This window comes from Canis lupus, chromosome 22, assembly GCF_003254725.2.
Source record: "Canis lupus dingo isolate Sandy chromosome 22, ASM325472v2, whole genome shotgun sequence".
Lineage (NCBI taxonomy): Eukaryota > Metazoa > Chordata > Mammalia > Carnivora > Canidae > Canis > Canis lupus.
Window position 1 is genome coordinate 45,420,993 of NC_064264.1, and position 72,089 is coordinate 45,493,081.

At 39.9% G+C, this 72,089-nt stretch overlaps 1 protein-coding gene across 1 annotated transcript; it reads right to left on the reverse strand.

Annotated features, from left to right (window-relative positions):
- Positions 1-5,955: 5,955 nt before the first annotated feature.
- DCT (dopachrome tautomerase) lies at positions 5,956-40,731 on the reverse strand. The gene is made up of 8 exons (XM_035704638.2): positions 39,995-40,731; positions 30,760-31,059; positions 28,025-28,125; positions 27,725-27,891; positions 25,065-25,244; positions 23,312-23,447; positions 10,332-10,533; positions 5,956-6,854 (listed from the first exon to the last, which is right to left on the reverse strand). The coding sequence occupies exons 1-8, from the start codon at positions 40,380-40,382 to the stop codon at positions 6,682-6,684; spliced, it is 1,647 nt and encodes a 548-aa protein (XP_035560531.1). The 5' UTR covers positions 40,383-40,731; the 3' UTR covers positions 5,956-6,681.
- Between the last annotated feature and the right edge of the window lie 31,358 nt (positions 40,732-72,089).

Genomic DNA, 72,089 nt, shown 5'->3' on the forward strand with positions numbered 1-72,089 from the left:
GCCAAACCTTCCGGAGAGCAGAGTTCTTGCCTTCTGACAGCTACAACAGAGGTGAGCAGATTGCTCTGTGATAAAAGCCCGCATGCCACTGCATCCTGTCGCCAGCAAGTGGAAAACCAGGTCCGAGGCAGCCATCTAGCTGCAAGGTGAGTTCACAGTAACCTGCCGCTCGGAGTAGCTGCTGTTCAAAACCAAGGAATTTACATCCACTGCGCCCTCTGTCAATTTCCGAATGATTTTATCAAGCCTGCTCTTGTGCCGCTAAGCTGGAAAATGTGGACTGTGACATCCTGAAGCAGAAAAGGAACAAATTTGCATGTTACTGGGCTGGAAGAGCCCTTTGATTGTCGGAGACACACGATGATGCTGTCAAGCGCGGGCAGACAGGGCACCCGGGACGCAGCAGATCTCCACTCCCGGCGGCTGACAGCAAACGATTTAGAGTCAGCACAAGATCAAAGAGTGGGGACTATCTCAAGTAAAAGTGTTAAAAACACAAAGAAGCCAACATCTTGATAAGAGGACATCGAGAGGAGAGAAATGCACGGAGAGAAAGAAAACGACCTTGAATGCATAATACGTTACAAGCCTCGGAATTGTAAAATGCCTGAAATGAAAAGAAAATGTGCAGCTGGGATGAGAGCTGCAGAGCTGAAAAGGTTGGAAGTTGTATGCTTGTCACAATGGAAGAAGAGACTATTGGGGGAACAATAGGCTACTGCAGGATTATGACTGAGATTACATGTCTGTGTTCAAGGTTGATCACTTGCCTGCAGAAGTAGGTCTGTGACTTCGAGCCCCAACACATATGCATTTTAGCCGAGTGTGCCTCCTTGGTATCAAACACAAGACTTTTGAAATACAAGTATTCTTCTAAGAAGAAAAGGCCGATCCCTGGCAACAGTCGAGTCAAAGCTTGCTATTTAAAGAAGCACATAAAAATATTGGAAGTGAGACTTTGGGTAGAAATATTAATAATAAATTTGCTGCTTTGGGAATTAGCTTTTCAGCAAAGTGTGCCATATAATAACATATTTATCAATGGGGAATATATTAATGATTTCCTTCAAGAGAAGGCTTCATCTTCTGGAAGCATTCTAAGTGTTTCAAATCCGACTCCCCAATATTTTTTTGCCTTTTTCCTACTCTCCATAAAAACAGCTACCATCACTGTGTCTGGAATTGCCATTTGAGAGAACCACCAGAGAAGGAGAGTGACAGGTATATTGAGGTGCAAAATTTTGAGACTCCATTTTTCTCATGTACACACAACTTCTCAAAATAAGTGAAGAAGAAGAAGAAGAAGAAGAAGAAGAAGAAGAAGAAGAAGAAGAAGAAGAAGAAGAAGAAGAAAAGAAGGGAAAGAAAGAGAGAAGAGAAAGGAGACAAGAGGAGAGGAGTGAAGAGAGGAGCTGTGCCCTGTATTTCCTCCTTTAATCCTTGCCTGGGTATAGATATTAGAAATGGAAACTTTATAAAAACTACAGATAAAGCATGCTTTCTTTACTATTTGAGTCCTTTTTTCAGTCACCTAATATCAGATAAACCCCCTGTGGGCACCCAAATAAAATACTTGCTTTTGGTACCATCATACCAGTTGTGTAGTCTTGAAAAGTGAGTTTTCCACAGTGAAGGATGTTGCCTGACACTATTCACACCCTCACCTGAACTCAGACACTTATTTATGCCTGGTTTCAACTCACCAATCCAGTAGTTTTTCTGAACACTTCTCAAAACTTTAAAATTTACCAGCTTCTCAATAATAGATTTTAATTGAAAAAAAAATTTCCCCAACCTCCAGCTATGGTGTGATCTTATTAATAATATTGTATGATAAATTATCCCCTGCGTATATTTGACAAGCATAAAAGAGTTTTGCCCAGCAGCTGAAATGTTCCCCCAAATTTTTTATGGTTTGCATTTAACATTTCAAAATATATTAAAAGAGAAATTCTAAGAGCCTTAATAACTACTACCTTGCTTGCACAGGAAATCATTTCCTCCCAAATAGTGTGCTTTATCTGTTCTGATTTCTGAACTGACAAATCTTGCAACATTTTTTTCCCCAATCTAGGTGATTAACCACAGTAAAGCTATGAGAACTTTAACACGTGGTGCAATTTTTTTTTTTTTGCCATGGTGCAATTTTCTAATAAAACACAAGAGGGCAGGTTTTGCTTTAGTGTAGGCCTAATTTCACTCTGCTGTTCTTCAAGGTGGTCATTGTGCTAATTACGAATTCAGAAATGCTTAATAACAAAGTGAATGAGTAATAAGAGTTTGTGCTCTGGCAGTGAAAGCTTTGCTGCTTTAATAAATGACAAGTCTTTCTATGAGACATTATTTATGACACAGAGCACAATTACACTTGGGGGGACATGGGGGTAGCTTTACCAGAGAATGGCTTGAAGAAGAAAGAACCACATTCATATTGCATCCATGAAGTCTGACTTGAGTCAATGAGGCAAATTACACAAATGGATTTAGGGTTTTTACCAAAGAGATACAGTCTTGATGAAAATAAATAAAGCATACATGCTTTGAATAGAAATGTTGGGTTTTATTTTTTTTAGAAAACTTCAACTTATCCAATTGCTCACAATTTTCTTTCATGTTGTTTTCAAGATTTCATTAAACTACCACCAAAGCATAATTCCTGTTGCAGGAGTATTTTCATCTTGAATTACCCTTGTAACTAAAGCCAAAGTCTCATGTCATAGGTGGACAGTTTCTGAAGCAATCCTTGAGTCCATCTGCATAAGAAAGGCACCGGCTTGCCTGCCTTCATTATTTGGCCACTGAAACAAAGTTTTTAAGACATCAGATAGTGGAGATCCCTAAAATGATAACATGAAGTCTTCACTTTCTATCCTAGTCCCTACAAATGGTACGAATGAAGGCCTACTGATGGTGGGAAGAATATAGCTGAAAGTGCCCCCTTGCATTAGGGTGCACAGAGTAAACGTCCAGGTAGCGTATATACAATTCAGAATCCAAAAAAGAGGTTGTTACTAATCTCATGTCAGGGATTCAAGACCTCACTACCTTCTGCTTTATCCAGCACATGTTAAAACAGATGCCAGAGGCCCTGAATGAGAAGTTCTACTTTGAGTTCAGTTTATTCAGTAAATAATATTTATAAAGGACTCAGGATGAGCAAGGCTCTGTAGAAATAGGAAGAGTTCCACCTTGGGTTTTGCCATTGCATTGAGGAGAGTAACTATCTCCCCACTGGGGAATGAAGTGGCTCTTTTATGTGCCTGTCTGATTAACCACCACCATTTTCTGGGTACTGAAAGTGCTTTGATACAACGGCATTGAACCTATACAGACAGGTGTCCAATCTGATCTCTAGAAGCTTCAATTCTAAATATGGAAGCCAACTCCATATAACCTCATTGACTCTACCTTCTTTCTTCTGGGGTCTCCAACAAAATGTTTGAATTGGCAGGCTTTCCAGGAGGATCAGCAAGCTAGCTGCTGTGGGGCCTTGGCTTCCTGGTCAGTGACTTGAAGTAGCCACCCTATCCCATCCCCAACCTCAAGACCAGTCTTTAGACTGTGGGGAAGTCAAAAGTAACTCAACACCTGGGGAGAGACGAGTGTCTTGTTTTTCTGCCTGTATAATTGAGAGCCAGGAAGTAGCAATTACTGAGAAACTCAAAAGAAGGTAGAAACATCAATTTATCTAAGAACTTATTTTCAAAAGTGAAGTAGTAAGTATGTATTATATATACATATACATGTATACATATTCTATTATATGCATGCTGAGTACAAAAAAAATGGGAATGGGTGTTCACAAATTAAAAAATAATAGCTCCAACAGATGAACAATATAATCTGCAAAACATTTATTTTTATTTTCCTCTTTAATAAATTTTTTATTTCTTGTTAATATGAAATTAAAATTATTCATTAGGATTACTATAATTAACAATGTTAAATCCTAAGCAAGACAGAAATTAGTATCAAAGAATTTTAAAATTAGAAGGGAATTTAATTCACAAAGGAAAGAGGCTATTAGATTTAATTTCACTTCTGAATGTTAACTTTATAAGCATTTCTTTTGAAACAGTAATTCATATACATACAATTTTCTAATTCTGAGGATATAAGCATGTAAAGTGATCTATTCATTTTCTTTAAGGTTAGAGTTTTCCTCCATCATTGAGAAATATAACCAACCCTACAACGCTTCGAAGTATTTTATGAGTTGATTTGCATAATATTCATGTAGGTAAATACTAATTTTTTCATTCTAACAGGTTTGTTCTACCTTTAAATTTCTTAAAAGGTATTCATCATTGACTGACTGTAATGTCAGGAAATGTTAGAAAATTTTATTTCTCTTCTATGAACTATAAAATTAGGAAATCGTTTCTCTTAGGAAGACATTATAAAACATAGTATTTATAAGAAGTTGCATCTGCTACGGATAAAAGTAGCTAAGTATAAATGATTACCCTCTATTTCTACCTCAGATCTTGCTTTAAATAAATCACGTGGGAATACAGTGAATGAAAATTCTGATGTACTGGAAAGGGAAGAGAGAGGTGGTTATTTGCTTTATAGAATTATTCATATGGCTCATCTATAAAAAGTCATTTTTCCTGCTACTTTTATTTTTTATCTTATTTTTTTAAGATGTATTTTATTTATTTTAGAGAGAGAGAGAGAGAGCACACAAGTGGGGGGGGGGCAGAGGGAAGGGAGAATTTGAAGCAGACTCCCAGGGGAGGCCTGAGCCAAAGGCGGCCTCTGTCTTACTACCTTGAGATCAAGACCTGAGGGGAAACAAAGAGTCCCTCCCTCAACTGACTGAGCCACCCAGGTGCCCCTCCCCTACTATTTTTAACATGTAATTAATTTAAAGATAACTTTTTAGAAACACACCTACCATGAAAAGTTATGTCTTCATTTCAACATTTCTCTTTTGGCTTAAAAACAAGATGTAAAACCGTGTTCCCCAACAACCCTGCGTTCAGAGCATAAACCTTCCAGAATGAGTATGTTCATGAAACTTTGCAGTATTTTCCATAGATGCTGTTAAATGCAGGGATTAAGATCTACTTGTGGTGGTGGCTACAAAGGCCCATGCAGGGCTTCAGCCCATGAAGAACTCTAGGCTATCTTGATTCTCATCTGCTGAGCCCACTCTCAGATATGCCTGTAGCTTTATGAGGCTCACTCAGACTCAAATTCGGTTCAGATTGGGCTTTGTCCAGTTCTCTGACTGTCACAGTGTCATTCTGAGGAGATAACACACCTTCTAGTCCCCTCCTCCATATGTAGAAGGCAGCTAGCCCCAGGGTCCTCTTCCCATCCATTCTTTACACACATCCATTCCAGTAGAGAGGAGGTAAAATGAATGGACAGACAGGCTACCTTCTAGAACTTTGGCCTCACCCCTGAAGCACATGTACCAGATAGGAGCAGATGAGATTTACCTTGACATCTCAGTAACTGCCAACTTCTCAGAAGTAGGGATCATCTTGGTAAGTCTGAGCATATTAGTAAAGATGGCTTCATTCTTATCTCTCGTGATATGATGATTATGTAGTGGAATATAACCGTTTAATTCTGAAATGTTATGTTTTGTATGGATGGTTTGCTTCTAAATGATAGGAGTTAGTTGATGAGCATCCCTAAATAACTGTCAGTACAGTGCAGCATTAGTAAAGTCTGAGGTCAACTCTTAAAAATAAACCAACTGCATTATATGTGAATAATTTTTCATCTGAGGTTACCTGCTAAAGAAATTGGTTTGGGACCAGCCAAATGAGAACTCAGAGCAATGGAACTCTAATCAAATTGTTAGGATTCTAGCCTCACAGCCTTTCCCAGCCAGGCTTTCCTGGAAGAAGTGGTTCTATAAGTGTTAGTAGATTTAAAACAGTGTCTAATTAACTAGAAAACTCTGTAATTTATCTCTCATCTATTTATCACTACAGGATCAATGTTTACCCAGCTATTGAATCTCATGATATGTCTACTGTTAAGAACTACAGATTTGGATAAATTCTGGAAAGTCTAATGTACAAAAGAGAACCAAACTGATCATTCATTCATTCATTTATTTATTTTCCATCCTTTTTGGAAAATAAGGCCTATTTTCATCTTTAAGTCCATTTTACAGGCTGGAGAAGACAAAAAAAGAAAGGAGAAAAATAAGCCACAGAAAGATGATCAGGAAGGCACCTAAAAGCATAGATGTTTATAGCTAAACTCATGGAGACTCAAGGAGTACCTGCCACCCCCGGCCCCCACCCCATTACAAAAGGAAGACACTTGGGCTAAGAAAAAAATGAACATGAACCATGTCCAGGTCTCAAATTACACTGACCTGCAAATTAAAATGAATGCTTCTCTTTCAGTTGTGTGTGTGTGTTTCAGAACAAGGAGGCTTGATCAAAATGGGGAATTATTATCAGATACCACAAATTGTCAGCTTTACCTTCGTTTGATGGTAGAGATAGCCTCAAATATCCTAGTCTGTGTTTGTTAAACAACAAGTAAACTAGAAACTCGAGCTAAGCATCCTGTGTATTTGGGATAATCCCTGCAGTGGGGGACTATATGGAACATCTTCAGCTAAAGGAAGAACACTGAGTAATTGTTCATCAGCAAGGTCAGAACTCCAGCTTGGCTCATGCCTCTCTAGAGGAAGGCACGAGATCTCTAGGCTTCTTCTGTGTACTTCTTGTCGCTTAAATGTGTCTCCATTAGGGGTGTATAGCCTTTTCGGAGTCTTCGGTACTGAAGGAAAAACAGCACCACAAAAACACCAACCAAAGCCACCAGCATTCCCATGACCGCCAAGAGGGTTGTGGTCCAAGCTGGAGTTTCTTCAACTGGAATCAAAGCAGAAGAGAAGGTTCTATGATTGGGAGTTTCATCAGCTGAATAGTCTCAGAGAAGAAAAGAATGAACCAATTTGCTTTTCATATGCATTTTTGTTGAAAAAGCAAAACTATACTGGCTAGAATAAAATTTATCTTCTTCCCCACCAACAATGTGTCATATCCACAATTGTTTGTCTTGAGGAAACGGCATTTCATTATTTAAATACAGCTGATTGCATTTTTTAAATTTCTTACAATAAACACTTATACAGAATAAACCCTCCAAGGAAGTATATAACTACTTTTGTGAGTTAGAAACTCATTTGTTAAAGTGGATGTAAAGTAGTATCTGGGGAACTGCAAAATACACAACCCTCAGGTGGAGAAATTCTGCTATTGTCTCTACCTTTTTATAGGGTGATAAATGTGTAAGACAGATCAGATTAGCTATTGTAATAGGAGACATTCAATAGCAGGGCAGATGAAATTTGTATCCATTTAAATAGTTGTGAATAAAATCTGAATTTTCCACCTGATAAAGCTAATACTAGGCCCAAATATATTTTATAAGAACTCTCTACAAAATTAATGGGTTTCATTTTAATATATTTATGCCTATTTGTTGTTTCTTTAAAAATTCTCTTATTCTTGGCCAGCTATTCTGGCCAAATTAAAATTTTTTTAATTTTTTAAAAGATATTATTTATTTGAGAGAGAGCGCGCGCGCGCATGCACAAGCAGGGGGAGGGGCAGCGGGAGAGGGAGAAGCAGATTCCTTACTAAGCAAGAAGCTGGGCTTGATCCCAGAACCCTGGGATCATGACCTGAGCCAAAGGCAGATGCTCAACCAACTGAGCCACCCAGGTTCCCCTTGGCCAGCTATTCTTAAATTCAATTTCTCTGACCAGGGTTCTTATTCTAAACCCTGCATAAGCCTAAATGTAAAAATCTTCCATCTAGTTTTTTCCTCCATTTCGCAGAGGGCCCTTACTCATCCTGAAGGGATTTCTCCAAGATTCTAATTTTTCTCCTCCAGCAATCCAGCATCTGTTGCCAGAACCATCTTCTTAAAACGCAGATGTTTATTCTGACATTTCTTTGTTCAGGAACCAAAATGACTATTCTTTTAATTGTGGAAAAATACATATGATGTAGATTTAACCATCGTAATCATTTTTAAATGCTCAGTTCTGTGGCATTAGCGCATTCACACTGTTGTGCAACCATCACTGCCATCTACCCAACAGGACTTTTTTCAGCTTGCAAAACAGACATAATACCTCCCCAGTGCCCCAGCCCACCAGCCCTCCAGCCCCTGCAACCCCCATTCTACTTTCTGTCTCTATAGGTTTGACTACTCTAGAAAACTCATATAAGTGGAATCATACGGTTTTTACTGTTTTGTGACTGGCATTTTCAGTTAACATAATAGCTTCAAGATTCACACACATTGTAGCATACAGCAGGATTTCCTTCTTTTTTAAGGCTACATAACATTCCATTGTGTGCATACACCACACTTTGTTTATCCATTCATCCATCAATGGATATTGAGTTCTTTCTTTTGTCTATTGTGAATAATGCTACTATAAACAGAGGTTCACAAATAATCTGTTTGAGTACTTGCTTTTAATCCTTTGCTGGCTCGTATGGTAATCTGATGTTTAATTTTTTGAGGAGCTACCATATTGCTTTCCACAGAGGCTAAATACCACTCTACACTCCCACCAGCAGTTCACAAGGGCTCCAATTACTCCACAGCCTCATTGGCACTTGTTATCTACTGCTTTGTCAGTAATAGTCATCCTAATGACGGGAAAGTGGCATCTCATTATGGTTTCTGCCTAGCTTCTAAAGCCCTCCATAATCAGGCTCTTCTCACAGATCCAGACTTAATTCAGGTAATCTTCCCAAGCCTTCTTCTCCAGCCAGGCTTCTTCACGCAGTTCTCTAAACAGACTACACCTTTCAGAACTCTGTCCCCTACCTCTTTTCAATCTAAAATGCTCCCTTCTTTCTGCTTCACCAACAGAAGATCCACTATCTCTTTGAGTTGTTCAAAGACCCATCCCTTTCAAGAAGCTTGTCCCAAATGTCCTACTCCCTTCACCAATCTTCAGCTATCGTTGTCTCCCCAGATAGGATTGTGAATTTCTTTGTCAGACCAATAAATGAAATGTGAATTTGTGTCTTCCCATGTGTCTTCCCACATTCTGGGCATATTTAGACTCTCAGTCTATGCCTGTTAATTGGCTGATGTCAGAGGGACAAAGGCACATCCTAAACTTTGTGATTGTTACTCTATTCAATTCCAGAGAAACAAGAATGAAGTTTCAAAAAGATATCTCAGTTGTCCAAAGAAAGGAAACTTCAAATCAGTAAGGAGAACAGGCAGTCAAGGTTGCAGGACTAGAAGGAAAAGCAAGGGACAGATTCCTGGGTCTGGAAGACTCTGAAGTCAGAGAAAGAGAGAGAGAGAGAGAGAGAGAGATATGAGCTCACAAGTCACTATGATGACACCACAGGCAGAGGTTTAGGGAAAATGGGATAGACACAAATGGGGAAGACTCACCAGTAGATGGACTCTGTGTTTTTTTGGGGTTCTGGACAAAATAAGATATTTTTAATCACATTAGCTTTTCTTTCTCAATCTGTCCTAACATTGCCTAAGTGGCCCATGGAGCTATATTGGGCCCTGGGCCAATAGAAAAATATGTGCCCATATAGACACTTATCAAAACATCTTCCCATATTTTCAACCAAGTGGAAAAAGCCAATAAAAAACCTACAGTGAAAAAACATGACTTAAAGAACTTTAATTAAGAACACATATACATGAATCCCCATGTAGCCCAATCTGTTTGCAGGCCAAGGTCAACCTCATAAACCGACCCAGCAGGGCTTGAAGGGGCTAATTGGAAACAACAGGTCTCATTACAAAACAAACAATAACAGCAGCCTGTCTTTATTTAAAATTTTGAGAGTGTATTCATCTTTTTTGCATTAATTTTGATTTTTCAAAAATAGTGCCTTACATTATTATTTATTTCAATTACTAAAGTTTTTGGTCCCCCCTCCAACTTTGTGCTCAGGGCCAGTGCTGCACTTGCCTTACCCCAAACCCAGCCCTGCCGTCAAGTAACGATTCTCCAAGTCGCAATGATCCCCATCCACATGTGGCTAATGCATTTTGATTTTATTGATTAGACATTTCAAACCACAGCTGGTTTTTTTATTAATTCAGATTATTTACTATATATTTATTATATATTATTATTTATTAATTCAGTCACCAAATCAGTCCCTCTTCTGATGTTTAATTGGTAGTGTAAAGGCTCTTTTGCCTAACCTATATTCTAGAAAACTGCTAATAAAATTAACTAAACCTGAGTACTTGAATTCTAGACCTTGGTTTGCATTTTTAAAAAGAAAGAAAGGTCCTTCAGAAGATGAATGAATTACCCACTTCAAAGTTGTATTTGTTACCTGGTAGATCGATGGCATAGCTGTAGCCAAGTTGGTCTGCAGTTAAAAAGAGTTCTTCATTAGTCACCGGAGGGAAGAAAGGAACCATGTTATACATCCGATTGTGACCGATGGGTGCCAGCTCCTGAGGCCAGGCATCCACAGAAGGATTGGATCTTTTCATCCACTCATCAAAAATGGCATCGGTAAAGGAATGAAGTACCTGCAAGACAATTGAACGTGGCATTGACATTGATCTATCTATTCCAATCAGGCCAGTCTGACTGGAGCTTTCTCTAAAGGGGAATGGGGTTCTTCCTGACATGAGGAGCTTCTCTATACCCAACCTTGTCATAGTGACATACCCACTGACATTTTTAGTTAAGTTTTCAAGGCTGCTTGACATCTCCCCAAACAGGATCATAAACCCCTTTGTCAAGCGAACAAATGAAAGAAAGTTCATTTGCAGATTTAACACTGGTTTGGAAACATCTGATGCTTTCAATAAGTGAGTGTTAATTATTAAGTTGAGGAGAGATGCAAATATGATTAGATATATGTCTTTGGTTTTGGTTTTAATAGAAGAGAAAGAAGAGGCTGTGTTTAACAGTATTAAAATACAAATGAACAGGAAAGAAAGAAAGAAAGAAAGAAAGAAAGAAAGAAAGAAAGAAAGAAAGAAAGAAGGAAGGAAGGAAGGAAGGAAGGAAGGAAGGAAGGAAGGAAGGAAGGAAGGAAGGAGGAAGGAAGGAAGGAAGGAAGGAAGGAAGGAAGGAAGGAAGAAAGAAAGAAAGAAAGAAAGAAAGAAAGAAAGAAAGAAAGAAAGAAAAGAAGGAAGGAAGGAAGGAAGGAAGGAAGGAAGGAAGGAAGGAAGGAAGGAAGGAAGGAAGGAAGGAAGAAGGAAGGAAGAAGGAAGAAGAAAGAAGAAAGAAAGAAAGAAAGAAAGAAAGAAAGAAAGAAAGAAAGAAAGAAAGAAAGAAAGATCTCCAAAATGAGTTTTCAATTTTTCTTCAAGAGGATGGCTCTTCTATGTACTCATTTTATAACCCTCTCATTTAAATTTTCAGTGTTAACGCCAGCAAAACTAAGTCTAAAAAATGTGATGTGCATAGCGCTCATTTTTATTTTCTCAAGGAAGCTATTAAAGTCCTTCTCAAATATAGCAATTATTACATGTCTTAAAATAATTAACAGCAAAAGTTCCACATTTATAGCCCCAATTTTGCAACACGATGTAAATGGGAAAGTTAGCCTTTCTGCTGGGTTCCTCTTTTGTTCCTAGACTGTAAGTTCGAGGACCTAAGGACACTTCTCTTCTCACCCCTGGGTCCTATGTGCTGTCATCCCAGAGCCTGTCACATGGGGGCAGGAGGGTACTGATTCCAATAAATAAATGCTTATGAAATGAATTCATTCACCTAATCAATCACCACTATTCCTTGTACTCCAATTAGAGCACTGACCAAAGTATACTATAACTTGTTACTTATTTATCTATTTTCCTTAACAACACCCCTAACTCATAAAGGTCAGAGATCAGGTCTTTTCACCTGTGAAGCATCGGTTTAGCATTCAACCCAGACAGAATCAATGTTTAATAAGGATTTGTTGCCTGAAGACAGTGTCACGCAAAGCAGTTTTATCTTTTGTACAGTTCAACTAAAGAGGCTCCTTTCTAACTGGTGCTGTTTCCTCAGCTTGCAATACCATTTCTTCTGTTTTCTGGTATCAGTCTATCAAAGACCAATGCAATGGTCCCTGCCCTGAAGCATTTTCCCTGATTGCTCCCAGCCTGGATTCATAACTTCTTGTACTTCTCAAACACTTAAGTGCATTGCCCTGCTGGCTTGTGTTGCTGTTGTTTACTTATGAAATAATATTTTCAAATCTTACCCGAGGGTCCTTGTAGTTACTTCCCCTATCAGGCAACAGCGAGAACTTTCTACCTGCATTATCTCACATGACTACATACAGGATAGTTAAAGGAATCAAGTGATTTACTCAAGGGATTCTTTTTTCCAAATGGATTTTTACAGTTCATGGCAGAGACAATCCTCTTAAAAACAAAAACATCAAATTTTAAGAACTGGGCTTTTGCAGAGATAAAAGATTTTTCTAAATTCTAAAAATCTTAGCTTTGAATAACAAAACTGAAGCTCCAAAGAAATAAAGGTATAATGTTTATTGTATAAGCATCGACTTTGGAAGACACGTGCTAATGCAAGTGATCAATGTTTCCTACAAGGAGAGTTTAGAAAAAGTCACCAGCCCTGGTAAAAGAGCTAAATGTTAGTTGTTGGTGTAGGTTGCTGAAAAGGTACCTTATGTCCTGAATCCTGGGAACTCCAGATAAGGTTAGAAGTTTCCCACACAGAAAAGTTATGCTTCATCTTACAGCTGCAGCCTGGGGAGCCTGCCAGCTTCAAATAGAACTTTTGCCATGAGCATGGAGCCCAAGAAAGATGGAATGCCTAAGGATAACAAGCACTAAGAGTTGCTTACCAAATTTCCACTCTCCTCTTTTTCCTCTGTAACCTCCTTTGAATTCTGAGTGAAGCAATGTATCAAACTATGTCTGAGACTGAACTAGGAGTCACTAGACATGACTTCTAAGAAAGGTCTTTAAAGGTAGTGGTCTCAGCTTAAAAATGGCCCTCTTTCCCTTTCCATTTATCCTTGCTGTTTCCTGGAACATGGATGTGATGGTTGGTGCTGCAGCAGTCATCTTAATTACCAGTGAACAAAGTTAGGAAAAGAAGCCACTCACCCAAGGTGGTAGAGCAAAGATACAGAAGGGGCCATCATGACTATAGAGGTACTATACCAGCCCTGGACTGCCTGCCACTGGGGATCTTTTACATTAGGAGAAAAATAAACCTCTTTTTTGCTTGGGTTTCTATAACAGGTTTTCTGTTCTAAGCAGCTGAACCAAATCCTAAGTGATAGGCAGGGAAAGTGTCTAGGGGTGTACCAGAGTATATTTGCCAAAGAAGGTCACACGGTATCTCCTGAGCTTTTAGATACTGAGTTCAAGTCAGAGATCAAATTGTGGTTAGAAGAAGAGACAAGGAACTCTCAGGACATAGAAAGGTCCAGATTCAGTGCTGCAAGAGGCAAATAACTTTTGGAAAACACCAGAATTCACCCAGTGTAAAATTTAAATAATTAAGGAGGGGACAAGACTCTGCAGCAATTCATAATTTGGAGAGATAAAAGATCAGGGAAAAATAATGAGAGATTATAGGTCTCGGAAGGGCTATAAAATATTTTACAATAAATGCTCTGGTAGGAACTATATACAGAGCACCCAATTTATAGAAGGTAGTAAAAGAGGCTAGTGTGTGCCAAGAAGATGCAAAGAATGCAATAAACAAAATGCTGCAAGCAATAACGTATCCACAGCCATAAAGAGAAGTAAGTAGTGCAACCTGTAGAATAGGCATTTTTGTTAGAGTTGTCAACATTGTTCCTAAACAAGATACCTTGAATTGCTCTTGAGAAACTAATAGTATCTTTGTTTGACATAAGTTAAAAATGAGCTCAGTTAAAGTCTCTGTAAGGCTAAGTACAATTTGAGGGTAATAAATAAAAGCCAAAGTAAAGTAACAGTATACCGTTGTTGCCTTATATCTGCTATAGAAGTACATAGTTATATTTTGATATTAAATATTGAGTGCTTCAGATATGAGGTTACAATTTTGGTTTACAAACCCATTCTATCTTGCTCCAACAACATAAGGATAGGTACAGGAAGAAACAAACTTTCACCTTGGAGGCAGTATTGAAGAAAATGTGGGGCAGCCTGGGTGGCTCAGCGATTTAGCACCTCCCTCAGCCCAGGGCGTGATCCTGGAGACCTGGGATCAAGTCCCACAGTCAGGTTCCCTGCATGGAGCCTGCTTCTCCCTCTGCCTGTGTCTCTGCCTCTCTCTCTCTCTCTCTCTCTCTCTGTGTGTGTGTGTGTGTGTGTGTCTCATGAATAAATGAATAAATAAAATCTTTAAAAAAAAAAAAAGGAAAATGTGATTCCATGGGCTTTCAAGGTAAAAATTTTTTTAAATGCAACCCTTGTAGAAAAAAAGTAATCAATCAATGGCTATTGTGTTTGCAGGCATAAAAGTACTTGAATAAAATACAAGGAAAGCATGCATATATTTTTCAGGATCACTGGAAGATAAAGTTACTATCAGACTCAACCTTAACTTAGATGTCTGCATCTGCACATTCGGATTCTTGCCACAATGACTGACACCAGTATGTTGCCAAAGACCAGAACATTGTGATTTTCACCACTTGTGTTCATGCATTACTATCCAGAAGACATCATTCATAGTCAGAGTGACTCTTATTGTAGTAATGTCTTGCTCCTCTGAGAACTCATATGTGATAGACACCCATTTAAAACTTAAGGTAGGGGTGTCTGGTTGGCTCAGTCAGTTCAGCATCCAACTCTTGATTTTGGCTCAGGTCATGATCTCAGGGTCACGGGATCGAGCCCTGCAGCAGGCTCCACACTCAACATGAAATCTCCTTGTCCCTCTCCCTCTGTTCCTCCTCTCTCTCTCTCTCTCTCTCTCTTTCTCTCTCTCTCTTTCAAATAAATAAAGTCTTTAAAAAAAAACACTTAAGGTAGAAAGCATAAATAAAAAGTCAAGACAAAAGTTGTAAATAAAAGAATCCGTAATTGTAATTCCCAAAACCTCTCTCATCACACTTACTATTTCATGATGATATTTATTTACTCTTGCCTTGTTCTACCAAGAATTTGAGGCAATGTACTATCAGAATATTGGCTTTACATTCCTTAAAGTAGCCATATGTAATAAGGCATGAAATAGTTCAACACCCCCGCTCCCCGCCCTATTTAGCTGACTCAGCTGGGACACAGGGAGGTGGATATGCCATAGATAGCACATTCAGTGAGAGACTTAAGCAATCTGAAAAAAGGATATTTGAGCAATAATAGTCCTCCAGGCAGTGCTCTGCCAGGATAGTGTGTGTTTTCCATTTTGCCAATATTTTTTCTCCCTAGCCTTTCCTACCTTCTTTCTCACTGCATCCTGAACAGACAAAATTGAAGACATTTTTCAGGCATTTTGGAGGAGTCACGCTGAAAAAGCACCTTTTCGGGTGCATGGGTGGCTCAGCTGGTTAGGCGTCTGCCTTCGGTCCTGGGATGGAGCTGCTACATTGGGCTCCCTGCTCAGTGGAGAGTCTACTTCTCCTTCTGCCTCTGCCCTGCCCCACCACCGCTCACGCTCTCTCTTTCTCTCTCAAATAAATAAATAAAATCTTAAAAAAAAAAAAAAAGAAAAAGAGCATCCTTTCTACACATATGAATATAATGGCATTGTATACAAAATACACATAAGTATACATAAAATGTATGCAATATATGTTGTATGTAAGATACATTAGCATGTATATAAAAAGAAATATCAATTATGTGTGGTGACAGATGAAAACTGTATGAATTGTGATGACTGTTTTTATGAGATATACAAATATTGAGTAATTATGTTGTACACCTGCAACTAACTTAATTTTATATGTCAGTTATATTTCAATTTAAAAAAGAAATGCTAGTTGAGCCTTTGAGGAAGAAAGCTTATACTTTAAGAATTAAATTTGGAACACATACAAACAGAGGACTACAAGAAGTTCTGCTATTAGTAGAACATCCTCAGAAGAAGTCACTGATTCAGTCATTAGCACATGGGAGGGAGAGAACAAAGGTGATGTTAGCAGAGATTCTAGAGAAGAACTGAGATACTTCCAGGCCATTCATGTCTAAGGAATTACCAAAGCTCTAGGAGAAAGGAATCCAAATCAATGCTATAACCACTTTAAATTTGTATATAAATGTGGTTTGTCATTATACTACTTAATTTCATCAATGATGAAGAGTATGTAGTTCACCTCAGTATAGGTTTCATTTTTCTCAATACAGCATGGGTCTATCCTTATAAAGTTAAGAGCTGAAAAGAATTTCTTCAGGCGTCATTTAGCCCCTGCCAAGTTAAAAAACCAAATTATCTCCTAGACCAAGCATATAGCAATCGTGCCACCTTGGGATTCTCTGCCCAAGCAGCCCAACCTTATCCAATACCTCAGGTCTTATAAAATTCACCAAGGTGTCACACTCCTTAGGAACTGGTGACTTTATCTCAATTGTTTAAAAATACATACATTAATTAAACAAATGTAGAATTATTTAACCTTCTGGAGGGCAATCTGTCAGTATTCACTGATATTTCAGATGCATTTATTTAATCTTTGACCTATTCTCCTGACTTATGCTATATGTTCATGCACTGTAATGTTGTTTGCAAAGTGAGAGATTAGAAACCACCTACACGACCATCAAAAGACAACTGGTTAAAAATTTCAGGATAAAGCCATCCTATAGAATACCATACAGCTATACAAAAGGAACTGGAATGGCCTTTATGAACTGAAATGGAATGATTTAGAATAATGAAAAAATACAAATAGAAACAATGAAGTCACAGAAGTGTCTAAGTATGCTACAATTCAGATAACATATTTGCTTGTATATTTATAAAATAAATCTGGAAGAATAGGGAAAAATGATAATGGCCAGCTGGGAGATGGTAGTGATACAGAGACTTCATTTTACATCTTTTATATTTGAACTCCTTCTGTGCATTATCTATTTTAAAATTTCAAAAAGAAAATATTTAGGAAACTAAGTAACAGCCTAAAATGTGTACATTATAAGTACAATTGTATGAACATAGAATATAAGAGGAAATAAGCAGAAAATTGAGACTAAATTACAGACAGTTAAAAACCTTTTTGCCAATATTTCTGAAACTCTCAATTATTAAAAATTGTTAAACTATTTAAAAATTAACATAAAAGGTAGGCAATGTTAAATACTCAAGTTATTAGCTTAAGTATGCTTTTTTAAAAAGATTCATTTACTTTTTTTGAGGGGGTGGGGGAAGAGGCAGAGGAAGAGAGAGAAAATCTCCAGCAGATTCCCCAGTGAGCAAGGAGCCTGATGTGGGGCTTGATCTCATAACCCTGAGATTCTGACTTAAGCCAAAATCAAGAGTCAGATGCTTAACCGACTGATATGCTTTTTCTTTTGTAAGAAAGAGAAACAAAATGGATCCATTTGAAGTGCTTCACTCCTAGAGAGAGAAAAGCAATGTCCTATATACTTCTCTTTAAAAATTTTAACTAAACTCAAACTAATTCACAAGTATTTTGTATGTTATTATGACCTATTCATTTTACTAATTTTATTACAGCCTAGAACAGTAGAGTCAGAAAGGGATTAACTTCACATAGTCCATTAGATTCTTATTTTTAGAAACTCATTTTCACTTTTCTTGCTTTTTTTCCCTAAATTAATGGAGCTATTTTATCCAACTATTAGTCATAGTCAAGAAATATAAACAATGATAAGACTCTGTGTACATCTTATCCCATGTAGAATTTCAGTGTAGGAGGTGACAAACACATGAACTATGCAGTGAGTATTAGCCATGCAACCTATGACGTCCCCAATCACTTAGGAATGGAAAGAATTAGAACTTGCCAGATGTACCTTTCTAAAAGACTAACATCCAAATGCAGCCCGAAGAAGAATTGCTTTGAAACAGAGGAAAATATTTAGTCTCTAACATAGTTTCTTTCTTGGCAGTTAACTCAACTATTTAACTTGAGGGTCTATTGGTCTTTCTCTCCCCCGCCACTGCTAGATTATGCCTAGATTCAATATTGAAGACAGCACTATTTAGCATTTCTGTGACCTAATCTTACTTTCCATGATAAATATGTGCATTTCCTTCAATTACCTTATGAATTATTAGGACTTCAGAGACTGGTTTCAGAGTTTTTCCTGTATTTTAACATTGTATCTTTTACTCATTATTGTGATCACATACAACTTTGTACCTCTCTTGCTTGAAGAGATTTCACTAAAATAATTTTAATAAATGTTGTATGTAATATATTTGCATAAATTGCCCTGTGAATTTGAAATTCCAGAAGCTGTCACTCTTTTAATTGAAATGATTTAACCTGGATCTCAATATGTGCAAAAGTCATTTAAGCTTGAAATGGTCTCAACATGAAACTATATAAATAGCCTAAAGTAATTGTGAGTTCTGGAACTAGTGCTGAAACACTGCACGCCTGCAACAACAGCAAAAAAAAAAAAAAAGGCTGTGGCTTTTTGTCTATTTATATGCATAGGACAACTTATATCAAAGAAAAACAGAATTTTAAATATTCAAGGTATTAAAAGTAATGAAGATGAGGATGATTAAACGTCTAGTATGTTGCATTACATGTAAGTCACAGAATTCCTCATCCATAAAATCATAATGTGGGTTCTCCTAGAACAGGAAGAGAAATATGATAGAGAGAAAATACTGCAGAGAGGGAACATTGATTCCTTAGAGCAGGATTTGGCAAACTAAAACCTGTGGACTAGGCTCTCTTTTGAGAGAGAGAGAGAGGGAATGGAGTGGGGGGCAGAGGGAAGGGAGGAGAATCCCAAGCAGGCTCCACACTCAGATCAAGCCCAATGCAGGACTCAGTCTCATAACCCTGAGGTCATGATCCAAGCCAAAATCAAGAGTCAGATGCTTAACCAACTGAGCCACCCAGGTGCCCTTCACCACCTGTTTTTTAAATAAAGTTTTATTAGACCACCACACTGATTCATTCATGTATTGTCTATTCAAGTATTGGCTGCTTTCACGCCACAGTGGCAGCTTTCAGTAGTTGCGACAGAGAGCATTTGGCCTGCATTCACGGAAAAGTGGTGCCTAGCCCTACACACTTACTGAGCAGCCTCCTAATAAGGAGATAAGATGTAACAATCCTTGAAACTTAAGGTGTTGAAAAGCAAGTCACTGGCATCACCCTTGTTTCCTTTAGTAGGAGAGAAAGGTTGTATGTGGACATATAATCCTCAATTTGTCAGAAGATTGTGCTGTTCTATTTATAATATTTTGAAGTACTGGATAAAGAGTACTGTGACTTTTTTTCTCATGAATATAGACTGTGTATAAATTATATAGTTGAAAATATGTTTTATAAACTTAGAGAAATACAGTATAGATAAGCAGATTTAAAGATATAGAGCAGAAGGAAGACACAAGTACTGCATGGCATAAGCTGACGGCTGAGATAAGAGCCAGAAAAATGATGTGAAATAACAGGTTAGAACCAATAAATAAGGCAAGCATCCTCCAGAAGAAACTAAGATGGCTGTGGAGAACTTGCACACAAGCCTCTGCTTTGCTGGAGGTTGGGATCAAGAATTCACATTTCTGATAACTCCTTCATGTTTTGCTACACACAAATATGAGGGAAGAAACACTTTTTAAAAAAAAATTTTTTTATTTATTTATGATAGTCACACACACAGAGAGAGAGAGAGACAGAGAGAGACAGAGAGAGGCAGAGACACAGGCAGAGGGAGAAGCAGGCTCCATGCACCGGGAGCCCGACGTAGGATTCGATCCCAGGTCTCCAGGATCGTGCCCTGGGCCAAAGGCAGGCGCCAAATCGCTGCACCACCCAGGGATCCCAAGAAACACTTTTTAGAAAGAAAGAACAATTCCATCAACTGCTCTGTTTTTGCATTTCCCACAGCTCACCCTTCCCAGGCATTCACCTATCTGGGAATCCAGAAAGCTACCTAGACCTTCACACCACCAGGCAAGCCTAGAGCATTGTGAGCTATACCTTTACCCTCCCTCTTCATATCTCCTTTTTTGTACCCTGGGTGGAGTAAAAATAATAAATCATCTTTGAAATACCTAAGTATTTCTTGTCAGTAAAATTGCCTTAGGGCACAACAGTCTGTTATGGAGAACAAGATAAAGAAATCTTAATTAAGGCTTGGAAATTCAGAGCCAACATACAGTTCTTTAATTCTTTCCCAGCGACTACGGTAAGAACACATTATTGTTTTATAATTTTTGTATTGTATTTGGCAGTTTCTAAGGCAGTCTCATATTATTCTAATCTATTAAGTGTTGCCTTAATGAGCACACCTCTCTCCTCTAACACCACATCAAGCCCTGTGACCTGCCCTTTGCAGCATAGGAAACAGAGCCTCCACACAGTTCAGTGAGACTCCCAAAATTACACAATTCAGGACTAAATAAAAAACTTATTTAATTTTTAATCCAGGGCTCTTTTGACGTGGCCTCCCTGGAGTCCAAAAAACAAACTGCTGTAAACTGATGGTTTCAGGAAACATTATGATATGGACTGAATTATGGCCCTCTCAAAATCAAATGTTGAAGCCCTAACCCCCAATGAGACTGTATTCAGAGATGGGACCTACAAGGAGGTTATTGGGTTAAACACAGTCATGTGTGTGGGGCCCTGAGATTATAGGACTAGTGTTCTTGTAAGAAGAAACACCCACGAGAAAACTCATTACCTCTCTCTCCACTATGTAAGAACACAGCACCAAGGAGGCAGTGGTCTGTAAGCTAGGAAGAGGGCTTTCACCAGGAACTATGGCATTCAGTGCCTTGCTCTTGGACTTTCAGCCTCCAGAACTGTGAGATATAAATTTCTGTTGTTTAACAGTCTATTTTATTTTTGTCATGGCAACCCAAGCAGACTAAGATACATTGATAAAATTAACATTACGGTTAGGAAAACTCTGGAAAAAGTGCTTATTACTATACAATCTATACTAATAACAATTCATCAAAATACTCTCAAAAAAAAAAAAAAAAAGGACCAGTGGTGCAATTTCTTCTTCTAATTGCTCAGAAACCATCAATCCAAGACACACAACCCTGAAAACAGACCATGTTAAAATAGTGGGTAATGAGTTAAGTATCTGTAAAGTGGAGATGGTTGGAGGGGGTTAGCAGCTAGAATACAAATTTTTAAGATATCTAAAGGTTCTAAGCCAACTCTGGGGAGCTGTATTTAAGGGGTGAAAAAAGCAACCCCAGACATCCTGGAGCTGGCCTGGCACTGTCTGGGAGGCCCTTGGTAAACACATTTTTAAAACTAACAAAACTTGGATTCTTTACAATCCCAGTGTCAAGTTTCTTTCTGTTTTTCCTTTTGTTCTAAAGTGAGACAGAAATCAGATTCAAGCATATCAAGCGGGGGGTCATCACACTTTGAATTTTAAAGAACTATGAGATTTCACCCTAGTCAACAGCAGCCCGCTGTCCTGGCTGTATTTACTCTCAGGGATATGAAGCCAATTAAGAAATTAAGAAGCATCAGGGGTTTTTATTAGCTCAATGGTTGAGCATCTGCTTTCGGCTCAGGGTGTGATACTGGGGTCCTGGAATCGAGTCCTGCATCGGGCTCCCTGCATGGAGCCTGCTTCTCCCTCTGCCTGCGTCTCTGCCTCTCACTGTGTCTCCCATGAATAAATAAATAAATAAATAAATAAATAAATACATACATACATACAATTTTTTAAAAGATCTTATTTATTTATTCATGAGAGGCAGAGAGAGAGAGAGAGAGAGAGGCAGAGACACAGGCAGAGGGAGAAGCAGGCTCCATGCAGGGAGCCTGACATGGGACTCGATCCGGGGTCTACAGGATCACACCCCGGGCCGAAGGCAGGCACTAAACAGCTGAGCCACCCAGGGATCCCTCTTTTTTTTTTTTTTTTAAATTAAGAAACACCAAATGTGGCTTTTATATTAACTAAAGGCATGTGTCCTTTTTCTATCCAGCCCTCCTTCCTCACTCTCCACCCCTCTGCTGACTAACACAAACTTTCTTTCCTGCAGGGAGCTCCCTAGAGTGGAGTGTGTGGGGGTTCACACACCTGCCCCGACAGAGGGGATGAACATGTGACCTTGCTCTGGCCAATCAGAATACCTCATTCCCCTTGCCACACTGGTTCACAGAAGGCAGATCATCCAGGCCTGGCCAATCCTGAGACTGTTCTCCGTTACTATGGTAACATGGCTGCTCCCCCACTTGCTAAGCTGGTTGCATGCAGGTTCGTGGCTGCTGTTGGCTAGCTCAATTCCACGTGGGAAGAGGTTGCTTATGAAGACAGGGACAGAGCTGACATCATTTGAGCCCACAGATTCAGCAATACCTGAAACCAGCAGCACTCGTCAGTTTCCCAGTTATTTAAGTCAATAAATTAATTTTTCTCCTAAATTAGTTTGAGTAGAATCTGTTCATTTGCAAGCAAAAAAGAAATGGCTGAATATACCTGCAACTTTGCAAACTGACCCAAATCAATTTTTCTGTTCACGAGCGGGTGTTCATAGTGGGTGTGTATTGCCATAGTCCTCACCATCTCGAATAAACTTGTTACTAGGTGACATATAATCATGAAAGCAAGACCAGATTCTGGTAAACCTACATTGATCAACAAGTAGACACCGAATGAGTAAAAGAACCTGTTCTTGTACACCCAGGGAGGTTCACACTCTCTTCTGACAAGTGTCTTACATGGAAGGTTCAGTCCAAACTGGGACACAATGATATTATGACCCCAGGAGTAGCTCATTTTTAGGCATAATGCTTTGTGAAGAGAGGGGGCCAGGGCCAAACACCAAACAGAGCTGTGGACTTCGTGTGCTGCTCCAAAGGTGCCAGGTGGCTGGGCTTCGTGCAAGAGTCATGGTGGTTCTACACTCATCTTCAGCATCACTCATTTTATCACTGAAAAATTATTGTCATTATACTAACTTGTTATATAAATTATGCTAAATTGTGATATAATATCATTATGCTAACTTATGAATCCACCTCTCAACTATAAACTCCTGTCTGGTGTCATTCCAAAACTAAACATCTCTAAAGCATGGGTGTGTGAAAAGGGGAGTTTAAATACTATCTAACCACCTCTAGGGTGGAGAATAAATAAATTTACATATGAATACGTCCCTTTGTTCACAAAGAGAATAAAACACACACCAAACCTTAATCTTACTGAAAAGCAAATAAATCCAACATCAAATGTAGAAAATTTTTCATCTATTCTGAGCCTTTGAACATACCACAAAAACAGGATCATTGGCAGCAGAATGTGGCAAAGCGCTTGTCCCATTCAAGAAGGAATGAACCAAGTTGTGTAGGCTCATCACTTGAGAGTCCAGGATTCCATTTGCTTTATCAAATCCTTCCAGGGCATTCCTGAGAGAAAATCAGTTTGTCAATGACAACAGTTACAATTGACAAAGGTCTCTTTTTATTGTTTCTAACCTAAATAATAGTCTTCTAACTTGATATGGGGTAGGGAAATGGGCAGCTCTGTCATAGCTAATTAACTACAAATTAACCCCAACTTTTAATGATGATCTTCTATACGGGGCGGAAACTCTTAATCAATGCTACTTTTGCACCTGCTCAGTTGGATTAAACCTCTTTTATGTACTGTATGACAATTCTTCATATCTTTCTTCTGTGCCAGACTATGATCTCCTAGAGCACACAGACTGTTTTTTTCAGATTTTCATTGCCAGAGCTCAGTACCATGCCCAGCATAGGCTCTGTGATCAGAAATATTTTTTGAATTAACATATAATCTTATATTCCCATTTTTCAACTAAGTAAACCTCTAGCTTGACTATAATATATTCAGCATTCTAAATTCAGCTCAACCAAATTCCTCCTATCCTTGTCTTTTCCTCCTCCTCATTTTTAGGAAATTCAAATTGTCCTTATCCTAACTCAGTGATCCTCAAATTTAAGCATATATGGGAATCACTGGAAAAAAACACATATTTCATGCCCCACTTTCAGAATTTCTGATTCAGTAGGTGTGAGCTGGGTCTTCATATTTATATTTCTAACTAGCTCCCAAGTGATGCCATTTATGGTGGTCTAGGCACCGTATTTTGATAATCACTCCCTTAACTCAAATCTATAAAGATTGCACTCCATTCCAATAGCATTTTTACTACTGTGAAAAACGAATGCATTTCCAAACAATCTTAAATGTCAGCCTTTATATGACCTTTGACACTACTCTGAGAGCCATGTCCAACCCCCACACAGACTGTGAGCTCTGCTGCACTTAGCACACCTTTGCATTTTTCAGTTTGCCCCACCCCATCCCCATATAACCCATCAGCTGTATAATTCACACACAGTTAAGAGAGAGAGAATTTGGTTTGGGGGAAGACCATGAATCTATTCACCATGCCTTTTGGGAGCCCCATTCATCTTTGCTTAAAATCTTATTTATATCCATACATATTTCTCACAATTCTTAAAGTCTTTTTAGAGGGAGAGAATTATTAGTTGGCCTTTAAATTTCAAGTATTGTAATGTCATTGCTGTGCTATAACTTGAGTTGCATTTGGCTTACAATACTCCTCTGAGATCTCAGATTTCAATCTTAGGTCTATGGCTGGCAAACTTAAAAGAAAAGAAAAAGAGCATGAGCAAATTTTTTTAAATACTATATTTAGTGAAGTACCCTGATTCTGAAGACTGTACCTATATATGTGAAATTAGAAATATAAATGATGGGTTTGAATAGCTAAGTTAGAAAAAATTAAAACTACACTATTCATTATAGTGGGTGGATGATGACTTTCCTAACACTGGTTCCTTGTCCTCACATGTCAAGGCCTTCTGCTTACTTAGCTTTGTACATGGCTCCCAAAAACTGGATTTCCTTCCAGTTCATAACAACCAGCGGCATGAAAATCTTAAAAGTATTTTTAAAATGCCAAAAAATAAAATAAAAAATAAAAAATAAAAGATAAAATAAAATGCCAATCTAACAGAGCTTAGAGCACCAACCTGAAACTGAAGGTAGAGTTCTGGAAGAAAGGGGGGCTGTCAAACTTCTTGAGAGACAGACAATCTTGTATGTCTTTTAAAGTTGGCAATTTCTCACTGTTTAGTCCCACTTGATTTCTTCTTAACAGGCCTTCATAGGTCCCATTACACAGGGTGACCCGGCGGTTATAATCATCTAGGCTATGGGTTGTAAGGAGAGTAAAAATAATAAGTTTTAATTTGTGAATAGTATCTTAACTTTGGGCTAACCAAACCAATCAAGATCTTAGTTGTGATTAAATCTTATTAGAGTTACCTTAAGAAGGTCAAAAATACATGGTAAAAGTACTACCTCCAAAAGTAATTATGGATTAAGAAGTTTCAAAAACCCAGATGCAGATGCACAAAATACGAATATATGCATAACTATGAAGACAAAGTGCCATTTTACTGGAAAGTAAGAAGATCTCCAGAGCAAGATGCTGACTCCTAGGAGGTGCCTTTGAATGTTGTTGAGTAACTGAGCAGAGTGACCTGTTTTATACGGAGCTAAGCCAGTTTTGGCAGAAGTGTCTGTGTAAAGCTAGGAGAACATTTTGGGCAAAATGAAGGCAAACGCAGGGTGCAAGAGTAAAAAGCAGATGAAACTAGGTAGAGGACAAATGTCAAGAGAAACGCTGTGTCAGAAAATGTTCCAAGGCAATGGGGATGAATATGGGGTAAACAAGGAGGCCAAAAAGGTTCCACACCCATTAAAGAGTATACCTGCTACGGTCTGGAATTCTACCAGTAGCACATTACTTCGTTGTGGGATATAAAATATTGAAGATGTTTCTGTGTGTGTGTGTGTGTGTGTGTGTGTGTGTGTGTGTGTGTGTTTTAAGATTTTATTTATTCATGACAGATACACACAGAGAGGCAGAGACATAGGCAGACAAAAAAGCAAGCTCCTTGCAGGGAGCCTGATGCAGAACTCAATCCCAGGACCCTGGGATCACGACCTGAGCCAAAGGCAGACACTCAACCACTGAGCCACCCAGGTGCCCCTCTGTGTGTGTTTTAATGGGGATAGTCATGGGTATGTGAGAATAGAATCAGCACACATGTGAGAATGAAAGAGGCCAGTCCCTAACAAGAAGGCAAAAAAAGGCCTCGAAGGCAGCATTTCTTAAACATGTGCCAGTGACATGGTCTGTGAATTAAAGGTGCCAGAGTCAGGTAAGTTTAGGCAACCTCTAATAATAGACTTCCAGAGGAAAAGTTCTGAGATAGTTTCAAATTTACAACCTTTTTAACTCAATATTCCCTAAATTTGATCATAGGAATCTCTCTTTGCATACCACCTACTAATACCCCAAGGCAGTATGAGAAATGGTGCTTTATGGAATTACACCACCACATTAAAGAGCACTTATTACATCCCTACATGTTGTGGAGCATTATCCAGCAGGCTGTAGGAAAAGCTTAGGATGTAGGAGAGGGGATCCCTGCTAGGTTGGCCTACACCCCTGCAAACATGCATATGCCCAGACTGAAGGAAGGCATTGACAAAGAAGCTCAGTGCCATGGAGCAGGAGAAAGACACAGGGCAGGGGAGCTAGGTAGCAATAGGGTTAAAAAACAGAGGATTTGAAGGAAACAGATAAATAAAGGAAGGCAGAGGAGCCTCTTGGGGAATCTTTTTCTGAGATGTGTGTCAAGAAAAAAAACAAAGTAAGGTATCACTGAGGACAGGATTTTCCATGGGCTGCAGGTTTTTCAATTTGCTTATGATGTGTTCTTCAATACTTCAGAGATCATTCTGCCCTGCTCCATCCCCTGTCCCTTTCCGCTCACTCTCGCCTTATGGTCCAGCCATCCCAGGGTGTTACCAGAGACTTTTCCAGCTTTAGACATGATGTTCCCTCTACCTAGGACAGACTTACCACACTCCCCTACATCTGCTTGAGGTCTGTGCCTCTGCCTCTTAGAGACTTTCCCTCTCTTCCTAGCTTTGCTCTTACATCAATCATGATACTTTTCACACTGTACTATAATTTGTTTACAAGCAATCTGCCTTGGTAAATATAAAACAATATGCAAAAGGGAAGCTCGATTTTATTCATCCTTGTATTGTCATACGATTACACTGCTTGAGAAAAAAAAAACAAAAAAAATGATTACACTGCTTGGAATATGATCAGTACTTAAGAAATGTTTGGCTGAATGCAGAAACTACTTCTAATTTTATTTTTTTATTTTTTTTAAGATTTATTTATTTATGATAGACATAGAGAGAGAGAGAGAGAGGCAGAGACACAGGAGGAGGGAGAAGCAGTCTCCATGCCGGGAGCCCAATGTGGGACTCGATCCCGGGACTCCAGGATCACGCCCTGGGCCAAAGGCAGGCGCCAAACCGCTGAGCCACCCAGGGATCCCCTACTTCTAATTTTAAAACAGTTGATCTAGAAATGATAACCAAGCACATTCAATTCACAAGTGTGATTTCTATACCTCAATTTTTTTGAATAAAAGGGCTTAGAATTTCTTTTAAATCCCACTTCCCTCAGGAAAATCATTTTCGGAAACATGTAAAAAGAACCCAGCATGCATTCAAAACTGAAATATAAAGTGCCTCTCCATCTCTAATGCATAAGAAAATATGGTCTCTGGATTTTTATTGCAGGTACATGTGACTTTACCTATCACAGACAATTTCCCAGTTGGAGAATCTTGAGTTCTCACTAATTAGAGTTGGATCATCTTGTCTCGCTGCCCCAAGAAGCTGGTCTGTGCACACATCACAATCATTCCTCCCAGTAGCAAAGTTCCAGTAGGGCAAAGCAAAGGATTCGTTGCCGATAAGTTGCTAAAAGCAAAATGCACAGCCAGTTATTTAACTCATAATATCAAATGCAATAAGAAAGCATATAAAGCAAACACTAACATGGGTCTTGACCAAATGCAAAATTAAAAATACCAAATGCTTAGTTTTGACCAACCTGGAGATCCCTTTCCAGCCACAACAAATGGTACCGGTGCCAGGTAACAAAGGCAGGACCTTGGTGTGAGAAGTCTATGGCCTTGTATGGGCGCCCTGGTCCTAAAACAGTTGGGAAACATTAAAGATCATGGAATTTTAAATGTGAAATCTTATGCCAGTGGGATGTGCCTGCAGAGCCAATAAGTCCATGCTGTTTTAATTGAAAAAAAAATTGTTTTTTTTAATTTATCTCTCTGAAAGCAACAACAACAATAAAACAATTTCAGAAGCAACTAACACTTCTAGGATAAATTCTCCATCTCTCAAAAGTTTGATTGTCAACAGAGATCTAGAAACATTCAGGTCACTTTTAGCTTTGAGAGTCCCTGCCAAATATTTAATTTTTTAAGTAACATTACAGCAAGATGAAATAAGCATATCCGAAGGATTCGATCATCAAGACCTCAGTGAATTATATTTCCAAAGACATTTTCTAACTTATTCCTTACAAATGCACACATTTATAAGAGAGGGATTAATTAATAATAAAGCAACTTCAACTACATTTCATCCTAATTCAGGCATTTATGTCACCAAAAAGAACTTCTATGGATTTAGCCTCAGCCATCAATCAGTTACAACCACTAGCTGACAAGCATGGTCGCCAAGACTAGAAGAGAGAAAAATATATTCAAACCAATTTGGCTGGCCACTGGAACTGCCAGTTTTAGTGAAAAGCTTTGGGCAATTTAATGACCCCCTTACTGCCTGTTCCATCCTTCTTCCGCTTTCATAACAGCTTTTGATGGTTATGTAGAAACTTTCGCTAACTTTAGTTCTTTTTCAAAGTACCTATAATAACTTCAGAGAGCTGAACAGACACGAATATAAATTTAATTCCTAGGTATGACCAGAAACTATAGTCTTCTTTCTCTCTTGAGATACTATCCTCTCATAAAGCAAAAATTTCTCCAAGTGATGACAGGAAAGCTATAAAGGTTTATAGCCAGAAGAGCCTCCTTATCTATTGATAAAGAAAGACAGATGCTTACCTGAGAGGCAAGATTTTAAAGGACTCACACTGAGGAAAGAAATGCTATTGCTGCTCATGGCTATGTAGTCTGTCCTTTTTAAATGTTTTAATTCAGAACAAAGCTTAATATTCCAAAACAAACTAATGAGGTGACATCAAGCGACGGGGAACCAGTGATAAACTCAAGGACAGATAATTCTAGTGAGAATCTGACTATTCAAAGGGAGCTGGATGCCTCAATTCACCCTGACCCCAACAAGGGGCCCCAAAGGTGGAGATAATAGGTACAGCCAAAGCTTCAGAACTGCACCAAGAAAAGAAAGAAAAAAAAGAAAGAAAGAAAGAAAGAAAGAAAGAAAGAAAGAAGAAAGAAAAGAAAGAAAAGAAAAGAAAAGAAAAGAAAAGAAAAGAAAAGAAAAGAAAAGAAAAGAAAAGAAAAGAAAAGAAAAGAAAAGAAAAGAAAGAAAAAGGAAGGTATGCCTCGGTGGCTCAGTGGTTGAGTGTCTAACTTTGGCTCAGGTCATGATCCTGCAGTCCTGGGATCGTCCCCCATCAGGCTGCCCATGGGGAGCCTGCTTCTCCCTCTACCTATGTCTCTGCCTCTCTGTGTGTGTCTCTCATGAATAAATAAATAAAATCTTTTTAAATTTTAAGAAAAAAAGAACTGCACCAAGCAGAACCAGGAATGGATTCACATCTCCCTGGAGTGAAGCAGCATCTGTGGCATCCACTGACTAAGAAATATCTGAGGGCATAACTGGTCCTACTAGATTAATGAAGTTCCTAACAAACATCCCCCCCATTCCAAGTCTTACACAGGCCCCCAATTTCTAGGATCTAGAAAGGCAGGGCACCATGCTCCCGAGTATTCCCTCTAACAGTCCAAGGGGCTAATTCAGGAGGAACTCTACATTGCCTCTCCATTGCTGGAGTAGTTTTTTATTTTTATTTTATTTTATTTTATTTTTTATTTATGATAGGCACACAGTGAGAGAGAGAGAGAGGCAGAAACACAGGCAGAGGGAGAAGCAGGCTCCATGCACCGGGAGCCCGACGTGGGACTCGATCCCGGGTCTCCAGGATCGCGCCCTGGGCCAAAGGCAGGCGCCAAACCGCCGCGCCACCCAGGGATCCCGCTGGAGTAGTTTATGCTCTTCCTTGACAGTACAACTCCAAAAAAAACCCGAGGATCCCAGCAGCGATGCACCATATTATGGACACCATAAATGACTCAAAAGTCTAAAGACCAACACACGTGAGTTTAATAAAATGCACTTTCTACACAAACACTCTAATTCTGCTCAAAGAAGCTTCATGTGCTTTAGCGCATGTCCAGTTAATTCCTCTAATCTGAGGACTAATGTCAGAGAAGGCTTCTGTGGCCAGATTTTGACATGTTTTCTTCTAGAATCAAAAGGAATTTGCCTCTGCTTCACCAACTCTTGCCTTTGAGGATTAACAGCTTCATAAAGGAGAGTTTAGACTTTGAACCCAAAACACAAACTACCGGAGAAAACATTTTCCCAAAAGTCAGCCAACATACTGGTAGAAAGTGTTTCATTGTAGCTTCAGGCAGCATTTGATCATCCTATGACTTTCATAAGCCTAACCCTCCCTGAGGTTGCTCTCTTGTTAATTAACCTGCCTGAAATTACTTCCCCACCCATTCCCCCGCAGCCCCAAATGATAATAATATACCCTCGGCTAAGGAAAAAACCTACCTAATAAAGTATCCCTAACAGAGTAATAATGGAGCCATACAAAGAAATCATAAATGCTGCAGTTGGCGATCTGTGGCTGGGTCCCGTTGGGCCCAAGCAGGCCGAGCCAGTGTTGTGTGGTGATCACGTAGTCCGGGTGTGTCGTGTTCTTTGCAAGGTCTAAGGCCTCCAAGAATTGCTCCCTCTCCTCAGGAGTCAAGGAATGGATATTCTTCCGAATAACCCGAGCTTTCCTCTGATTGCAGTCATGGCCGGTCCAGCCAAACTTGCAAACTCCACAGTTGTAGCCACCATAATGTCCTAGTTCATTTTTAAAAGAAAAAAAAGGAGAGATGGAAGAGGGAGTCAGTTTATGTAGTTGGAAGAAATTTCTGAATTTGTGCTCTGGGAAAGAAAAGAGAAGATAAAGGTGTTTACAAGAGGGCAAAGAAAGCCAATTTCCTTCCTTTACTCTTCTCTTGAAATGGTTGCATCTTCAAGTGAACTGAGTACTGGAGTTCCTTAGAAATACTCCCAGCAAAGAGGGGCACCCTGGTGACTCAGTCAGTTAAGCCCCTGCCTTGGGCTCAAGACATGATCCCAGAGTCCTGGGATAGAGCCCCATGTAGGGCTTCCTGCTCAGTGAGGAGCCTGCTTCTCCCTCTGCTCTGTCCCTCCTCCTCCCTCCTCTCCCCATCCTCTCATCCTCTCTCATGCTCTCTATCTCTCTTTCTCTCTCAAATAAATAAAATCCCTAAAAGAAGGAGGATGAAAGGTTTCACATGCTGTTATGGGTGGACCATGTCACTGTGTCCCTTCAAAATTTGTACATTGAAGTTCTAACCCCTAGTTCCTCAGCATATAACTATATCTGGAGCTAGGGTCTTCAAAGGCTTAATAAAGTTAAAAAATGAGGTCATTAGGTGGCCCCAAATCCAATACAACCGATGTCCTTATAAGAAGAGGAAATTTGGACAAAGCAGGAGCGAGGCCCCAGAAGAATCTAACCCTGCTGACACCTCTATCTGGGACCTCAGTCCTCCAGAACTGTGGGACAATGAGTTTCTCTTTGCCACCCAGTGTGTAGCACTCTGTTACAGCAGCCCTAGCAAACCAATCCACGTGCCACTTTCCCAGATCTCCCTCCTCTCATGGCTCATGCAGGTGTCCCTGCCCACACCATGTCACCCCACACACACAATGTCCTCCCCACATCCCCCCCTCCCCCGGGCTGCACAGCACTCTTGGGTGTCCACGCGGCTGAGCCCTGCTATCCTGTGGCACACACCAAAGGGCCAACACAGAGTGATTCCATGGATTTAGAGAAGGAAGAGAACAAACACCAAGCTCAAGGTGGAACCAAAATAAATAAGCTGATTTCCAGGAATTTAGGTGAAATCTAACATTACAAAAGCTGGTTTATTTCACAAAGGAGACAGAGTTAAGACAAAAGTGATGGAGACTAGCAGGTCATAAAGGTAAATTAGCCACTATGGTATCAAGAAGTGCAAATCACTGCAGGGCTCCCCATCCACAGCACAAATGTCTCTGCTGTATCAACCTGGGAATGGGTACTAGTCATGTGAACTAAGCATCTTTCTGATTAGCATCTATAGTGGAAATCCTTTCAACTTGTCCTTGACTTTTCCCTTTTCAGTCTTAATTACTGCTTTTGGTTTAACCAGCACCTCATCCCTTAGGTGGTAATCAATTAGGGAGTAAACATTTAAGTATGATTGGAGCAAAATGTCGAAACCAAAGGGGATGGCAATGCTTATCTCCCAAGGGATTAGAAGGGCTACATAAAGGGGCACCTGGGTGGCTCAGTGGTTGAGCGTCTGCCTTTAGCTCAGGTTGTGATCCCAGGGTCCTGGGATTGAGTCCCGCATCGGTCTCCCCTCAGAGAGCCTGCTTCTCCCTCTACCTCTCTCTCTCTCTCTCTCTCTGTGTCTCATGAATAAATACATTTAAAAAATATTTTTTAAAAAAGAAGGGTTACATAAAGCATTAATGTGGAGACCAATTCTGCTCTCCTCCTCCTCTTCCTCCCCTTATTCCCCTTTCCAGACCTCTTTACTTGCTCTTACTTCAGTCCACAGCATTTTCCCCTCATCTCCTTAAATTCCTCTTTGCCTGGGTTGCCTACACCTGCTTGCAGCCTCACAGTGGGTGGTCTACAAGGTCATCCTTGACTCTACGTGTCCGGGTCAGATGTTCTTGCCCTGGATTCCCTGGAACCTCCTATGCCCCTTCCATTAGATTGATCACACCAACAGTAATTATCTACTTGTCTCAGATACAGGCAACTGGAAGACAGTTTCTCCACTGTCTAGGTCTGTGCTTAGCCTTGTACAAAATGAATATTTGTTGAATGAATAAAAGAAACATAAAGCCAAATTACCACGATGTGCACTTTAAAAATCGTGCACTTTTATTTATAGCCATATCGCAATAAAGCTGAATTTTTTTTGAAAAATTAACTAAAAACAAAAAAGTATAAATCATGTGGTAGATAATCCAATATACATAATATTTTTTCTCTTAAAATAAAAATTTCTTCTTTTTCTCCCTATCCTTATGGATTAGAGGAAAAGCAGGCCTTGCAAATAATTTTGATAGACTGTAAATAGCAAAGCAGAGGTAAGCAAAAAATGCTATGACCATAGCAGAGAGAGGATCATTTGAATTTCTAAAGACAAAGAAAATTGTACAATAGCATGAAACAAAACAATTAGCATTTGTATTATGTAAACAAAAATACACAGTCCTCCTTTTCTACTAACCCAATAGATTTTTTTATGGTTAAAGAAAATGTCATTAAAAATATCATGAGTAGGAAGAATTTTTCTTAAGGTAATTTATTTGGGTTCTACCCTCCTTGTAACATACAAAATATCCTATGTATCCTCACAGAGCTCAGTTAGCTGTAGTTTTTTATATTGTAACATCATATGAGAACATAAATAAAAAATTATTAAAAGGAAAAAATTCTACTAGTCCCAAGACTGAAACATGTTTTTTTAATATTTTTGGTTAAACATTAAAATTTACATTACTAGAGTGAAGCTATTACGTACAAATTATTTATAAATATTTATTGAACAACTACTACAGTACCAGCTGCTATACATCAAGCTCTAGGGTTATTTTCCCCCCTCAGGAAACCTACTAAAATTGTATATCTGTTTCAAAACCCCTTTGATTAAAATGTATCACCTTCTCTGGCAACTTTTACAGCAATATTTTTGAGGAGTGAGTGAAAAAAATACATCCAAAAAATACTAAATGCCCAAGCTTCCAGCTATTTACCTACCGCCAGATGACTGGAGATGAATAAATAGCCACGCTTTACAATAGAAGAGTGAGTCTCTCCTTCAAAATGCTAAGGAATAGCTCCCCCTAATTTTTATAATAATCAATTCAATACATTTCTACATTTAAATGCATAAAACTTGTCTTTAAATTTTGCTGAAATTGAGTAATTTATAACTTATGCCATGAGTTTTAATATTCCTTCACTTCCTTTTCTACAATGATTTTTGGTTGCTGGAAACAAAATTATCAATAGATAATTATCTCCCTCATTTATTTATTCAACAGATCATTCATTAACACCTGCCACCTAAAGGCCAGTCAAAACTCAGCATGCCTCTCTCTGTGTTCCCACTCGGTGTGTTCCCACTTGAAGTTACATGCTTTGTAACTTTGAACTTCACTTCTCCAAACCTGTCATATTAGGATGAGAGCACTACCTAATAAAGTCCTTGTGGAAAACAAGCAGATTAACATATTAAGCACTTAGAACAGTGTCTGGAATAGTAAGTTCTATATTAAGTGTTATTATTATTACTAGATGCCACTTACAAGCAGTATGGTAAAAAATATTTTCATGTCTGTCTTCCTCATCAACTGCACTGTGGACACCTTAAAAAAATCATGTTTTTCCCCTCTTTATACCTGAAGGGCCTAGCATAACTGGGGCTACATAACCATTGGTTGGGTGGGTGATAAATGAATCAATGAATAATTGAATAAAAGGCATTAGTTACTAGAAGATACAGATAGAAATAAAGCACAATGGGGACCCCTGGGTGGCTCAATGGTTGAGCATCTGCCTTTGGCTCAGGAGTGATCCTGGGGTCCTGGGATCAAGTCTAGCATCAGGGTCCCCGCAGGGAACCTGCTTCTCTTTCCTCCTATGTCTTTGCTTCTCTCTGTGTCTCTCATGAATAAATAAATGCAATCTTTAAAAAAAAGAAGAAGAAGAAGAAGAAGAAGAAGAAGAAGAAGAAGAAGAAGAAGAAGAAGAAGAAGAAGAAGAAGAAGACACAATGCCTTCATCCAGGAGATGAAGGGCACATGTGCAATAGGACCACCAACACAAGTCTACTGTGGGAAAAGTGAAAACAGAAGAATAAACCAAACACCACAGAAGACAAAAGACAAAATGATTAATTCTGACTCAGAAGACCAGAGCTGCCTTACAATTATATTGAGCAAAGATGTTTCTTTTTACAAAACCATCCTTGCCTCTGAAAAGCAACGTAGAAGGAATAATGAGAAAGAATTGAAGTGGGGAAGGAGGCAAAAGTGGGTGAAGGGGATTAAGAAGAACAAACATCAAGTGACAAAATAAAGAAGTCATGGGGATGTAACGTACAGTATGAGGAATATAGTCAACATCACTAGGTATTAACTTTCACTGAACAGTGTATACAAGTGTCAGGTCACTGTATTGTGCATCTGAAAATATAATATCATATATCAATTACACCCCAATAAATTTTAAAAAGAAAGAAAGAAAGCATTTGTCTGAATGTGAGCTGACCTGTGCCCTAGAAAGGTAAAAAATTCCTTTTCCAGCATCTCTCCAAAAGTTCTGTAGTCAGGCCTCTCTTATGTTTTTTGTTTTTTTTGGTTTTTTTTTTGAAGATTTTATTTATTTATTCATGAGAGACACAGAGAGAAAGAGAGACAGAGACACAAGCAGAGGGAGGAGCAGGCTCCTCGCAGGGAGCCTGACGTGGGACTCGATTCCAGGTCTCCAGGGTCACACCCTGGGCTGAAGGTGGTGCTAAACCACTGAGCCACCCGGGCTGCCCCTCTCTTATGTTTTGAGCTTCTAAATGTGACCTAAAGACTTCATTAAAATGCTGTAGACAACTGAAAAGTGTCTTCACTTGGAAGTCCCATGCACAAAATGTTTATTTCTCTAATTTAGATTCCCTAGTAGTTCCCTACATCAACTTAAGCTCAGTTCATTTATTCCCTTAATCTACATCAACTTAAGCTCAGTTCATTTATTCCCTTAATCTACCAATAGCAGCAGCAAAAAATACAAGGAGACAGGCCTTTTAGAAAAGATTGCATTATCTTACTGGAAAATGGAGTGAGAAACAAAACCAAAGGATCCCTAGATACCAATCTATCTACCATTGAGTATGTCCTTGGCAAAAATTAAATTTAAAAAGACAAAGTCCTAAACCTACTTAGGACGGGGATAGAAATGGAAAAAAGTGAGAACAACCAAACCGTGCATGTTCCTACATGAACTGTATCAGCTCACCTCAGAAGGCTATTAGACTAAATATGCTTAAAGACCACCGATTAGTGAATTTACAAGGAGCTCTAAATAGCCTATTCCTTTTAATTAGAGATTCTATTATTTTAATAACAATACTTTATACTCACATAAAGCCTTTCATCTACAGAGCTCAAAAAGGTTTTACAAGTGTGGTTCATCATCATTCCCATTTCAGAGATTGGATAAACAGAGGCACTTGGTCACTGTACAAACAAGAAGTTCACCAACCGTTCAAAAACTATTCAGTGTGCACATTTTCCAAAAGTCCAAAAACAACTGCAACTGATATGTTCTCAGAAATGCCAGCTGGCAAGTGAGACATATAAGGTGAGGAGCCAATGCCAAAGTCTCCTGAAATTCGTCTCTTCCTGACAATTAAGTTCTGTAAGCTTCTGGTTTCAATTTATCCCTCCAGAGAACAGAGAAATTCTCTCTAGAGGATGTGAGCATATAATTTAGGGGATTTTTCCCCTTCAGAGTTTGTTTTTATTTCTCTTTGTTAGGCTATATCTTTTACCAGCTTGAAGCTGGTGAAGACTATGGAGTAGCTTTTTAAATTTTATTTTATTGTGGTAAAAACATTTCACATGAGATCTACCCCCTTAAGGCATTTTTTAAGGGTACAATATGTTACTGTTGACACTGGGTGCAATGTTCTAAAGTAGCTCTCTTGAGGTGAATCATCTTGCTTAACTGAAACTTTATGTGTACTGATTACTAACTCTATGTCTCACTCTCCAGCCCCTGGTAACTACCATTCCACTATTGGATTCTATAAATTTGAGAACCTCATAAGTAGGATTATATCCTATTTATCTTTTTGTGACTGACTTATTTCCTTCGTATAATGCCTCTTACGTTCATCCATGTTGTCACATACTACATGACTTCCCTTTTTTTTTTTTTAATATACATCCATTATACCACTTAACTAAAATGTGGAGAAATGGAATCCTTGTGCACTGTTGGTGGGAACACAAAATGGTGCAGCCACTATGGAAAAAAACAACTGTAGAGCTTCCTCAAAAATTAAAAACAGGGGATCCCTGGGTGGCTGGCGGTTTAGCGTGTTGCCTTCGGCCCAAGGCATGATCCTGGAGTCCTTAGATCAAGTCTCATGTTGGGCTCCCTGCATGGAGCCTGTTTCTCCCCTGCCTCAGTCTCTGCCTCTCTCTCTCTCTCTTTCTCTCTCTCTCTCCCTCTCTCTCTCTCTCTCTCTGTCTCTCATGAATAAATAAACTCTTTTTTTAAAAATGTCCCTTGATGGATAAATGGTCTGTTTGTTTTTCCATTGCATTAACAAAGTTCAGGACATCAATAATGTGGGTTCCAGAAGCTAACCTATATCTCTTGCTTAATAAATATTGGGTGTCCTAGAAGAATCCTAGGGCCCTATTTGCAAAAAAATTATGAAGATACCAGAGAGGAGAGCTTTTGGAGGTTCAAGGTCAGTTTTAAATTCTGAAGACTGCATCCCCAACCATGAAGAGCTACTGCTGGAAGGCAAGCAACTCACTCTTTAGGGGAGAATAAGCTGAATGAAGGTCCTAGGTCTTGCTTTGGGACATGTGGCCCATCACAGAATGATCATTACTATTTATAATAAATTGGTTCCCAGCTCATCCACTAGGACTTGGTCTGATGCTCTGAGACTCAAAGAATAAGACAAGCTAGCCAACATAAGTGGAGCCATCCAGAATTGGTATGGAAAGAGCTATGGTCCTGAATGAGTCTACACAGATCAAATCATAGAAGAGGGGTGGGGAGCTATAGCCTAGTAGTTGGTCTCAAGAGCAGCCATGCCCTTGATAACAGCTGTAAAAAACCATACACGCCGAGGGAACTCTGCTTCCTTGGACTGGCCTACAGATATGTGATGTCCTTAACAGTCTGGACTCACAGGACAAATCCTGTTTCTGACCCACTGCCTCCTAGGTATATGTTTATCCTCCTCAGAACAGAGGATCCCTTTTTATGTTAGGAAGAAGGCCACTGTGACCCTAACTTCCTGCCACTTCTAGAAGAGTATTTATAGGTCTTCCTTCTGGAAAGGGAGATTATAATTACCCCTTCTATTCTGTTATTCTCTATTCTCTCCATCCCCGTTTTTAGAAGACAAAACAAAACAAAACAAAACAAACTTGATAGACAGGTCAGAAATATAAAGCAGATGATGGTAAGAAGAGGTAAGAGTCATATCTGATTTCTTAATATCTTCTGCCCCAGGATTTCATAAATGGAGATGGAACCATTGTAAGTTGTGGCACTCTATCATTGATTGGCCCAGAAATAAGGGTTCTAGAAGAATTTTTGAGTCATAGACAAAGAAGTTACTATATAATGTGGTTTAGATCACACAGGCAATATGAAACCTGCTGCTTCTCAGACAAAAGCCATGGGAATCCATGAGATACTGTCTATAGAAGACAGTGCTCAATTAGCTTAGAAAAAAATGGATAGAATATGCTCAATATACTTTTGTCACAATGAATACCCAACACAAAACTAATGGTTCCTTTGAATCACAGAATTAACAATATGACTACAAAAGGATTATACAGCCAGAATTTTTGCAAGTTAAAAAAACTAACATCATTCCTACACCAACATCCAAGTCCTTTGTAGTTTTCCTTAGTTTACCTTTTTGGTTTTTTTTTTTTTTTTTTAGTTTACCTTTTTGTATCCTTCCATAGCCCAATTATCTGTATTCCCTACCATGTGTGAATGTAAGTAATAATAATAATAATAATAATAATTTTAAAAGGAGAACTTGTTGTGCAGCTAGATGCTGTAGAACAATGGCCAAGTGCTTTGCTAAAGTTGTTGCTTGCGCTGTGTGTCAAATGCCCTGCCAGCCTTTGAGTGTTTATCACTGCAGTGCATGGCTCCTGAACACAGACAGACTCCACTGAGGATTTGGGAAGGCTCAGAAGAGCTGGAGGCATAAGAAATGCACAGAGATTTCAAAGAAATGAGTAGTAAGAGAGACCAAGGTCTGAAAGAAGGACACTGAGCAAATTTCGAATGGCCCACATCCAATTGAGGTAAGAGCAGGAAAAGCCATTGTTATCTTATGACTCTTCTTCCCCAGTTCACTGAAGCCCTGTCCTACCACATCCCTCTGACTTTGGCAGAGTGACAACCCAGACAGAACCTTAACTAGCAAGATGTACTCTACCTGAGACCTGTTCAAAACGTTAGAAAGGCTGAGGCTGGGACCACGGAACACCTGCCTTTGACGCCTGCCTGTCTTCTAGATGCCAAGGCTACCCACCCCCCTCTTCTACAAGTGCAAACCCATTTCAGAAGGGGAGGCCACTGAATCCATCTTGAAAGGACTTGCTCTGAGGTTCAAAGCTGACTCTGGAGCTCGTTAGCTTCCCCTTCCAACAAACAAGCCAATGGCATGTTGGCATGAGTTCACATAACCAGGCTTGGCCCATGTTATATTCATTTGGTTTCCATAACTAGATATCCTAGAGGGTGTGAGAAATATAACCAAGACATCAGCCTTACTCAGTTCACTGCCTGTGAAAAACAAACTTGGTTGGCCATTTAAAGCCTAGTCTAACAATTTTAAGAGTCTCATCTCTTCCTGAGAAGGGGCTCCTTGCCCAGTGGGGGCCTCCCCACCTGGCTCAGGTCATGCCCAGCTCTGCCCACCTCCCTCACCTGTGCATTGGCAGGTCCGGTGGAAGAATTTCCTTGGCCACCCTTCTCGGTCATCCTGGTTCCGCAGGACATAGGGGCCACTCCAGGGCCTGGCGTCAGTTTGCACCTCCATGCACTGGCCCCGGCCCTCCTGAGAGCCGCAGATGTTGGCTGGCTCCAGACCCAGCGGCGGGCAGCACTCCTTGGCCATCAGGTTGTCCACGGTCATGCAGACCCGGGGAAACTGTGCCCAGGCTCCAGGTAGGAGTCCACCACCCAGACAACAGAGCACAAGCCCCCACCCAAGAGGGCTCATGGCTTTATCAGCAGGAGAGCTCCCTCTTGCTTTCCACTCCCTGATCCTATCCTGCCCTTCTCCTCTTCCACTCTTGAGCTCTTGAGCCTGCATTCAGTCGATTTTTGGTTTAGGGGGGTGGGGGAGTTGATAAAGTTCTGTTTTGCAGTTCTATTTCTCTCCTCCTTAAAAAATACCTACAAAAATCGCAGAGCCTATGTGTGTGCACATGTGTATGTGCACACGCACAGACTATTTTATATGATTCAAACAACTAAAACAAATTTAATACCATTAGAAGCACCTCTAACAGCCAGATTTAATGAGGGTAACGCTTCTCACCATCTTTCCCCCGTTAAATCAGGCTTTGTCTAATTGAGTTAATTTACGGGGTACTGCAGTCATACTACTTATTATACTGGTATTTCTAAACCCCTCCTTCCCTCCTTACCCATAACTTTAATTGCCTTGAACTCAGTTCAAAAGCCAAACACCGTGCTGCCTTTATTCTGTCTGGCGTGCCAAACCACGGGGCCTGGTGGGGTTTGTGTAAGGGCTGGGAGAAGCCATCATTAGGGGGATTAGTATTAGAGAAACCCTCATTGTTAGCACATGACCCAAAGTGTATAATGAAGTGCATACAGTTGCTGGCTTTGTTTCAAAAGGGCAAAACCATCTTCATTATCTGGGCTCATGTGCCCCAGCCAAGCTTGTGACCTCAGACTTCCCGGGGAGTCAATAGATGCAGTGAGCTCCTCGTTGTCGTTAAAAGGCCTTTACAGACAAGCGTGCATTGCTAACCACAATTCACTCCTGACTGCTCCCTGACGTGCTAGAAAGACCACGACAGGAGGTCACACAACTTGAGAAATAAAGAAACATTTATTTAGGGCTGACGTACAAGGAATTGCTTTGTTCCACAATTAAGGGCCCTCTTCCCTCCAGATAAGCGTGTACTATTCTCCTATTCAGCACATCTAGGCAGTAGATGTTTTTTAATCACACAAAGTAGCATGCCATCAGAAATTCAAAATTATAATTATCTGGTTGTAAGGATGGCAGTGGGACAGTTGGGAGCAAGGGCTTGCAAGTCACATCTTTTGATTTATGTTGAAGTTAAGCGTTGCCAAGCTTCAGTTTAGAACATAATGCCTCCCCCAGTTCTTCTGGGGCAGCGAAGGGAGGGTCCCGATCAATAATGACGGCTACCGTGAGAGCATCCGTTTATCCCTTCGTGGGGGAAACAGGACTGACTTCGTGCCATTAGAATCTGTGTAGACAGCCTATGTGACACTGCTTCAGATGGTTTCCAAGAATATATCTAGGCATAAAGACACAGAATATTTCAAAGAAAATTCCTAAGGTTAAAAAAAATGTTTATATAGATGCTCCTCTCTCGGGCACTTCTGTCATCCCCATGATATTAAGTTGTTATGACTTAATTATTATTTATTTATTTATTTATTTATTTATTTATTATTTAATTTAAATTCAATTTGCCAACATATAACACCCAGTGCTCATCCCATCAAGTGCCCGCCTCAGTGCCCGTCACCCAGTCACCCCACCCCCCACCCACCTCCCCTTCTGCAACCCTTTGTTTCCCAGAGTTAGGAGTCTCTCATGGTTTGTCTTCCTGTCTAATTTTTTCCCTCTCAGTTCCCCTCCTTTCCCTTATAATCCCTTTCACTATTTCTTATATTCCACATATGAGTGAAACCACATCATGATTATCCTTCTCTGACTGACTTATTTCATTCAGCATAATACCCTCCAGTTCCATCCATGTTGAAGCAAGTGATAGGTATTCGTGTTGTGACTTAGTTAAATGGCTGTCCTCATCTCTGCCTGTACTCCCATGCCAGCCGATACCCAAGCCCAGAGAAACAAAATCTCTGAAGGTGTGGCCAGGCCAGTGTTTGTTAGAAGTTCTCTAAGCCGTGGTATTGTGGGTATTGTGCAGCCACAGTTGAGAAGCACGGGGTTAGAATAAAGCATAGTTCCCAAAGAAATGTTGGAATAGAGTCAGCTACAAAAATTGGATGTGTGTTTGTTTCCTGGAGCTGCCTTAGAGAATCACCATAAACTGAGTGACTTAAAATAGAAATATTTTCTCTCATAATTCTGAGGGCAGAAGTTCAAAGTCAGTGTGTCGATACGGCTGCCCTCCCTTTGAAGGCTCTAGCAGAGAGTCTTTCTTGCCTCTTCCAACTTCTGGTGGCTGGAAGCTCCATTCCCCTGGTTGGGAGCAGCATCATTCCAATCTCCGCCATAGTCACATGGCCTCTCCTTTCTGTCTCTCTTCTCTGTGTGTCTCCTATTAGGACACTTATCATCAAATTTAGAGCCCACCTTGATAATCCAGAATGGTCTCATCTTCATATTCTTAAGTTAATTGCATCTGTAAAGACCCTCTTATCAAATAAAGTCACATTCATAAGTTCTAGGGTATGGGCATAATTTCTCGGTAGCCACCATTCAACCCTCTATTTCATGGATATGAAAGTTGAGTAATACCAGAATTGCCATATCTCAAAGTGGAAGGGTTTTCGGAGCCCATTCATCCATTCCATATGTACCTACTAATCCAGTTCATGCCAACATTTTGCCACTATGTATTTCCACTCTGTGTTGTGATGCTCTGGTTCCGTAAATATCAGATTCAAAGTTCTTAGATGACGCCACTGACACAAACACCTCTCAGAATGCCCCCAGGCCTAGTCCTAGGATCACTTTTCTTTTATAACAACACTTGCTAGATAACTCATCTAGTCTGTGGCTTTAAATGCAGGCTATCATGATTCCCCCAAATTACAACTCTGGTCCTGACCTCAGCTGTGAGCCCCAGACTTATATATCTAACTACCTGCTTGACCTCTCACTTGGAGATCTAGACATGTCTCACTTAACATTTCAAAGTAAAGTTTTTCTCTCTCCACCCAATTTTCTTCTCCATTAGTCTTCGTCTTAGTAAACAGCAGCACCACAATCCCATTAGTGGTCCTCAATTCTTCTTTTTCCCACCTCCTCTGTATATGCTTTCCAGTGCACTTAGAGTAAAATCCAAGGTCCGTTCCATGCACTAATCAACGTGAAGGCCACAGATCCACAAGCATGTGATCCTGGTCTGCATCAAAATAAATACAATAAGTAGAGAAATGGAGAGTCAGCATTTAGAAACTATCATGGCAATTTGGCATTGCGATATTGTTCAGGCACATGATCAATGGACACATCTCATTGAAGAGGAGATCTACTTAGAGGATTGTCAAACTTGCATGGACATGATCTTGTAGCACAACCTATAGACTAGTCACATTTGATTACATGTTGGCCTATAGCTGAAAGAAAATTTTAATTATTTTTTAAGCTCTTTGCCATGGACAGTTTGAGAAGAACTGGTATGTAAGGTCCTCCATGGTCTGTGCCTTGCCCATCTCTCTTTCCTTCTTGTTCGGCCGTCACAGAGCACACCCATCTCTCTAGTACTCAAATACACGTTCATTTCCAAGTTGGTCTTTCTTTTGCCATTCCCACTGCCTGGAATGTTCTTCTTCAGAACCCTCCTTGTCACTCAGGTGTCAGCTCAAATGATAGCTCCTGAGAGAGGTCATCCCAGACCAATCACTCTACTGTGACTACACCAGGTAGCTAGTCTCCACCGATTGCATTATTTTTCTTCAGAGCACTTATGACTATCTAAAATTATCCTTCTTGTTGGTTTAGTTTCTGATAATCTGTGTCTTCTATCCTGGTATAAATTCCAGGGAAGCAAGAGACCTAACCATGTTGTTTTCCCTAGCACTAAAAACAGTATGTGGCAAAGAGACTGCTTGATAACAGCTGGTGAGTAAATATCCTCAGTTCAATTTTTTATGTTCATCAGAAGAGTCTCACCATTAAAGGGATTGACTTTATACAAATTAAATGTTATTAATTTAACTAAATAAAGTAAATTTAGACTACTAAATACCACTATTGTATTAAGGGTTCCTCATAAGATTTGTTATGTTTGAAAACCACTGGTCTGGTCCAACACTCCACACTTGGCTCCCACCACATCACCACCACCAACAAATTCCCTCCTCAATATTTCTTTTTTTAAAATTTTATTTATTTATTCATAGAAACACAGAGAGAGAGAGAAAGAGGGGGAAAAAAAAAGAAAGAGGGGGAGAGAGAGAGAGAGAGAGAGAGGCAGAGACACAGGCAGAGGGAAAAGCGGGCTCCATGCAGGGAGCCTGACATGGGACTCCATCCCGGGATTCCAGAATCATGCCCTGGGCTGCAGGCGGCGCTAAACCACTAAACCACCGGGACTGCCCCCTCCTCAATATTTCTAACAAGATATCAGCAGTGTCTGGTTAAACGCCTCTAGTAAGGAGATTCCTTTAAGAAATAGTTCTAAAGGTCAGTAAATCCTTCCTTTTTAGTAAGTATTTAATATTTAATATAATTTGAATTTAAATATAAATAGTGAAAATTTCCTTTGCCAATGTTTCCAGCAAACGCCCTTGGGAACTTGCCCACCCCAGCTCCCTAGAATGGATACAGTCCACTTTTTATAGAATTCTCTTCCTTATCTTCTCTTTTTTCCGATGAAATTTCCTCAGTTGCTTACATTTTTCCTTCATATGACCTAATTTTAAATCCTCCCATTAGCCTATACTCTCCTTTTCTGGAAAATTCAGCTTGCCTTTTGACCCCTTGATGCACGTTTCCCATAAGTTAATTCAATGTTCCTTATACAACCTAAGATGACTAAAAAATTAGCTTGTGAGCTTTGCTTAGTAGCCTCATCACTCAACAATTTTGCATCTGTAAGCTCAAGCTAAGTCATGTGGCAGTAAAGACCTCAAAATCTCATTGGCTTGTGAAACAATGTTTACTACTCATCAGCTCTAGTTATGCTCCACACTGCCTTCACCCCAGGACTCAGGGTGAAGGAGCATTGTTTCCTTACTCTCCTGATGCTGCTCATCTTGTAACGAAGAAGTCAGTGATGGGCCACTGCTTGTAAGTAGTCTACCTCGCTCATTTCTGCTCATTCTACTGGCAAATGCAAGCCTCATGGGCAAGACTGCTGTTCTCAAAGACAGGGACTCTGTAAAGAGAACTCCTACAGGGAGGGTCAGCAAGTAGTTTACTGCATTTAAAATCATCTTAAATCCCTACTCTTCTTTCATATAGCTTTCATGAAACTTCTTCAAAGTCAAGTGTCTCTCCTATCTCCATCCCCTATTCTTTTCTTATGGACTTGCCTTTGGGGTCTGTATTACTTTGCTGGGGTTGCCATAATAAAATGGCACAATAAACAGAAATTTATTTCTCACAGTCCGGAGGCCGGGAGGTCCAAGACCAAGGTGCCAGCAGGATTGGTTTCATCTGAAGCCCTTCTCCCTGGCTGGCAAATGGCTGTCCCTCTCATGGTCTCTCCCTTGCGCGCACGGGCCCTGATGCCTCCTTGTGTGTCCAGACGTCCTCTTCTTGTACGGACACCAGTCAGATTGGATTAGGGCCCCCCCCAAAAAAAACCTTGTTTTAACTTCACCTCTTTAAAGGCCCCATCTCCATGTACAGTCACATTCTGTGGTAGTGAGGATTAGGGTTTCAACGTGTTAATTTTGAGGAAACACCATTCAGTCCATAACAGGGTCAAAATGCAAGAGTTTACTTTTGTCTCTATTAAATTAGAATTACCTTTTGATATCAAGCCATCAGCCAACATGAAGGCGTGTTATGGGAAACCACTAGGTGGGACTTCTAAAGCATTTTTGATGTCATCTAATACACCTCTTGATGCCACTTTATGAGGATCCAGGGGAGGGATTTCTCACAGGGCTCAATATCCAGGAAAGCTGTGTTTCCACATAGCAACTAGCTTATCCTGGACTTTTAGACCACGTGGATCTTATAATGGTGTTTCTTTCTTTGCATTGACTAGTTATGAAACTTAGAGCCAATCTGCAGCCCTCATGTCAAGCAACTGATTCTCACAGTATTTATCTAGTTTGATATTTTCATTCCCATATGTTCCTGGATTCTGGGATTCTTATTTTATCCTTTTGCAAATTTATGCGTTTTTTTTTTTCCAGCCTATCTCAAATCTCTAAATATCACACATATACTGCTGTGAAGGTCCAAAGGTAAGAAGCCACCCAGCCAAGTAGTTGTTTATAAGTAAGCCAGGGGTTAGAGAAGAATTCAAGAATTCTTGGAGAAGTTGGTGCAAGTAACCAGAAATCTAAGAACCAAGCCAAGATAAGCTAAGAAGATGTCACATCATGAGCACAGCTGTCATTAAATATTGCCTTGTTTACAAAAGCAAAACTCTTTGCTAGAAACTGAAGACCAGGATCCAGGAGGAAATATCTCATGGGCAGATTGAGACTGTTTGCTACCAGTGGAAACCATAAAATCAAAGACTATTCTAAAGAATGTTCTGAAACGCAGTAGAGAGGAAGCTGTATATCACAGAGCTAAATAATCTGAGAGCAGAGAGTGCCTTATTAAAAAGCAATGTGTTTTAGAGTAGAGGGAAGCAGCTTAATAAAAAGAATGTTCTGCACACTTTCATTTTGCATCTCAGCACTTAGCATCTTCTTGCACATAAGAAGAATTCAATGGGTGTTTCTGGGAGTGAATTAAATCAGATACTTTAGGGAGTTTATGAGTGAATGGTGCAGGGTGGGCATGCAGAACTTTACAGTAGGATGCCAGCCTGTGCTTCCCTACATTCAAAGGAAGAAGACATGGCTCAAAGCCTGGTAAGCCAACCAATGGGGCAGTAAATGTTTTAGAGCTGTTGCTAAGGTTAATACAGAAAAAATGATTTACATCTTTCTTCTGCCTGACAGTGAGTTGCCTGCTCTTTTCTCTATGCCTCTGAATGTGAAAATCCTCCCTGTTTTTGTTCCCTGCTGGACTCCTCTGCCTGATGCTTTTTGATCTATTCTCTGCTGCCACATCATGGGGAAAAGAGATTATTTTTTTCCCCTGTGTCCAAATTGTTTCTTAAATGCTGGGCATCTGTCCTGATAAGGGTTTTGCTTTCTACATCTAAAAGCTTTTCTTTTCTTGGTGTTATAAATTGTTCTTCAGAGGAATTAAGGGTTAGGAATGTGCTGTGTGGTTTCTAGTATTTCAGTTGGATGTAGTTTTCCCACTGTGTGCATTTTGGGATAGTCTGTCGTTAAGGCTGTGTTGATACATCAAACACATTTTTTAATTTCAGACTTTGCATTGCTCATCTTTATGTTCATCTCAGCTCTTTGTTATACACACTGGTGCCCTCCAATTCTTATTTTTATCCCTTTGTTTTTTTATCCTCCACCCTAGTAACAGGTATCCAATTTAGATTTTTGTGTGTGTGTACCCCTATAATTTAATGACCCACTTGGATAGGTAATATAGCTACTCCTCCTTCAAAATATGGATTTGTGGGAAAAAGGAAGGTAATCATTCCCCTTTCTGCCCACTTCTGATCAAACCCAGCAAGTTTGCAAGAAATCGTATGGGCTGAAAATGTAAACTCTTCTGGCCAATTCTAATACTAACAGATCCACCAGAGTTTACAAAGGTGTGACTAAAACTGTTTGGGATCTAGAAGGATCACCAAAATACCTTGTCAAGTGAAAAACATAAGGTATATGACTGTGAATTCATTATGGTCATGTTCATTATGCTGAGTTAGGGGAGGAAGAGAGGAAGAGGCTGTGCCTATCTAGCTGTGTGTAAATGTATAGGGCATACACAGGAAATAAGTTGCCTACCTCTGGGAAGCAAGCAAAGGGCTGGGAAATCAGAGAGGAAAAGAGACTTATTTTTTATTTATATTTTTGTACATTTTGAATTTTGAACCATGCATATACAGTACTTATTTTTTTTAATCAGACATCAAAAATTTTAAGTTAAAAAATGTAGAACAAGGAGCATTTGTGAGAATGACATTATGTAGAAGAACTTTTTCTGTAAGTCTAGGAAAAGCACCATGGCTTTGGCACAACCCAGATTGGTTTTATTGATTTGGACCCTGCTACTTCCTAGTTTGATGACCTTGGACAATGTGGTTACCTTCCGTTAGCCCCAGGTTCCTCATCTGTCAGCCCAAGATGATAATATCTACTAGGTTTAATTCTAAGGGTTAAATATAGCACTACATATAAATTGCCTAGCAGAACCTGGCATACAGTAGGTACTCAGCGAAGAGTGACTATAATTATTATTTTCAGAAAAGAATCCATTGAGACCACAATCAACTTTTTAAATTTCTGTACTGGCAAATCATTGGCCTGACCCATTATGCCATTTTTTATTTGTTTGGAGGGCCGTTATCCTCCTAATCAATAGCCTATAATGCCTCTATTTCAATGGACAACAAAGAAGGGGGAAAATCTCACCAGGATACTGAAAAATCCTCCCCACTGAATCTTTATCCCAGGATTTATCAATTAATACACACATATGCATGCACACACATGCATTCATACCTATACACATAAACACACCTAATCCAAGAACCTAACTATAAGTACTTCCTCTAATATGTTTCTCTCTGGAAACTAAATCAGTGCTTCTCACTTTGGCATATAGAAAATATTCTCATCCATAATGCAATGTTACTACCTAGAAATGAAAGGAATTGTTTTTGTTTTGTTTTGTTTTTGTTTTTGTTTTTGTTTTTTTTGTATTTATTTAAGTAATCTCTACACCAACCTGGGACTCAAACTCATGACCCTGAAATCAAGAGTCACATGTTCCTCCAACTGAGTCAGCCAGGTGCTCTGGAATTGTTCTTTCTTAGATTCTGCAGGATTAATTAAATGATATGTGATGTTTATAGATATGGTATTCTCTTAGCCTTGGAACTTATGAATCTCCATCAATTATAACAAGGATATGTGTGAACAAAACTTAAATAAAGCCACAGAGACTATGGATAAACCAGATTTGAAACCATTCTTATTAATTTTAAGAGCTGACAAAAATGAATTCTATCATTAAAAATAAGAAAAATAAATCTTCTTCAAAAATGACTTGATCCGAATCTGGTGCTTTATATGAAGCACATTATTTTATAACTGCTGTCAAAAAGCATCTAATCATGGTGTCTGATATTCTCTTTGAAAATGACTCTTTCTCATTTAATCTCAGCTGCTCTAATTCAGTTACTTTTAATAAGCCAAGTGCACACACACACACACACACAGCCCAAAAGAATAACTCTAAACTTCCAATTCATTTCATAAGCTACAAAAAAGAATTATGTTCTTACAAATCATGGCAGACAGCTGCCTGCTAAATATAAATTTCCCTGTTATGAATTTTTCATTTCTAAAAAATGTTCTAGTATAAGAAGAAAAACAGACACAACAAGATAATTTCATGGGGGTTTTGGTTTAGCTTTAGTTATAAAAGAAGCTTATAATAATATATTTTTACAGTCACAAAATCTATTGGATTTATGCCATGGAAATGGATTCCGTCTTGAGCAGGGTAGTTGAAAGACCAGGTCAGAACTCAGCAGAAGATGCAGAAATGATGGAGGGGTGAACACTCTTCTCAGTGGAAACATGTTTATCCTCACAGAAGTCCTGGGCAAATAGAAAACTGTACTTGAACAAGCAAAGTCATGGTGTGTAAGGGGACCAGGAATCATGGAGGGTGAACAGTTAAAACAAAACAAAACCTCCCTATCTGTCTTCAATTTCCACTGAGAAAATTTGAGCTCAGAGAATTTGTGTGAGTTATCTAAGATTGCACAGATGGTCTATTAGTTTGCTATGGCTGTCATGAGGAGCCATTGAAAGATAAACTGAAGCATTTAAAATTTTTAAGAGTTTATTTGAGTAAACATCAATTCAAACCGGGTAACTCCAAACCGAAGTGATTAGGAGCACTCCCCCCAACAGGAGCTGGGCGCAAGGCTTTTCCACAGAAAATGGGAAAGCAAAGCAAGGAAATTATTGGATTGGCAATAGTTCACGTGGTTGCATTCTTTGGGAAAACTCCCTTGGCTGTTTGAGACTGGTTGTTCCTAATCTTTCACAAGAATTCACTCTGGCTTGGGTTTGGGTTTGCTTATATAGACTACCAACGCATTAGGGCCACCTTAGACCTACCGCCTCCTTGTTTGACTGCTTTAACACAAAGTACCACAGACTGAGGGACTTGAATAATAGGCATTTATTCTCTCACGGATCTGGAAGCTGAAAGTTGGAGCTCAGGGAGCTGGCCAGGCCAGGCTCACTCTGAAAGCAGCAGGGAAGGAAGGATCCATTCCAGGATTCATTCCCAGTTTCTGGTGGTTCCTTGGTTTGTGTCAACACAGCTCCAACCTTTTCCTCACGTGCCCGTATGTATCCAAATTTCCCCTACTTATCAGGACAGTGGTATATCAGTTTGGGCCCATTGTTCTCCAGCATGACTTCGTAGTATGTCTAATTAGACCTGCAAATGGCCCATTCACAAATAGGCTTGCATTCTGAGGTACTGGGGTTAGGACTTCAACATATAAATTTGTTGATGGGGCCACAATTGAGCCCATAACAGATGGTAAGAGGTAAACCTGGGCATCAAAGCTTACAAGCACATTCTCTTTTCACAACTAGGTCACCCTTACTACATTCTCAAAACTGTTGAATTTAGAAGGAGAGATGGAGTGGGTCCCATGGATGAGGAGGAGACTGAAGAGAAACCAGGGTGACACCATCATATAAGCCTTAGCTAATTTCCAGTGACATATTGAACTCTGCTTAATCTCATCAAAAATTCCAAACTGGGTGGAGGGGGACCCACTTCTGTAAAGGTTAGCCTGTGTCAGACAATACCAGGAGCTACCCATGGTCTCTGAACTCTATCACCTCACAAAATATAGATGTGGACAAGAAATCATTAAAAATAATTTAGATAGAACTCTCAGCTGAGAAAGCCAAGGCCCACCCAACTAGTCTAGCAACAAAGCCTCAGTCTCCTGATTCGTAGTGCAGTGCTCTTTCCTGACACCAGGCAATCGGGATAAGTAAAATATGAGATGTCTCTCTCCAATAAGGATACTTTTTCCCCCCTCTCATCTTCGCCTCAAGCATCTCATATTTAAAAGTCACTCTTAATTCTTGTCTCTGCCAATTCAACAGTGAGGGATGGACAGATAGCAAGTGCTCAATGCTATTTATTAAATGAATTTATGACTGAGGTCAAGGAAGTACTGTGCCTGTAAGGCTAAACTTCTGCTGAACATCAGGTGGCCTCCTGACTTCCTTGCATCTCCATCACATTGGAAAGACTGCGGGAGCTCCTTCACTGTCTTCTGAATTGGGAGGTGGGTTGGGCTCCTTCTGGAAACACTTTGCCTGTCTTCCCCTCCTAGATGTTTTCCTTGAACTGACTCTTTAGGGTTTCCAAGTGTGGCTGCTCCTCTTCTTATAGAAGAAAGAGAAGCCTCCTCGTGTCTGGCACCTTAGCTGGCTGTGGATGGAGACTGCATTCACTTCTGGTTTCCACTATCAAGCTCCTTTGAGACTGGGCACAGCTGGATGATCTCCTTCGGGAATATTCCCTCCATCAGTTGTATTCCTACAAACATACTTAATGTTCCCAGGTGAAGTTATTCTGCCCGGAGTCCCCACAACCTGATGTTCTTTCACATTTATATGTTAACCTCATCCAAGAAGATAATCCAAATTTAAGGTGATTGTCACATCACCCTTTAAGGAAATATTTAAATATTTTAAGATGTCAAGAAAAAAATCTATCTCAAGGAACACCTTTATTAAATAGCATGAGAGACAGAGCCAATGTTGCAGAATCCTACTAAGAAAGGGAGAGGTACCTGTGATGTTCAAAGTTTGATGAGGGGTCAAAGCTGTCTGTTTTTCCTTTTCCCAATATTAACCGCTCCAGAACATGTGATACTGTACTATAGCTCTGCAAGATGTTACCATTAGGAGCAATTGAATAAGAGGCACATAGAATCTCTTTGTATCATTCTCTTACAACTGCATATAGGAACCTACAATTATAAAGTAAAAATTAACTTTAAAAAATCTCTGGAAGGAGGAGTCAGCAAGCATACTGACAGAACAACAGTTGCCAGAGCACTAAAGCACTTTAAGGCCCTTCCTTGTTTTTGCAGTTGACCGATGGAAGCACCAGTACAATCAGAATAACATTTATCTTTGGAATGGGTTCACATCCTTGAAAACCAAGAGCAGCACATTTCTCCTTCTCTTCCAAGGCCTACTTCCTAGATGAAATCTTAAGCAGCCCCATGGACTGACCCATTCACATCAGTGAACTGACCCATATAACTGACTAACTATAGAGGGTCCTTTCTAAGGGAAAAGGATGGCTATTTTGTTCATCTTTATATCCAATATCTAACACAGAGCCTAGCACCTCGTTACTGAATAACAAATGTTTGTTGGAGGCATAACTGAATGCATGAATGATAGATAATAAATAACGACACTTGTTGCCTTGGGTTCAAGGTAGTTGGAGATGGGAACTATTCCAAATAACTTGCTGATTTCTTGCAAATCAAAAGCCCAAATTTGGGGCTTAATATAAAATTTTTTCACACCATTTCTGATAAGAATACACAAGTCATTAGAAAATTTGCAAAACACAGAAAAGGATGAAGAAGAAAACTTAAATCACTCATAATTGCACCACTGAGAAAAAAATTCTAATTAATCTTTTGCTGTTTATCATTCCAGATGAGTATAATTATTCATTCCTTCAGTAGTCTTTTTAATCAAATTGGAATTATAATACACACATTTTTATAATCTACTTTTATTCTCCATTTAATCACACAATGAATACGCTTTTCCATAATTTGCAGTTGTCAAAGTACAGACTAAAGAAGGCTGCACGCTTCACTCAGTCAAAACTGTGTCAGTCGTATCAAAACATGGCAGTCATAGGCAGTGGCAGCATCCAGAGGATTCATTTGGGCTTGGAAGGTTCATTGTATCAGGTCATGAAAATGCTTCATGGCTGTACCAAAGAGACTGGAAACTCTTTTACAACATGATTCTGAAGGAAAGAACAGTTTTAGCTATTGTCATAACTAAAGTCAAATATAAGGAGATTTTCAATGAGGGGATAGTTAACATTAGGAAAAATCTCTGGCTACATATTTTTTATTGACATCCTCAGGAGACTTGCCAACTTCTTGAAATTTAGACCTCTATAGAATCCAGGGGAAAGGCTTCCCTTGTGCTTAATGAAAAAAATCAGACAAAATGAGTTCATACTGAATGATTCCATTTATATAAACATTTAGTAAACACAAACTAACCTCAAGTGATAGAAATCAGAGTGTTCACATGAGGACAAGGTGGCAGGTAAAGGTGTGAAGAAGAAATAATAAAAGGCTATGGGGAAACTTTGAGGCAGTAGATACATATACATTCATTGTGTATATATATTGTGTGTCTCACTGGTGTATAAGTACTTCGTGAAACTCAACAAATGTTAGACTTGCAATGTGTGCAGTTTATTGTATATCAATTGTATCTCAATAAAGCTGTAAAAACAAATAAATGTGCTAGAAGCAACTGAGATGCCCTTCAACAGATGTATGCATAAACAAACTGTATGGTACATCCATAAATGGAATTCTAGTCACATATTTTTTTTAAAGCCTTATCAAGGCATGAAAAGACAATATAGAGACCAAAATGCATGTTACTTAGTAAATAAAGCCAATTGAAAAGGCTACAAACTGTATGATTCCAATTCTACATCATTGTGGAAAAGACAAAATTATGGTGCCGGGGGTTTAGGGGAAGAGAGAGAGGGACGAATGAGCAGAGCACAGAGGATCTTTAGGCCAGTGAAATTATTCTGAATGATACTATAATGATAGGGACACTTGTCAGCAACCATACAGTGTGTAACACAAAGAGTTGACCTTAGTATAAACCATGGACTTCAGTTCACAATAATGTATTGATATTGGCTCATCAACTGTAAGGAATGTACCTCGATAACATAAGATGTTAAATGATAGTGGAAACTAGGGCAGAGGTGAGAGAGTATACAGAAAATCCCTCTACTTTCTGCTCAGTTTTTCTGCAAACCTAAAACTAACTCTAGCAGAATAATCTACCAATTAAAAAAAATTAAGGTGCCAACAATTACCAAATGAGGAGATTCCCCTCACAGCTCAAATCTCAAGCTCATCCCCCAAAATGGGAAACTCCAGCAACTCTGCTTTAAACCCACTTGCAACCCTCCAGGCTCTCACACCCAGGTCTTGCCCCACGTACCCTGCTTCCCCAACCCCTGTGAGTCTTAGAATCAGTGACAGCTGCCTTGTGTGGTTGGCCTCCCAGGGTCTTGTTCCTGGCAGATCCCAGGAGATTTTTCCCTGGAGTTCTGATCTCATTTCTTTGTCCCTCCATCCCCAGTCTCCATCCTTTGGTTTGGGCTCTTTCAATCTATTTTAGGTGCAGTCTGACACCCTCCTTCCACTGAGGGTCTTCTGACACTAATTTATCTTTTTTATTTTTGGAGGTTTCCTAGGCAGGGTTCTACTCAAGATTGCCTTTAATTGGGATTATTCACTAATCTTCCTTTCCCACCCACCTTCCTCATGTGCACCTACTCTTCCCTGTGTGGCAAAATTACGGCATCCATGTATGAAATCTTCTTCAGCCCTTTGCTGTCTGGTTTCTTGTAGGTCTTCCTTAGCATTCATCTCATATTTACCCTCTGGCGAAGGAATGACTTATTTAATTGTAGAAAGTTTATAACATATCAGGGAAGCCAAAGAGGAAGGCATTCACCCATTATACCTTCTTCAAAGATAACTACAGTTTACATTTTGATGTTTATAACTTCAATCTTTTTTCAGTACATAAACATAAATTTTTTTAAAAAATGAACATACGTTATGTAGTATAATTTGTTTCTTTTTAAAGATTTTATTTATTTATTCATGAGAGACAGAGAGAGAGAGAGAGAGAGAGAGGCAGAGACACAGGCAGAGGGAGAAGCAGGCCCCATGCAGGGAGCCTGACATGGGACTCGATCCCAGGTCTCCAGGATCAGGCCCTGGGCTGAAGGCAGCACTAAACCGCTGAGCCACCCGGGCTGCCCTGTAATATAATTTGTTTCCACTGAACAACATATTATGCACATTTTCTCATCCAATTTTAAGGGCTGTATAATAACTCACTGCACAGTAAGTGATTGTGATGTTATCATAATTGCTTTAATCAATTCCCCTATCTTTGGACATGTAGTATTGTTTGCAGTTTTCCACCTGTATTAATAATTCTGCAACAAACATCCTTGTCAACTAATCTTTGTATTCATCTCTGATCATTTTCACAGGTAAAATTCCTAGAAGTCGGACTGTTGTGTTGAAGTACATGTTTATTTGTAATGCTTTTGTTACATCTTTCCAAATTGCCTTCCAGAAACATTGCACCATCTCCCCTCCCAAAAGCAGAGTACCAAGTGCCCAAGAAATGATTTCATCATTAAAGTCAAAACTCAAAGGACACATCAGAATTTAAACCTTGGTGGGTTAGGGAGAGCTTGTCAAAATGTAAGATGCATAAATTTGGAGAGATAATAAGAATATAACATAAGATGTTCCTGGACTGTGTTATGACACTGTATTTCTGTTAAATGTTAATTGCTATCCACTCTATATTAATCACTCTACAACTGTAGAGAATAGAATGACAGTGTCTCAAAGCGAGAGGGAAATATGGTTTAACTGTATAAGCCTTTTTAGAGTCATAAGAGGTTTACATGATCTTTTAGATTTCAATTATGAAGAATTTCTTTTAAACCTGATTATAAATAATGTAATATGCACCTCTTCAGCATTCACACAAAGACTCCTCTGCGATGCCCAGGGACCTTGCTTGGTAAGTCGGTTGTATGAAAGAAGCTTAGATAGCAGGCTCTTCCCAGATGTGTGCAACATGCCTGCATGCCTCTGGGCATTGCCAACTGACTCTTCTCTCTCCCTTTCTCATTCTCCATTCATTCTGTCATCAACATCCACTTACCTTCCATGACATGGTGCTCTTACCCAACCCTATCTTCTGACCTTGTTCTGAACCTTGTAAAGTGCAATCCAGATTAAGCAACTGAGAGCTGAAGAGGTGTATTCTATGCTAATTGTTTTTGGAATGGATTCTGGCATGTTATCAACATTTTCACCCATCTCAGGGATGTTACTATGGCATGTATGGATCTCAAGGATCTTCTTCAAGTATGGGCTGGTGGTAAGGCACATAATTTGAATGTGCTAAGGCATAGGAACAGAAGCTGTGAAGGAAAGAAAATATTTGCATATGGTGTATTTTGGACGTGATATGTTGAGCCGTTTTAACTGCCAAAGCATTAGGATGGCAGCATTGTGTGAAATCCGGTCAGCTGTCAGTGATCAATATAAAACCAAAGTCCTACTGCTCCCTACTACTGTTCAGAAATTTCCAAAGATGACCAGTTGTATGCCAGCCAAATCATCCTAGGCTAGTTTCCCAATGACCCCAGATCACCATGATCCCCATGCCCTGGGGCAGCCATGATCCACGGTGCCTCCAAAACGCCTGTGCCAAATGTTGGCTTGCTGTTTACCAAAACATAGGTGGACTCCGTAGATTCCAAATAGAGCTAAATCCCCAAGTCTTACAAATGAATGCTCACAAGCCTCCTAGGAATGATTCACAGTTGGAGAAGTGTTAGAAAATCTGATAGAGAAGAGAAGACAAGACCTAGGCTGGGGCCAGAGCTTGAAAAAAGTTATCCAGAACCAGAATGGTCTCAAAAATGGAGCCAACTGGACTTACACACTGCCAGCATTTTTCATTTGTTTTACTTGTTTCCTTCCGAATACTCTTTTAATAAAATGCTTCCTGTGTAATTTTCTCCCCCATGATATCCATCTGCTCCCTTGGTAATTTTAAAGAAAGACAGCAGAGCCTCACATAATTAAAACTAAATTTCACTACAGCATATCACAAGATGTCAAAACAACCTCAACGGATGAGCCAGGGATAAATAAGGAATCTCCACTGAATCGGTGGATTTGGAGAAAAGTAGATTATTCTCCACAAAGTGGGTGGGCCTCACCCAATCAGTTGAAGGCCCTAATAGAACAAAGATTGACCTCGCTGAGCAAGAAGGAATTCTGCTAGTGGATGGCTTTTGGACCTGAACTGCAACATCAGTTGTCTCCTGGGCCTTCAGCCTGCTGACTCACCCTGCAGATTTCAGACTTGCCAACTTCCATAACCACGTGAACCAATCCCTTAAAAATCTCTTGACTGAGAGATAGATAGATAGATAGATAGGTAGATGTATATATATAGAAAGAGAGACACACACACATCTCTACATACATAAACAAAACATACACACACATACACATTCTATTGTTTCTGTTCTCTGGAGAATACTGACTAATGCACCTGCTCAACGCTTTTCAGATGGGAAGATTCCAAAATTGTAAGAACCAGGGTATCTTTAGGGGGCCTAAATAGAGCTTCTATCCTCAGGAAACAAAAATAGGATGGACAACAATAGCAAGACAATCACAAGTCTCCTTTCCCCCCAGGAAGGGAAAACGCTGGATCAGTCAGACCACCGAGGTTGGCGTATCAAGAGTTGCATGTAGGTAAATGTATGGAGAACTCCACCACACACTAAGTATCCTGTTTAATCCTTTAGTGAGAGAAAACAGGTGGGCCCGGCATAATGAGAGACTTTGCTGATTATCTGTTCAATCCTACAGTTAAAATTGTTGGAGAAACCTAAATAAGTAAATCAGGGATCCCTGGGTGGCTCAGCGGTTTAGTGCCTGTCTTTGGCCCAGGGCGCAATCCTGGAGACGTGGGATCGAATCCCACGTCGGGCTCCCGGTGCATGGAGCCTGCTTCTCCCTCTGCCTATGTCTCTGCCTCTCTCTCTCTCTATCTCTGTGTGACTATCATAAATAAATAAAAAATTAAAAAAAAATAAGTAAATCAGAGTTGAAGCGAAAAGCTAGGGAGTTGTACATTTACCCTCCTAAATAAAATTTAGTGTAAGGAAAGCTAAAAGTGTGAGCTACTTATTCCCATTCCAGAAGCACTAAGAGTACAGAGGAAGGATTTTTTCCCTCTGAAGCACAAAACAATGGCTGTTGGTGACCACAGCAGAGAGAGCAACATTCTCTTCAAGATGCTCAAAAGCAAAACCATCTGCATGAATTAGAAATGCACAGAATATTCCTGACTCTTCTTGAAAAATAAGTGTAGCATCAGTGGTTAAATGCCATTCCAGTTTTCCACTGGACACAAATAAATGAAATTATAAGTCATTTGACTCCTAGGTCTAACCTCAAGCTCCAAGACATGAAGTATATTAAACTACTCTCTCCTAGCAGCTCTGGACCATTCTGTGTTCCAGACTTGCACCCTTCCCATCGGAGATGATTGTATCCCCTGTACTCCAGCCCAATGCAGCTGCCTTTCATCTGTTAAATATTGTTTCATTTTTTAAAAATCTTTCAGATGAACAAGAAGAGGAAACGCTTAATAATACAATTCATCACTCAGAGATGACCCTAATTAATATTTGGTGGCTCTCTTTCCAGACTGTTCTCCCACTGCCAACCTCACACAGGTCATTTTTAGTTTCTTTCTTTCTAAATAATTGCTCCGAAAAGCTTTTAAAGCAGTTTGAGCACTTTCTCCTTTCCACGCCTCTGTTTTTACCATTTATAAAAAGAAGATCGTATGCATAACAGCTATGTGATCAGGTGGTTGGGAAAATTAAACAAGTTCACACACCTAGTACATAGAAGATAACTTGACCTTCTCACCCTTCCATCTGTCCTTCCTCCCTTCATTATTGATTCATTCCTTGAAATCGTGTTTACTAGTTACCTATTGTATGTCAGACACTGTGCTCAGTACCAGGCTCACAATAATAAAGACAAGCCATGATTCTTGCACTCATGGTACATGGACACACTGAGGTAGAGGAAGTGACAGGGCTGTGGAACAGTGGCAAGAACATCAGAACTCGAGGATGAGGAGGAAAGTAGTGTCCCAAGCATAGGGAACAGTAAAACAAAGGCCCTGAGACAGACCACTGAAATGTGGCTGGAAAAGCAAAGAGCTTGGAAAGGACCTGGCTGGAGCCAGCAGAAGCTGGAAGAGACAACGAGAAATTCTCCCCTGGAAACTCCAGAGAGAGAGCAGACTGCCTACATCTTGATCTCAGATTTCTGGCCTCCACGGCTGTGAGAGAGTAAGTTTTTATTGCAGTAAACCACCTAGTTTGTGGTCATTCGTTGTGGCAAACTAATACATATTCATTATGCTCCTTTTTAAAATTGGTCGTATAATTATCAAGCTGGGGCCTTGGCTTCCATAACTACTAGAATCCTTCACAAGTTACATGTTTGTTTTTTACCTGCAAAATGAGCGATGTTGATTGTGCTTAAGTGAGATAACCAGTTTCTTCCTCTGTTTGTTTATGTTTTTGCTTAGTGAACTCATTTATCAAAGTCAAAGCAAAAATAAACATTAGACTATCCTGATCCAAAGCCAGACTTGTGAGATGTGGAATTACTAAGATGCTACTGTAAAATGGTGAGATCTTTGCTATTTTTATAGAAGGTGATGCTTGTGTTTGTGTTTGGCTAATGTACTTAATCATCAGCCAAAATCATTGGCTCCAAATCTACACTCCTATTCTCAATGCTTCATACCATTTGGAAAGCACCACTCAGCTTCTGTTTGTTTCTCAGAGCGAGTTCAGCAGCTTTATTGCATGCAGGCTGATGCTTGTCTGTTAGCTTAGGCAGAGGTTCTCAGCCAACGCAGTGCACACCCTTGGTGGTGTTGGTGTATTTGTTTTTGATTCAGGAGATGCTTGTTACTGGAATTCAATGGACAGGAATCAAGACTGCCCCCCTCAAAGCATCCATAACCACCACTGACATAGATTTCCAACGCAACATTTGTGACATGCCAAAAAGATGTCTTTTGTCTTTAGCTGTGTGAAAAATACTAAAAAGTAATTTGTATTGGCTTCCTCTCTTGGTATCCAAGATACCTTATGGATAACTCCCTTAGATCTTTTTCCCATCAGATGGTGTGTTCACACATCCCTCTTTCCCTAGTCTCTGTGTTACATCAGAATTGAGACATATTTCATTCATCTTTGTATCCCTAGCACATGTTAGGAACAGAATGAGTGCTCATTTCAGTTTGATGAGTAAAGGAATGAAACCCTGGTAAACCAAAAAGTTGAGAAAAATTTTTATAAGAACAAATGATCCTTTTTGTTACAAACGTACTCTTTGGGGAAAGAATGTAGGATTTGATGTCCTGGCCTGGGGTTCCTGACGTGCCAATTCTACTATAATCTTACTAGGTCCTGGTTTCTTCAACTGAAGAACAAGGGGAGAAATTTTGAATTTCTTCAAAAATTTTGCTTCTTTGTTAAATAAAGATAAAAGCACACCCAGATTAGACACTATAGCCCTATTGCTGGGTGCAAACCATTTAAAAATTCTTGAGTAATCTAACAGCACCCTTTATCATATTCAGTGTCAAAGTCCAGATTTGGCCAAACAACCATTTTTGAAATGCCTTAAAAAAAAAAAAAACAAATGTAACTGGTTCTAGAATGTAATCTATGTGGTCATGTGTCATCTTGGTCTCATGGAAGAGTACTTTTTTTGTCAGCCCTAAGACTAAGAAAGGGAGTTATACCGAGAGATGTTTTAGGTAGTCAGAGTTGAAAGAGAATGAGTATGGCACAAAAGCAGAGAAAAGAGAATATGACAAAAATAACAGGATACGACTTTATCATTTGGCTGTAAAAGACAGACTTCCATCTTGCTAGCAAACCCTCCATTTCCTTCTCTGCTTAAACCATTTCTGAAGTAAGCTGCCTTATTCACAAAACCCATGTGGCAAAAAGTTGAGGGGAGCCTCCAGCCAATAGCCAGCAAGAAACAAAGGCCCTCAGGCCAACCCCACAAAGAAGCAAATCTTACTAATAAAACATGAGCTTGGAAGTAAATCCTTCTCCAGTTGAACCTTAAGATGACAAAGTCTGGTTTACACCTTGGTGGCAGCCTGTTAGAAACCCCAAAACAGAGGACCCAATTAGGCCATGGCTATCCCTGACCCACAGAAACTGTCAGATAGATAATAAATGTGGCTGCTAAATTCGGGAGTTGTTTGTTACACACCAGTAGATAACTAATATACTTGGTATCAGGAACTCACATATGTTGATGGACATCTGGGCCCTTTCCATAGTTTGGCTATTGTGGACATTGCTGCTATAAACATTGGGGTGCAGATGCCCCTTTGGATCATCACATTTGTGTCTTTGGGGTAAACACCCAGTTGTGCAATTGCTGGGTTGTAGGGTAGTTCTATCTTCAACTCCATCAACAGATGAATGGATAAAGAAGAGGTAGTATATATATATACCATGGACTACTAACCCAGCCACTAAAAAAATGAAATCTTGCCATTTGCAGCAATGTGGATGGAACTAGAGGGTATTATGCTAAGCAAAGTAAGTCAATTAGAGAAAGACAACTATCATATGATCTTACATGGAATTTAAGAAACAAAACAGAGGATCATAGAGAAAGAGAGGAAAAAATAAAACAAGATGAAATTGGAGAGGGAGACAAGCCATCAGAGACTCTTACTCATAGGAAACCAACTGAAGGTCACTGGAGGGTAGAGGGGTGGGGGGATAGGGTAACTAGGTGATGGGCATTAAGGAGGGCACTTGATGTAATCAGCACTGAGTGTTATATAAGATCGATGAATCACTGAACTCTACTTCTGAAACCAATAATATATTATATGTTAATTAATTGAATTTAAATTAAAATTTTTTTAAAGAACTCACATATAGTTTGTTACCTGACACTAAATGCCAACAACTATTTTTTATTCTTCCCTCCAATGCTTACTTTATTGTTTATTAAAGCTCCATTTGGTCACCTATCATCCAGATCTTGGTTTTTCTATCAAAATGAAAGAGAGCTCTTTCTTAGAGAAGTAGCTGATTCCAGCATTGGGACAGAAAAAGCAAACATAGAGCGTAAAACATTTTGGGGTGCCAGAAAGTAAGGAAATGATAAAAAATGATGGGCTATGTCAAAAGGATAGAAGAACCAACTTGAACAAGATAGTGTGGTCGACCTAGAACAAGTTGAGCAAGAAAACAAAGTATAGTAATGTTTTATAATATACAGAATAAAATGACTACTCATGACTCCATACAATATAAATAAGCATGGAAAAAAAGACAGAATTTTATTAATAAACATAGAAAGAATGATGCAAATAGAAAATAAGCAAAGACAAATTCCACAGTAATCGTTGTATGATGAGAGATGGTACGTTGACATAGTCTAAAACTAAGATATCTGTTAGTTACAAAGGTGGGGTGACTGGAAAAAGCTTGAGATACCACCTTAACCAAATGATCAAATTTAACATCCCCAACAAGAAGACATTACATGTAAACATCATGTTCTTCCTCCTGATATCATGCAGTAAAAGTTCAATATCATTTTGGTGGTATTCTTGCCAAAAATGACTAACTTCAATTTATTTAGGAAAACAAAAATAAGACAAATGTACATTGAGAGTTTTATTAGTATCTAACTGTATGGTGCTCTCTAGTCCTAGTTTCTTTCTTCTGGAAAATAAGGGGGTTGGACTGGTCAGTACTCTTCCAAAGTTTCAAAGTCATAGAAGACAAGAAAAATAGGATTTTCACAGATGAGAGGAGACGAGAGACATGACAATAAAATGCCATATGGACCAGAAAAGGGACATCAAGGAACACTGGTAAAATTCAAATAAGATCTCTAGATTAGCTAGCATCTTGTATCAACGGTGTATTTGTATCAATTAATTATGAAATCGATTATTAAGTGTATATTAATATATTCTGGGTTTGATCATTATATGTTTACACAAGATGGTAGCATAACGATAAGCTAGGGTGAGGGGCATGGGGAAGTCTCCCACTCTTTTGCAACCTTTCTGCAAGTCTTAAGCTTTTCCAAAATACAGGGTTTAAAAGTAAAGAACTCTACCTGCTGTCCTAAGATTGGGATTCTGATGGTCCTGGGCCTCAGATCACAACTAAACACGAATAAGACCTTCACTCTAATCTGCAAAGGAGGCTCTTGTTAGTAGATGTCTATCGACCCATAGCAAGGGATACCCTGCTTTTGAACAGTAGGTGGAGTTTGCATTTCTGCTATATTGATTACTTTTATTTAAACCCCTGTAAGATGTTATCTTAGTTTTAATTAACTTTACAGAGTCAAGAATCCACAGGTTTTTTGTTTGTTTGTTTTTTTTATGATAGGCACACAGTGAGAGAGAGAGAGAGAGAGAGAGAGAGGCAGAGACACAGGCAGAGGGAGAAGCAGGCTCCATGCACCGGGAGCCCGACGTGGGATTCGATCCCGGGTCTCCAGGATTGCGCCCTGGGCCAAAGGCAGACGCCAAACCGCTGCGCCACCCAGGGATCCCTACAGGTTTTCATCTCTGTCCTTCAAGTCATTAGTGAAAGAGGTGTTATACAAATCACTGACAAAAGAAAAAATGTGTACATCAAAGTTCTTATATACTGCTCATTAGTCATGTTTTTCATGTGACCTACTCAAACCTCAGTTATCTATAAATTTGTTCAGAACATATGTAGCACACTACATTTCATAATGATCTGAGGAAAAAGTGATTCTACTAATCATTATGTGTGTTACGTTGTTGGTGGAAGCTGACTTTGCCTTAATTATTTCTTGTAATAACTAACATTTTACTCTTCCTGCATATTGGGCACTGAGCAGATCAATTTATGCATTATTTCTTTTAATCTTTCAACGGCTCTGAGGTAGGCACAGATGAGACAGAACATACATTTGCTAGTAACATCTGGCTTCAGATAAAGAGCAGGATGGGTATACACTGAACCCCGTGGAAGTTCTGGGCTGGGGAAGTGACTGCGTTGCCACAGGAAGTGTCCATTATTTGACCAGTCTCCTTTTATTTATCTCTCTCTTTTTAAGGGGTGAGGGGCAGAGGGAAAGGGAGAGAGAGAATCTTAAGAAGGCTCCACACTCAGCCCAGAGCCTGACGTGGGGCTCGATCTCACGACCCTGAGATCATGTCCTGAGCCAAAATCAAGAATGAATGCTTAACCCGCTGAACCACCCAGATGCCCCTTTTATCTCTTAAATTAGATTATTCTATTAGCATTCGGGTGAGGGAGAGGGGAAAAGGAGTTGAGGGAAGGAGGTGTGAAATGAAAGACAGTAGGAAAGAAACATCTCAAATTGTATGAAGATTCTCAGTGTTGTCACAAAAAAGGAAACTTTCAGGTTGATGTGTTTTAAATTAGAGAAGTTTCCAACTGGAAGAGAAGGACTCAGGGGGAACATGAAAGCCATCTTAAAAAATGTGAAGGGCTGTTTTGGGAAAGTGGGATTCGATTGTTGTGTGTGGTCTGAAAAGGAAGTTTAGAGAAACATATTTCAGCTTATTATCAAGAAACTCCTTCTAGTTTCAAAGTCCAATTATGGGTGAGGCTGCCTGAGAACTTGGCGAGCTCCTGGCCCCAAGAGGTGCTCCACAGAATGCCAGACATCCAGCCCTCAAAGAAGAAGGATAAAAACAGGGATTGGTGCTTAAATTCGATGACCTTGAAAATCTCTTCCAGCCAAGAAGCTCCAGGAGGAATTCTGAGCATCCTCTTTGCCACCAGATCAGATCCTTCTGTGAGATGGCAACTTGCAGCCCCTTGTTCTTGGTGTCACGAATCTAGTCTACTTGAGCATTGAATGTAGAGAAGCAAACTGAACAGTGTTTGGGGATAATAGGCTGATTTAGACAACCAGTAGACTGATGTCAGTCTTTCAGAACCAAGAGAGATCCACATGAGCTCTAAAATTTGGAAGACTCACTTTTGTGAACTTCTGTCCCTGATGGTCCTGGTCCGCCCTCACCTATAAATATAAGGCTGTGCAGTGTGATGAAGAAGAGATCATCTCTAGGGATACCTGGGTGGCTCAGTCAGTTGAGCATCCAACTCTTGATTTCAGCTTAGGTCATGATCTCAGGGTCATGAGATAAAGCCCCACCTTGAGGCTCCATGCTCAGTGGGGACTCTGATTGAGGTTCTCTCTCTCCCTCCCTCTCTCTCTGCCCTTTCCCCCTTCTCAAATAAATAAATACATAAATCTGTTCAAAAGAGAGAGAAAGAGAAAGAGAGAGAAATCATCTCTGGAGTTAGCCTGCCTGGGGATAAATCCTGGTTCCCATCTCCTGATTGTGGTGGTCACTGGTGCTCTTTACCCAAATATTTCCAGATCTTTTCTCCTGCGTGGTAGGATTAGACATTCCCCACCACATCATGTGACTCGCTCTGGGTAGTGACCTGAAAGCTGTAAAATCAGTGTGTGATTTGCAGCTTGGTTGTAAAATAAGAACAGTGTAGAGCAGAGCTCCCAGCTGTTCCTGATGGTCATGCAGTGTGAGTGAGAAAAATTATCTTTCTTGTTTTAACCCACTTAGATTTGGGGTGTGACCTGAGCAAAACTCATCCTACCCTGAGTGATACACTGGCTCTGGGCCAGTTACTTAACATCTATAAACCTCAGGCTTCCCATCCATAAAATGGAAGAATAACAGCTCCCATCTCCTAAGAGTGCTATGGGAATCAAATGCGAGAGCTAATGCTTACCAAATGCTTCACCAAGTCCCTGGCTTATAAGTAAGTGCTCCTAATAGTATCTCTACTATTACCACTATGCCATAAGCTCCACTGAGTCAGGAACCAGGTGGCCTGGCACAGTGCAGGCACTCGGTGAAAATTTGTTGTAAAAGTAAATTCAGTTGTTCTCGACAAGAACATTAATGATGCATCCCCAGCCAACGCCAACCCAATGAACAATATCCAGTTGTAACCTCTCTAGTAGCAGCTTCCTCCTCGAAACTCTCCCTTTGCTTCTTAAGCTACCTCTCTTGACTGGTTTCTTCCTCCTTCTCTGGCCCCTCTGCAAACCCCTTTCCAGATCCTCTTTCCATCCCTTATTATCAGTGCCATTCTGCAGAGTGAGGGCTTGGTCCTCTTCATATTGGAATTACTGGGTAGCTTTTAATAAAGTACTAATGAGTGGGTCTCACCCTGGGTATCCTGATGTAACTGGACTCAGTGCATCTGGGCATCAGCATATTTAAAAGCTCACCAAACCAAAGTAAAGAACTAGCACTCTCTACCCGCCCTGTCCAACACAGTGGCCACCTGTCACATGTAGCCATCAAGAACTTAAAATGTGATGAATCCAAATATGACGTGCTACAGGTGTAAAATGCATAGCAGATTTCAAAGACTAGGATGAAGAAAAGCACGTGAAGTGATTCCTTAATAACTTTTCTATTGAGCGCATGTTGGAATGATGACATTTCAGATAGAGTTAAATGAAATATGTTATTAAAATTCATTTTACCTATTCCTTTTTACTTTTTAACGTGGTTGTTAGAAAATTTTAAATTAGAGCATGAGAGCATGTGGGGCCTCCTTATCCAGTCTGAGGGTTGGGTTGGTTGGGGAAGGCTTTGCAGGAGGAGCTCGGGAGTCCTGAAGAATGAAAGCTATGCCAGCACAAGAGAACCAGAAGAACATTCCAGGCAGAGAGTATAGTTTGGGCAAAGATCCAGAGTCCTGGGAGAGTGGGTGTATTGTCTGCATCTGTGGCTCAGCACAGCTGGAGGGGCAGTGCCAGGTGGGAACCAGGAAGAGGCAGGTAAGGACGGTATCCTATCTAAAGGTCTATCTCATGGCTTATGTTGTATTCCAACTAGAAAGAGCTTCTCTACACATGTGATGAATGATGCCATCTCTTCTCATGGCTTTTACCACCTGTACACTGATCAGCCTCAGGCATGTTTCTCCAGCACCTGTTTCTTTTCTGAACTTCAGTGTCACATATCCAACCCAAACACATCTTCACAAAATCTGTTCTTACTCTTCCTGCAGCTCTGCCTGTGTACTGTCCACATCTACTGGGTCAGCAGACCAGAAGCCTGCAGCGCCTCCCTGCTCCTCTCTCTTCACATCTTCCCCAAACCCTGTGGATCAACTCCCATCCCTCTGACTTCTTAACTTTCTCTCAGAACTCCCACCGCACTCCATTTCTACTGTTACTGCCCTCACAGCCTTTTAGCAGGCTCTCCTGACCTCCCCACTAACCTATAGTAGGCAGCTAACGACAGTTGGATGTTTTAAAATCCAAATCTCCCCTGCTCAAATGTCCCTTCGTGCCCTCAGGGGCCTGAGGAGTCTCTCAACTCACAGTGTCCAGCTGTGTTAAGCCACAGATGCAGACAATGCACTCACTGTCCCAGGACTCTGGATCTTTGCCCAAACTATACTCTCTGCCTGGAATGTTCTTCTGGTTCTTCTATGCTGGCATAGCTTTCATTCTTCAGGACTCCCGAGCTCCTCCTGCAAAGCCTTCCCCAACCAACCCAACCCTCAGACTGGATAAGGAGGCCCCACATGCTCTCATAGCCATCTGTGTCTCCTTGCATCATATGCCCCAGTGGGCACCATGCTGTCTTTTTACCGTGTCCACTTTTGCCATCAGACTATGAGCCTCTTAAAGGCAATAGCCATTCCAGATATGTCTTTATATCCCCAGTGTCTCACTCAGGGTCTAATGCATAATAATAATAATAATATCTTCATGACCATCATCATTATCATCATCCCAACAATGACAATAACAGCAACAGGTATTGAGCAGTTGCTGAATGTCAGAAACTGTGCTCTCTGCTCCACACATATTGTCACTTTTAGTAAGAATTTCATCATGTTGGAGTGGCTCAGTTGGTTGAGCATCAGACTTGGTTTCAGCTCAGGTCGTGACCCCATGGGTCAAGTATAGAGCCCCAGGTGGGCTTCCCAATCAGTGGGAAGTCTGCTTGAAGATTTCCTGCTCCTCCTCCTACTCGTGTGTGCTCACTCTCTCTCTCTCTCTCAAATAAATAAATAAATAAATATGTAAAGAAAATAGCTTTATCATGTTTATTACAACCATAAAATTTAAGTACGTGCCCAGGACTATATGAAACACTACAAAATAGGGGCACCAGTGTGGCTCAACAGTTTAGCATCTGCCTTTGGCTCAGGTCGTGATCCTGGGGTGCTGGGATCAAGTCCCACATCGGGCTCCCCACAGGGAGTCTGCTTCCCCCTCTACCTATGTCTCTGCCTCTCTCTGTGTCTCTCATGAATAAATAAATAAACTTTTTTTAAAAAAAAGAAAATAAAAAGAAACACCACAAAATAGTCTCTGAAGAAGTGAAAATATAATTGGGTAACAATAATAGTGCATGATTCTTCCAGACAAAATCACCACCACCCAAAGAAAGACATCATTCAAATAAACCTTGTAATTTATTAAAGGAGAGTTGTTCTTGCATCTAAAAAGAAAAATACATCAATATAAATCCTAGTGATCATGAACAGTTGAGAAACCAGAAATAAGAAAAGGATGCAAAGTATTTAGTGAAATTGAGATCCTACAGAGTATATGATTTTGCTCACCAACATTAACTAAGCCTGGGATGCTTCTGCCCAATCTTAAATAATCCCCATTCATTTTTCCATTTAGCAATCCCTGTGATATTTATAATACGGTGCCACGATGAATATTATATTTCTCTAAACATACAGCTGTGGGTGCCTGTCAATGTATATACATGTGAAAATAATTTGGAGATAGTAAGGAAACACATGAATCATTTAAAGCAACAGAGTGCAAACAAGGTATCCAAGCCCATTAGAACTTCAGAAGAGAGAGAGATTAGTGGGGACTACCGTAATCAGGGACCCTTCCTGCATGTAGTAAGATTTGAAAAGGAAGGTGAAACAGATGGAATGCACAGAAAGGAGGAAGAGGGGCTTTCCAAGGTAGAGGCAACAGTGTGAGCAAAAGCATGGAAGAGACCACGAGCACGTCCCAAGAATGCTGGTTTGGCTCCTCTGTTAAGTGCCATTTCACCTGTGTCATTAAAAACCGCAAAGGACTGTTGTCCTCATTTCCTTTGTCTCATTCTGTGGTTCTGTGTCACTCATGGTGCAGGGCAAAGGACTGTGCCTTTCTGATGAGTCCTGGGCATCCTCAAGGACGCAGGACTGTCAGAGATGAAACCAATGTTGTGTCACTTCTTACGCCCTGGAACACAAGAGCAGAAGTAGGTAGGCTCACCATATATGAATTCAGGCTGACTTTCTGAACCTCGCCCTCTTTTCTCCCTTCCTGCCTGCAGACGCAGGCCTGACCACTGCAGAATCTAAGGTAAGTGGAGTCAGCAGCTAGCTCCCAGGAGATCACCCACCGGGATCCCTTGGCTGGGTTGAGTCGCTGAAGATTTTGCACATTCCCAGGACTATAATAGCATAGGAGGAAGCATGTGACCCAGACTTCAGGACAGTGTCAGGAAAGACTGTGTGCCTGCCTGCAGTAAATAGGAGTCAACCTGGCAAAGCAGGGAGTAAATAGGCAAAGGGGAGATCACAGAGAAGGACAAAGAAATGAGTAAGGCCTGTGCTCTTGAGACCTTCAGTATGGTTGGAAGCAGAGGAGTGTGGTTGGTATACTAAAGGCAGTGAGGAGTTTGAGTGACTTTAGGTAACATAATCAGAGCGGTATTTTAGAAAGATTTATCTCACAAGAGTGTGGAAAAAATAGACGGGGTTCAAGGAGATACAGAAGGCAGAAAAATTAGTTAGAAGCCCATTAAAATAATCAAATTACTAAATAAATCAGTTTCTAAACCAAGCTGGCAACAGTGAGGAATGAAGAGGATAGACAAGTTCACATTATATTAAGGAGGTACAAAAGAATAAGCAGAACTTGGAAATCAATTGGACATGGGAAGTGAGGGACAGGGATGTGAAGGACCCTCCCCAAGCTTAAGCCTTAGCTAGCAGAGTGGATGGTGAGGCCACTTACAATTACTGAACTGGACAGCACTGGTCAGGAAGCCACCCTATGTATTCCAAGCATGAAGGGTTTTATTTATTCTTATTTTTATTTTTTTTTAAATTATGGTATGTCATTTGTTGTTTTGTTTTGTTTTGTTTTGTTGGAGTTTGATTTGCCAACATATAGCATAACACCCAGTGTTCATCCTGTCAAGTGCCCCCCTCAGTATGAAGGGTTTTAATACAAGGAAAGAAGGACTTACAAAATCTCAAGAAGGGTGAGCAGTGGTCCTCAGAAGCTCTATGGTTGCTACCCAGAGGAAAAACTATTTTAAATCTCAAGAATTTATAGAAAGGCTGGACCTCAGGCTGCAGCAGCAATGCAGGCAATCGCCAAGAAGGAGCCAGCAGATGTCTAGACCACCATTATTAGGTGCTTACCTGAGAGTTCAGCTGGGAGAATGGAAAGTTGAGTTGGGGTATGCTGTGTGCACCCCCTCACCCCAAGGGAGATCTTCGATATATGCGTTCAGACAGCAAGAATGAGTTCTTGGCTGGAAAGACAGATTTGAAAGTTGTAGGGCTCAAACTTTAGGTCACCCAGAGACCATAAAGAGAGAAGTGAGAAATAAAGACAGTATCTGCCACTAGCCCAAATATAAGGCCATAGAGCAAACTTCCCGATGCTGGCCACCCAGTCTCTACTAGAGCAGACTCAGACCCCAGATTCAGGTGGTCCCTGCAACTCCCACACCTCATGTTAGGGCTTATTATGGAACAGGATCTGCTGGCAAGTATTTTGAGCCCCAATTAACTCAAAGTAGAAAGAGATGATGGTCAAGTGCTGGTGGGTGGGTGGGGAGGAAAACTGGCAGAATGAGAGCCTGAGTTACAAATTGGGGAGGCTATTTTCTACATTAAATTTAAACCTTCTATAACTGCAGCCCAGAAGGGAAATATGTCTGATGAAAACCACATGATTCTAAGTAAGTGAACTAAGCAATGCTTCTTTGTGTTAAAGATTTCATGGTTTTTCTCATTTGCCATGGGAGGAAAAAAAAATTTTTAAAGGAATAAATTTTTAAAAGCAATCCATTTTTACCAACCAAGTAATGTTTAGGATCATTGAAGGAAAGGCAAAATAAACTAATATTGAAAGTATGTTCTAAAAAACAAAGTTTGTACGAAGATTCACCATTGCAACTAAGATATCTCAAGGCATACTACATATGTAATTTCTGTAATTGCCCCCAGATGTAATCATTTGCTAAATCACAAGAGGGCAAGTGGTGGAGTGGCATGGGTGGGAAGGAGCTTCCGAACCATTTCTCTTCTACTCTTTGAGTTTTATTCTACCTGCCAACAATATCTCATACTTTTCTGTCTTCTTCCAACTTCCAATCACTGTTACTCATCCTCTGAAGTCTTTGACAGTTGACCATTACCACTCTTGCCTTTGTCCAATTCCAGGTCCATGTGAACATCCATCCACTATCTGGGCTTCATCTCCAATAAATTCCTCCTTTCCACCTGTCCTCCTAAAGGAAAAGAGGAATGCTCTTGGCCAATCCATCACCAAATACTATTGATTATGCTTCCTAAAGTTTTGTCCAAACTTTTCTCTACTTTTTCACCAATGCCTTGTTCTTTAAATATATATATATATATATATATATATATATATATATATATATAGATTGATTTGACACAGAGAGAGCACAAGCAGGCAGAAGAGCAAGCAGAGGGAGAGGGAGACAAGCAGACTCCCCACTGAGCAGAGATCCCAACATGGAGGTCGATCCCAGGAGCCTG

Excerpts from the sequence above, each read along its gene's own strand:
- DCT (XM_035704638.2), bottom strand. The coding sequence starts at position 40,382 with ATGCAGGCTCAAGAGCTCAAGAGTGGAAGAGGAGAAGGGCAGGATAGG. Across the intron at positions 31,060-39,994 it reads CCGGACCTGCCAATGCACAG|GACATTATGGTGGCTACAAC; the intron begins GTGAGGGAGGTG and ends AAAATGAACTAG. Across the intron at positions 6,855-10,331 it reads CTATGCCATCGATCTACCAG|TTGAAGAAACTCCAGCTTGG; the intron begins GTAACAAATACA and ends CTTTGATTCCAG.